Genomic DNA, 72,089 nt, shown 5'->3' on the forward strand with positions numbered 1-72,089 from the left:
CCCGTGTTAAATCTATCTACCCAATTAATTTCCCTGGGAATTTTGTATGTGGTAATCGTGTTTCCCTTAATTTGTTCTGTCTTCCCGCTACGTAAGGTTTAATTCACGTAGCATTTCCTCTTAACTTATGCCTCATAGTTTTGGAACTAGTCTGGTGGGATACCTTTGAACCAACACGTCCTCATCAACAAAGGCCAAATGCTCATTGCTTCACCCACATATTTCAAATACAAATAATCACCAATATAAACTAAACACTTACCCAATGCGTATCTATGCACAGGACTTAAATAATGTTAACTTACATACGAGAAAAAACTATTTTTAGTTCACAGTACGTTAAAACTGGTTAATGTGAATGGGGGGGGGGGTCGGCCACTGCTCTAACGAGCCTGGCCTGAGGACAAGTTAGTTAACAGTGTGTAAACTGTTTTTCATTCATATACAGGGGGTATGGCGGCTGGATTAACGAACATATGGTCTTTGTTGATGAGGTCGAGTTGATATGTAAAGTCAGCTCTGAATTCAAACATAAAAACAGAGAGAATAATGAAAAGGACTGGTAGTATAAACACATTTACTAAATCATTAAACAACAAACAATAATGAATATAAAGACAACCTGATCACATGTAAGTTGTAATCAGTGACCAGAGTCTCACTAGGCTGCTGCTCTAACATACACAAAACAAAATTGATGTTAAAATGCACAGCTTAAACTCTTAGTCTCAGAGAGTAATCTTAAATATTTAATTCACGTTGTCAACATTAACGTAATCTAAGTAATATGCTAATGCCTAAACAAATACATGTGTAGCCACACCTTATCGCAAATCCTAATCTCTTGTGCTACCCCCCTTTACTGCAAAATTCAATGTGTATATTTATAAGTATATGTTCATAAGTCATAAGGATTATCACTCCATCTACGACACATTAATGTTTTAATTGCACACCAATAAAAATAAAAGTCTCACGGCCACAAAAATAAACTCACCTCAGATTTGTTGACTTCAATAGCTCATTGGATGGAGGGGGAGGTTATCCAGCTACTAGCAACCATTTTTAAAAGGATCCGTTGTCATGACGACCTTAGCGGCGTTGCCTTTACTCATGCGGCGTCACTCCCTCTTGGCGCCAAATTCCTCGTTGCGTTACTCGCCATTCTCACAATGTGCTCTCGCACGAGGCTATGACTTCTTCTTAACGCTGTGGCCTTCTGTCTTCTTAACGCTGTAGTCTTCTGTCTTCTTAACGCTGTAGTGTTCTGTCTTCTTAACGCTGTAGTCTTCTGTCTTCTTAACGCTGTAGTCTTCTGTCTTCTTAACGCTGTAGTCTTCTGTCTTCTTAACGCTGTAGCCTTCTGTCTTCGCCTCTCTGACCCCCGCACTGGTCCAGGATGTTCCTTGACGACCGGGTATAGAGTAACTGCAGAATATTATACAAAGGTCGGTAGCCCTCTCTACCTCGAGGCTTGGGGACATTCGTGATTCCAACTTCACTGTCAAGTTGTCACTTCAATGTTTCTCCTCTCACAGAGTACTATGGAGGCCCCACCCATAGGATACTCCTCCGAAATGATGCAATCACCATGTCACTGTAGAGTCCGTCTTCAAACTAAATCCATTACCATGAGATACTACATCCACCCTCAAACAACCTGTATAGTTATGTTGATATTTGTGATGGTCTGAATGCATATTACGGTTCCAGTACTAGTCTACATGTAAACTGGCAAATAAACCTTTGCCAGAAACAGATTATTCCTAATTTATAACTTTATTGTAATATAAATCGTTTGTTTAAAATATAAAAAGTGTAAGTTATAAACATTATCTTTAAAGAACTTAGTTTTTTGTAAACGGAATTCCTGGGCACACTCAAATAGTTTTCGACTTCTATATATCACATTATCGTCAATAATGCCTTGTATTAACGTAATCAAACATAATTAGACCTTATGTAACCTATCCATACCTTAACCTAAAGTAACCATAACGTAAAAATTGTCATCCACACTTCCATGGAAATAAACATTTCACATTCCCATATTTGTATTTCGTTATCAAATTCTGTTTAGGTAGTCCTATTTTTCTCTTTTATTATCTTTGCATTGCTAGGATCACTGGCCTGTAGTTACATAGCTCCTGTCTGTATCCTTGTTATGTCAGTAGGATGTTTGTCACCTCCCAACTACACGGTACACCCCCCCCCCTCCCCTTTCCCTCTTCAGTCATGCACTGAAGATCAGTTGGAATGATATGCACGGGTTTTATTCAGCCTCTCTAATGGTTCATGGTGATAAAAGGTCAGGTATTATAGCCTTCATTTTCTCAAGTCTGTGAAGCATTACCTTACTTCTCCCTGTTACTGTGTTATTGGTCTCTGTGTGCGCTTTGGACGAATATTCACTCTCATATCAGAGAGTTGTTCCAACTCTAATTGAAGAAGTCTTGGAAACTGTCGTGGATTTTTTTACGTACATTTCTGTCATTCACTGCTAGTTCTTCTCTTCCCTTGGAGAAGAGAAGAGACACAGGTGAGCTGCCATAGTCGAGCTTCCTTTTCCTGTTTCTTCTCTCCTCCTTGTATCCTCTTTTCTCTCTCTTTTTGCCACATCCGGCGATTTTTTTATTCTCACCAGTACTTGTTCTGATGGCAACCACTTTCTGTTGTTCCATTTCTCATTTTTTTTTTCAACAAAACAATTTGTCTTAACCTGATCTTCTCTCGTAATGGTACAGTTATCCCATAATTCCCATCCTTGTCCTCGTTTCTGATCTTACCTCTGTCGCTGCTTCTGTTAAGTATAATTGCTAATGTAAACTTAATAGCCTTCCGTCTTCAGTTCCATAAACGAAGAGACCAGCTTCAGAGAACATATACGGCACGCATAGACGCAATAAAGCACCTAAATTATTGGGATCGTCTCAAAGCCCTCCAAATGTACTCACTAGAAAGAAGACAAGAGAGATATCAAATAATATACACCTGGAAGATACTGGAGGGCCAAGTACCAAATCTACACAGTAAAATAACAACGTACTGGAGTAAACGATATGGAAGAAAATGTAGAATAGAACCAGTGAAGAGCAGAGGTGCCATAGGCACAATCAGAGAACACTGTATAAACATCAAAGGTCCGCGGTTGTTCAACGTCCTCCCAGCAAGCATAAGAAATATTGCCGGAACAACCGTGGACATTTTCAAGAGGAAACTAGATTTATTCCTCCAAGGAGTGCCGGACCAACCGATCTGTGGTGGGTATGTGGGCCTGCGGGCCGCTCCAAGCAACAGCCTGGTGGACCAAACTCTCACAAGTCGAGCCTGGCCTCGGGCCGGGCTTGGGGAGTAGAACTCCCAGAACCCCATCAACCAGGTATCAACCAGCTCCTTTACTCCCAACCATGCTCCCACCAGCACCCATCCCTGCACCAATCACCTGGGTAGCTCTCTGCTAGGTATTGAAAAAGGAAGACTTAAGGATCGTCGTGAAGATTTGTTGAGAAGTCATGATGAGTTCTTATCGTCTCTTGTCTGGCAATCTTGTTCTCTCCCGAGACAAGGTAATTTTTGGTTTAAATCACAACCATCCACCCCTCGCTTCTTGTCTCTTTCACTGACTTCCTTTCTTGTTCTTCTTCGTTAATTATTACCCTGTCACTCAAGCACTCCTTGGCTCACTTTTCTCAATATGTACTCACCTAGTTGTGCTAAGGGGAGTCGAGTGTTTGGCTCTTCCTGCCCGCATGTGGGGTCTAAAGTGCCTTCTAAAGTACTTCAAAATTCAATGATGCACTTGTCTGGGTGTGCAGCCCATCCTCCTGTTTTGGTAGTAGTTATAGTTTGGTAGTATTTAGAGTAACGATGCGGACCATAGTACATCTATCGACATATAACACACTTATAAAAGTAGAAATCTGTACTATTGAATTTGGACAAACCGGAAAAGGTTTTGTATTTATATTGCAAAGACAACCTAAACTAACCTAACATTCCTAGGCCTAATACATGCTATACAAGGCCTAATAGAGTACATAAGTGTGGTATACTAGGCCTGGGAATGTTGTAGTTAGTTTTTTAGCATAATTCTTTCGGACTCTATGAAGTGAATAGTCCAAATTCAATATAAATGCTTAGCACGTCAATGTTTGTACTATTGTGCACATTGCTACAACAAATTACTAACAGGAAGATGAGTTGGTGTACTCGCCTAGTTGTGCTTGCGGGGGTTGAGCTTCGGCTCTTTGGTACCTCTCAATTATCAATCAACCGATTGACAACAACAGTCAATAATTTCTCTGACACTACAAAAGTGTTTTCTATTATCTCTATGGCCCATCTGGGTACTCAGTTTCCAACTGTGTCCCTTTGTACGTGTGCCCCCCGTGTTAAATTGTCTTTATTTACCCAATCAATTCCTCTGAGAATCTTGTATGTGGTGATCATGTCTCCCCTAACTCTTCTTTCTTCCAACGACGTGAGGTTTAGTTCCCGTATTCTTCCCTCGTAGCTTATATCCCTCAGCTCGGCTACTAGTCTGGTGGCATATGTGACTGTGCAGTAATTTAGGGTGTCTTTGCCTTGCTTGCTTTGTCATGCTATACACCAGTTTACTGACAGTTGAGAGGCGGGACCAAAGAGCCGAGCTCAACTCCCGCAAGCAGAACTAGGTGAGTACACACACACGCAAACAACGTAGAACAGGGAAATACCAGTATGTCAGAGACCAATGGCAATTTAGGGGAGTTTAATTTGAATTGATACTCTTGTATTCTTTTTAAATATTGTCGAATAGTTTCACTGCCCATCACAATTATTTAGAATGACCCTGTACTGGGGAGTGCATGGGTGACCCTTTGTACTGGGGAGGGCGTGGGTGACCCCTGTACTAGGGAGGGCGTGGGTGACCCTTTGTACTGGGGAGGGCGTGGGTGGCCCCTGTACTGGGGAGGGCGTGGGTGGCCCCTGTACTGGAGAGGGCGTGGGTGGCCCCTGTACTGGGGAGGGCGTGGGTGACCCCTGTACTGGGGAGGGCGTGGGTGACCCTTTGTACTGGGGAGGGCGTGGGTGGCCCCTGTACTGGAGAGGGCGTGGGTGGCCCCTGAACTGGGGAGGGCGTGGGTGACTCCTGTACTGGGGAGGGCGTGGGTGACCCCTGTACTGGGGAGGGCGTGGGTGACTCCTGTACTGGGGAGGGCGTGGGTTACCCCTGTACTGGGGAGGGCGTGGGTGACCCCCTGTACTGGGGAGGGCGTGGGGTGACTCCTGTACTGGGGAGGGCGTGGGTGACCCCTGTACTGGGGAGGGCGTGGGTGACTCCTGTACTGGGGAGGGCGTGGGTGACCCCTGTACTGGGGAGGGCGTGGGTGACTCCTGTACTGGGGAGGGCGTGGGTGACTCCTGTACTGGGGAGGGCGTGGGTGGCCCCTGTATTGGAGAGGGCGTGGGTGACCCCTGTACTGGGGAGGGCGTGGGTGACCCCTGTACTGGGGAGGGCGTGGGTGGCCCCTGTACTGGGGAGGGCGTGGGTGACTCTTGTACTGGGGAGGGCGTGGGTGACTCCTGTACTGGGGAGGGCGTGGGTGACTCTTGTACTGGGGAGGGCGTGGGTGACTCCTGTACTGGGGAGGGCGTGGGTGACTCCTGTACTGGGGAGGGCGTGGTTGACTCCTGTACTGGGGAGAGCGTGGGTGACTCCTGCACTGGGGAGGGCGTGGGTGACTCCTGTACTGGGGAGGGCGTGGTTGACTCCTGTACTGGGGAGGGCGTGGGTGACTCCTGTACTGGGGAGGGCGTGGGTGACTCCTGTACTGGGGAGGGCGTGGGTGACTCCTGTACTGGGGAGGGCGTGGGTGACTCCTGTACTGGGGAGGGCGTGGTTGACTCCTGTACTGGGGAGGGCGTGGGTGACTCCTGTACTGGGGAGGGCGTGGGGTGACCCCTGTACTGGGGAAGGCGTGGGGTGACCCCTGCACTGGGGAGGGCGTGGGGTGACTCCTGTACTGGGGAGGGCGTGGGGTGACCCCTGTACTGGGGAGGGCGTGGGTGACCCCTGATCTGGGGAGGGCGTGGGGTGACCCCTGTACTGGGGAGGGCGTGGGTGACCCCTGTAGTGGGGAGGGCGTGGATGACCCCTGTACTGGGGAGGGCGTGGGTGACCCCTTTTTGGGGATGGCGTGGGGTGACCCCTGTACTGGAGAGGGCGTGGGTGACCCCTGTACTGGAGAGGGCGTGGGGTGACCCCTGTACTGGAGAGGGCGTGGGTGACCCCTGTACTGGAGAGGGCGTGGGGTGACCCCTGTACCGGAGAGTTTGTACATTCTTGTAAAAAAAACATGTACCCAAATAACCATTTCATTTGGCCCTGGGGACTTGTTTGGTTATGATTTGTATATTTGTTTAATAACTATAGCTGTTAAGCACTAAATGAGTTAGTTGACCTGTCCTCTTCATCACTAATATGGATTTGTTCGGCTGAAGGCAAAATGTTAAAAGTTCTTCTCTAGTAAACAGGCAAAATATTTATTTAAAATACTATTCATTTTTTTGTCATTATCAGTCATCCGACCTATCGTTTCTCTAATCTTTGTTTGATAACTTAAAAAAATTTTAGGATTTATCTTCGCTTGCCCTGCTATTCAAACTTCGTTTATTTTTTATTTCCTTATTTTTTGTTAAACTAATTAGTTTGACAAATTGTTGTTCTAGATTGGCTTCCCCATTTTTAATCCTTTTTGCATAATGCTTTCTTTTTACACAAAAAGTTCTTTAGTATCAATGTGGAGTCAATATTGCTCGATGTAATCAGCGTTCCCGAGCTTTGCTAAGTATATTTTTAATCATATATATATTTTGAATCTACATCGCAATCCCTTGTCACGTCATCCACGGCTAAGTTCACATCACGGCCCAAGACCGGCCCATCTCCCATGTTTAGGTCTGGAAAATCTATTCCTCCTAAGAAATTCCTTAGTCCATCATCATATTGGTCTCCGAATGCATGATAGAACTGATGAGTTAGCCAAAGCTTTTGCTCATAAATAGGGAATTGATTACCATCTTGGGCTGCCTTAGAGCAGCCTGAGGGGTAGAAATATACCGCAAACATGAACAAAATCTCGTAGACTGTTACGTGTGTTAACTAGCAAGTATTGACACAAGTAAAATATTAACCACCGACGTTTATTGTCATGGTTGATCCACTGTGTGACTGACAATATAGGCGTGACGGGAGCCAGGGACACCTGGAATAAACCTGACGTAGGAAAACGTCAGTAAAATACACCCATCTCAATTACACCTATATACAAAAAAGTTTGTTTTCAGTTTTGAACATTTGAGTGTTTTTTTTTCAGCCGGGACAACAAGTGCTGTGTTTGTCACCAGGAAGAGTACAGTTGCGTTTATTTTTAAAATACACCTGCCCGCCCCTCCCGCATCCAGGAGGGAGATAGCCATGGATACAAAGTTATATATACAATTATTTATTGCACAGGCCTTGTAAAACGTGTGTGTGTAATGTATGTGCTTGTAACATGTTTAAATCGTGTATGTATTTCCAGATAACCCAAGGAAGTGGTGACAATACCTATTCACACATACCGAAGACATACTTTTGTTCATGGCACGAATCTTCTTACTGACACAGCGCCACGAAGCTTATTTGTTCATGCGTTTGAAAACAATTTAGGTTCTTATCGAGAGTACTGTCGTCTCCCCTCGGTGCTGCGACAACACGTGAATGGTGCTACACTAAACTTTCTGCATCCTTTCTTTGGTAAAATACGTCCTGGACAGTGTCAGTTGAGATGTGGTGGACAGTGTCAGTTGAGATGTGGTGGACAGTGTCAGTTGAGATGTGCTGGACAGTGTCAGTTGAGATGTGGTGGACAGTGTCAGTTGAGATATGCTGGACAGTGTCAGTTGAGACGTAAAACATAAATACACAGATTTACATCTGTCCTACTTAAATAGCGTTCGAGGTATCTTTGACGTAGTGTCATTAATGTGCGTTTACAAAGGTGAAATGCAATTCTGACCACACACATTTATGTCTCTCCTACTTTGACAGGGTAAGATAGTTGCTATAGAAACTAGTGTGTTATTTAGCACTGAAGGTGATTAGGATCCTTGCACATGCTCAGGTTTTAGTTCACATACATTGTATAACTGATGCATTACATAGTCAATCTTGAGTACAAGTCCAATATATCATCGAGTATTCAGATAGCATTTACAGAGTTCATCATATCTCAACCGGATGTGTGGGGGAAAGGCGAGAGTCAGTCAGTATGAGACATCCTACAAAAATAATGTTGAAGGGAGACCTGGAGGCTGCAGCTTTATACATTATGATAAATATTGTGAGGATATATTCAATTATATGGAACTAATTGAGCAAAACCTCGGCAATGTGATGTTGTAGTGACCAGAATACTGGGATATAGACATATATCTGGTAGCTTGTCAAATACACCATGTGTCAACTTTGTGAAAGAGCTGGGGGGTGGTTGATGGTAGTGGCAGTTAGTGTGTGCTCGGGATGGGGTTGTGAGGTGGGGGGGGTGGATCATGGGGGTTAGGGTTGAGGGGGGAGGAGGGGTGCCATGGGTTGGCGAGAGCAGAAGGGCGGCAATACGTCAGAAGGTCGCGAAGGGAGGAGGCACTGCGGTCATAAATCCTCTCAATAAATCAAATATCGACATTGAACCGACATTCTCCACACGAGGTGTATGGGCAAGAGGGTGATTTGTGTGTGAGGGAGTCATCTGCCACCCACGCCATGATTCATGCATCTGTCACCCACGCCACACACCTCACGTGTCACCCACGCCACACACCTCACGTGTCACCCACGCCACACACCTCACGTGTCACCCACGCCACATACATCACGTGTCACCCACACCACATACCTCACGTGTCACCCACGCCACATACCTCACGTGTCACCCACACCACATACCTCACGTGTCACCCACGCCACACACCTCACGTGTCACCCACGCCACACACCTCACGTGTCACCCACGCCACATACCTCACGTGTCACCCACGCCACACACATCACGTGTCACATACACCACATACCTCACGTGTCACCCACGCCACATACATCACGTGTCACCCACGCCACATACCTCACGTGTCACCCACGCCATATACCTCACGTGTCACCCACACCACATACCTCACGTGTCACCCACGCCACATACCTCACTCACGTGTCACCCACGCCACACACCTCACGTGTCACCCACGCCACATACCTCACGTGTCACCCACACCACATACATCACGTGTCACCCACACCACATACCTCACGTGTCACCCACGCCACATACCTCACGTGTCACCCACGCCACATACCTCACGTGTCACCCACGCCACATACCTCACGTGTCACCCACACCACATACATCACGTGTCACCCACACCACATACCTCACGTGTCACCCACGCCACATACCTCACGTGTCACCCACGCCACATACCTCACGTGTCACCCACACCACATACATCACGTGTCACCCACACCACATACCTCACGTGTCACCCACACCACATACCTCACGTGTCACCCACGCCACATACCTCACGTGTCACCCACACCACATACCTCACGTGTCACCCACACCACATACCTCACGTGTCACCCACGCCACACACCTCACGTGTCACCCACGCCACATACATCACGTGTCACCCACGCCACATACTTCACGTGTCACCCACGCCACATACCTCCCTCACGTGTCACCCACGCCACATACTTCACGTGTCACCCACGCCACATACCTCACGTGTCACCCACGCCACATACCTCACATGTCACCCACACCACATACCTCACGTGTCACCCACGCCAATTTTTGAGAGACCAGGATCATATTTCTTGGAAAAGTTATTTTGCTTCTTTCTAAAACTGGCGACATTTGGGTGACAAACGAGGGGACACGTGGTAGAGTAGCGAGGGACAGGTGGTAGAGTAGCGAGGGACAGGTGGAAGAGTAGCGAGGGACAGGTGGTAGAGTAGCGAGGGACAGGTGGAAGAGTAGCGAGGGACAGTTGGAAGAGTAGCGAGGGACAGGTGGAAAAGTAGAGAGGGACAGGTGGAAAAGTAGAGAGGGACAGGTGGAAAAGTAGCGAGGGACAGGTGGAAAAGTAGCGAGGGACAGGTGGAAGAGTAGAGAGGGACAGGTGGAAAAGTAGAGAGGGACAGGTGGAAAAGAAGAGAGGGACAGGTGGAAAAGTAGAGAGGGACAGGTGGAAAAGTAGCGAGGGACAGGTGGAAAAGTAGCGAGGGGTTCACCATTTTTCCCCTGTTATACCATCTCATTGATTCAACATTTTACCTTTAAATATTTCCCTGTTGATATTCACAGAAAAGAACCTTGAGTGATTCTTGTTTATTATAAAGATTATGGCATGAGGAACAGCAAGGCACACAGAGGAAACAGAAGAGGGAGATCAAAGTGAAGGAAACAGTTATGAGGTAAAATACAGAAAGGTGATAGTAATTGTTTATAGAAAAACTAGGAGGGTATCCGGCGGTGCCCGGGTGCCCTCCCCTGTCCCTTCATTCTCTCTCTTCTCCCTCTCCCCCTTCCCAGCTTCCTCACCCCTCCCTCGTCCTCCCCCATCCCGTCCCTTCCACTTCTTAATATTAGGGGAGCAACGAAACTTCTGTAGACCTCTTTACATCCCCTTCCCATTGCCTTCCCGTCTTTCCCCTCGTACTCCCCATCCTTCACCCTTCCCATTTCCTGTTCCTCGTTTCCCCATTCCTCCCTCCCACCCCCTCTCCCGGTTAGCCCCTCTTCCCTTTCCTAAAATAATATTTAAACCAGCCACGGGGATGTACTGAATGGTTCCTTCAGTACGAAAAGCCCGTCCTCATAAACAAAAGCCCAAAGTCCATTCCATGCACCCGCCAAACCCCCTGTTAATAAATGATAAACAGTTTACACACGACTTACAACTGATGACGTCCGAACAATCCCGGAACAAGTGCTTCGCTGACGACTTTTGTTCGAAGCACAACGCTGTAAATGCTTCACTCACCTACTACAAAAATTCGCCAACAAAACTTGAAATCCTAACCTAACCAATACCTAAATATGCATATTATGCTAATATATATACTATTATTATTTTATATTTTAGAAAATTCCTATGCTGAATGAATAGCATGTTAAAATTGATGAATAAGTCTTTGGGGTCGACCGCTGGATGGAATGGACTTGGTATGAGGACGGGTTGGCAGGAGAGGTTTGTAGAATGAGTTAGGGAAGGAAAATTCTAATCACAGTTTTAACACTGGATATGACAGAAAAGGACCGAGTCGGTACTTAAAACTTCAGACAAGTGTTTCATTAAAAGACGAGGCCACAGAGCTGTAAGTCCTTCCCAAAAATGAGATTATTGAAGAAAGAAGAGAACTTGAGACAGCAGAGTGCACATTTTACCACAGGAACATTCAGGAGGAATCTGTTGTAAATTGTGTTTTTCATACATTAAAAACTAATTATATGCTTGTATAATTTTGTTAGACAGAATGAATATCAGTGAGAGAGAGAGAGAGTGTGTTTGTTAGTGAATACCGACAGCAATAACCACTGCATTATTTATTGTATAATTTCGATGATAGCTATATTTAGTGGCAATAAAGTATAAATGTGAGAGAGTGTCAGCTACAACCATTCTCCTGTGTGTTAGCATCAACGTCTACCAGCGGTACACAATACAGCCTGATGCGTCTCTTCCTCTGAATGATAGCGCACATAAGGGCTCGAGTACCAAGTAGGTAATTAGTGCACAAGCAGTTAACATCCAATGTTGTAATTGGTCTCTGTTAGAGTGAGGGCCAACGTTGTATGGACAAGAGTTAATGAGTAATGACAGCAAGACTCACGCTACCGACGACAGGTTCGCTAGCGACGACGACGACAACAGGTTCACTAGTACCGACACAACCGCCAGACGAGGCAAGTGTCCTAGGAACAACAGAGTGAGAGCAACAGCAACACCAACAACAGGCACAACGGTGAGAGGGGACAACGGAGGCTAGAGTGAGAACGGGAGAGAGACCAGCCAGGAGCAGTTACAGGAAGGAACGGACGAGTTGGTGTGTATTACTGACACTTAATTGTGATCTGTTTCTTCCAGGCTGTTAAGTTAATCTTCTCCAGCCCCTCTTGCTCGCTGTCAGTCCATTTGTCTCTCTACACTTTCATTATACTCACTCTCTCTCTCTCTCTCTCTCTCTCTCTCTCTCTCTCTCTCTCTCTCTCTCTCTCTCTCTCTCTTTCTCTCTCTCTTTCTCTCTCTCTTTCTCCCTCCCTCCCTCCTTCCCTCCCTCCCTCCCTCCATATAAATTAATATATATATGTGAGAGCCATATAACAATGTAAAATGAACTATGGACTAAACTTTTTCAACTCCTCAAGAGAAGAAAACATAAATATAGATAAGCTTTGTTCTGGAATATGCCTGTCTATCCGAGGTTAGAGGCCAGAGGCCTGGGGATTGCCTCACCCAACTTTCCAAGACGACACTCGGGGGGTATGGTAATGTCATAGGTCGTCAGTAGAGGTTCGCCCCCGTGCCACATTTTAAGAAATATCAAGAAATATAAAACTTTGTGCTTTGTTATAATAAATTTTCTGAGAGCGGGAAATGAGAGAGGGAGGGTGAAATGAAACAGGAGAGGGTGATAGATACATGGACAGGGAGACGGTTATACATACACAGAGGGAGAGGGAGGACAGGAAGAGAATGAGAGGGAAGAGAGAGGAAGAGAGAGAGGGAGAATGAGGGAGAGAAGGAGAATGAGGGAAAAATGGAGGAGACGGGGAAAGAGAGAGAGAACTCATGGAATATGGCACTCCTTATTGAACAAAGCAGATCTTGTTCCAGTACACAAAAAGAAGATCCATCCAGTGGTTGGTAACTACAGACCAGTGTCTCTGCCCTCCATTACTGGTAAAATTTTCGAAACATAAATATCAATATATATAATTTTTTAACCATCACCGGCTACTATGTGATCGACAGTATCGTTTTAGAAGACGCCAATCTGCTACTGATCTGCTAAATCTCTCCACAAAGTATAATCACTGAATGAGTCCAAGAACAGCTGTGTTGCTGTCTTGGACATAACAGGTGCCTCTGATTGGGTTGGGCACCGGATTAGTAACGAAGCTTCAAGCACTAGGCATCTCAATCTTAGAGCTAATAAAGGACCACCTTCAAGAACGGACTCTAAGAGTAGTCTTCAACGGAGCAGAATCCTTAAGTCACTCAGATGGTGCCAGCATACCACAGGTTAGTGTGCTTGGGGCACTGCTTCTCGTTGTTTTAGATTCAGCTACTCGGAAGAAAAAGTTCCAAGCAGCACGAGCTAAGGTGAGCCCGCCGTACTCACCTGGCACAGGAGATGTGCTCGTGAGGACTCTGCTGTGGAATGTCTATTTCAACGATTTACTTCACTTCATTACTGAAGCTCAGGTCAATGCTGACGAATGCACGTTAAGCTTTACACTTTTAAAGGAAGAAATGCCATCAGCTACAAAACTCATCACAAACTTTCAGCCACTTCTACCTGGGGCTGAAGCATGGCAGGTCACATTTGCGACTGAGAAAACACAGGCGATGATGACAACTAGACTGCCCATTGCAAATCGGATAGGCTTGCAAATGGGTGGCAAAAATCTAGTTTATACATGAAACTTACATACTGGGCATAAAATTCTACTCTTACATGACAATGAAGAGCCACGTGCTTAACCTAGCCAAGAAGGCAGCCAGGAAACTTACAGTCCTATGGAGCAGCTCCCACCTTGACAGCAGGGGATGCGAAACCTAAATGAAGCATAAGTTCACCCCCATCTTGAGTATGCACCCCCCCCCCCCTCTCTCCTGGGTAGCCTGCCCTCCATCATTCATCAGAATTTTGGATAAAGCGGAGAACCATGCATGAATGTTCGTCTCTAGTCTTGGCCAAGTCTGATAGGAATGGTGTGAACATCAAAGCCTTCAACTCGGTGGTGATGTTGGTGGACTTACTGTTATGTACAAGACCAACATTCTAAGTTCCGTAACTGGCTCGGCATCGTGGACAACGGGCAGGTGGCACCTGTGACAAGGCTCTCGGCCATCAACAGCCTCATCATTGCAGACTCCTTGGCAATGAGACTGCAATCCTTGGCAGCCTCACTGCCAAGGATTGAGAAAAGATGTACACGTTCTGAAGTAAATTCGTAACTGCTTGTTGAATCCTGGCCCAGGTCTGTTGTATAATGAAGATATATTACTTGGGTGAACTGAACAATATCTGACAAGACATGGGAAGGTCTATCAGGTGTTGAACAGAGAAGACCTGCCCCCACCCTTGCAATACACTTAAATATATATGTCCTACTTTCCGGTAAACTGTCAGTGCAGCAGGAAGGTGGGGGAGAGGGGGGAGGGAGGATTTCAGTATCATGTGTAGTGGGGGTGTGGTGTTGAGGGGGGCAGTGTTGTTTGTGTTAACGTGTGCGACTTGGGTTATTGTTATTGCGAACATGTAATCTATTTCAAAGTCAAATATTGAGTTAGATTAGAGTGGTTGTGTATGTTTGAGTTAGGATATACATGTATTACAAATACTTCAGCACTTTTGTTCATCAATGTTTAGAGAACAGTCAGTTTTTTTAAAGTTTACTTCAAAGAGCATATTTTTATGTATATGTGGACGACTTGAGGTATTACCCAAGTAGAATATGATGAGTGATATGCCAGGGTACTGGCGTAATACAAGTCTCCGTGGTGTAGTGGTAAGACACTCGCCTGGCGTTCCGCGAGCGCTATGTCATGGGTTCGTATCCTGGCCGGGGAGGATTTACTGGGCGCAATTCCTTAACTGTAGCCTCTGTTTAACTCAACAGTAAAATGTGTACTTGGATGAAAAAACGATTCTTCGCGGCAGGGGATCGTATTCCAGGGACCTGCCCGAAACGCTACGCGTACTAGTGGCTGTACAAGAATGTAACAACTCTTGTATATATCTCAAAATACTGCAAATATGCTATCGGGAAGAATATGTAATTAATGATAAACTAAGATGATGCTTAAAGGGAAAAATTCTGTTGACACTTACACAGTTTCAAAGACTAGTAACATTAAGTTGGCAAGATTGGCGGAGTTAGGACAGACTTATATTAAAATGTATATCGCTCTAATGTTCAGTGAATACTTGTACATAAACAGTTACATCAAATATTTCAGTTGGGTTATGTCGCTGAAAAGAGGCCTTTCTTTTGGTAGTATGCCTTAGGAAAGTTATGACTTGGAAAGAATTGCCTTAATAAAAGTCAGATATGTTACATAGAAGTTACCCTAATCTAGATTTTTTGTTACATAAAGACCAATATAATGCACAGATATACCATGTTATCGTGATATATTAATGAACAAATCCCCAGGAGCCGTGATGAGGGCTGGAACCTATGCGCTGGGTGGTCCCAGATGCACCCTCCATTTGCATGTGATTTATCTGTGTATTGAAAGAGGCGCGTCAGAGGTAGAACTACTGGACGACGGAGCTCGAGTGCATAGAGGAATTGTGTGAAACCCCGGTTTGGCTTCAGTGGAAGCCTTAGAAAGATTTCTAAGGAACGCTGTCAGATATAAGAACAACGTTTAGAAACCCAGATCAAGACTTCAAGACAATTTATATAACATTTGGTAGATCAATATTGGAATGTGTAGCACCAGCATGGAATCCGCACCTTATGAAACATGAAACCAAACTGTAAGAAGTACAAACGTTTGCAACAAGATTGTTGCTAGAGCTGGGAGGGTTATGGTACAAGAATAGATTATTCTTACTAAATCTCACAACCTTAGAGGACAGAAGAAACAGAGGGGATGTAATTACAATATACTGAGGGAGAAAAGACGAGGTGGACAAGGACAGCCGCTTCAAATTGACAGGAAGTAGGCCAAGAGGACACAGGTGGAAGCTGGAAACGCCAAAGAACCAAAGGGACGTAAGGAAATACTCTTACTCTGTACGGGTAGAGGATGGATAAGTAGAGGATGTTTAAGGCTAGATTCGGCAGAATTTGAATGTCGAAATATTTACATTGTAACGCAGCAGGTACAGCAAAGCTAGCAGGCAGGGCACTACTGCTTGACCTCACTCCCACGTAGACAAGTACTATTAGGTCAGTACCACCACCTGTTCTTCTTATAGCACGTCCCATTTTGACAAATACTTTACCTAACGCCAAAGACTGATGTACAAGAAAATGGTAGCGGCTCGAGAAATTACCAATGTCCCGTTTTCTCTTAGTGGGTCCTCTGGTTGGTTAGGTTAAAAGTATTTTAGTACGACAGTTTCTTAACGTTGGGAACGATCGCCAGAACGGGCTGCACCACCACCACAAAATATATATATATATTCTAGGTTTATTAAAAAAAAAAATATATATATATATATATATATATATATATATATATATATATATATATATATATATATATATGTATATATATGTATATATATGTATATATATATATATATATATATATATATATATATATATATATATATATATATATATATATATATATATATATATATATATATATTAGTATATTTTGGTAGCAGTTTTTCCTGTGGACATATATTATGAAATATGACCGAAAAAGTAAGATTAATAATTCTAACACGAATTTTCTCGATCTTTCTTACGTTTCTTTTCACTGATGACGTAATTGAAAAATCAATTCTAATTGATTTTATATATATATATATATATATATATATATATATATTGTGACGATAATCTCCTTCAAGAGATTGAGCCTGCTCTTCCCTCCACAATTACGTCGTTGTGGTTATATAAAACGACTATGGACGACATGTCCAACAATGACAACAACACCAGCAAGGCTTGCCAGGGTGAGCAAAACGTATGCAGCCAGCCACCTGTTCGGACCCAAACCACCAAACTACATGTTGATCGCTGCCGGCTCCGCTGATTGGTCGCCGGTCTGGCTGCACCTGCACTCGCCCCCCATACTACTTGATGTCTGGGGTCGCCCCAACCTCGGACTTCAGAATGTTCAGTGCTCTCGTTGTCACCACTCCTCCCAGCTAGACTCTAGCGTGTACTGAGAGAAGTGGTGGCTTTAAGCCAATATTCCAGCACCTCCCATTTTACTTTGTGTTGCACTTCTTGTTATTTTGCCTTAACGTAACTTTTCATTGTGTCATCTAATTATTCTTATTATTTTGATTGATTTTATTATAAGAATTTGTTTGTGCATTTTATTCATGTTTTGATTTAATTAACGTAATTAAAATTTCATTGTTAAAGTTTACTTGTGTTTTGTGTGTCTTCTCCTTACCTTACCACAGACGAAGTTCCAGTTTTTTCTATTTTTTTTTATAACTATGTGACGAGGCCATACCCCTAGCCTTAAACAGCCGAACACCAACGCGTTACCGTCACAAGTTATATGGGGGCCTGTCCGGGAGCTTCACTCAGGTACTGGTGCCAAGTGGTAATTTATGGTAAGCGTATTTAACTTTGTTAACGTAGCTTTACTATTTTTTCATTCAATTTCATTTTTATAAGGTGCGGTGTATTGTGCATTACGAGAGTAACATATAGTGAAGGTGAGACAACTTGGATTACGTGGTGACTGTAGGCCGCAGTCATACTCTTAATTGGTCATCTCTCCCTCCTTGTTATTACTCGTGTTTACCATCTATGTCCCTTGAATATTTCTCATTCTGACAGATCATCATATTGGTACCCTGGTACTGTGGTCTGCCCCGGGTCAAGAGTACCCAATCTTCTGCAATCTGACTGTAGGAGGACAAAGAGGGCCATAGTTCCTCTAGCTCGAACTTTAGTTGCTGAATTGGGACCTCAGCAGCAGTTCTCGTCACCAGTTGACACCTCGCACCCCTACACGTCAGTCAGAGATGATGATACATACAACGGTAGGGAATTAGCTTATTTTTTCAGAGCACAAAAGTTCGCTAATTCTGTAAGTATCATATTAAATTCAGTGGGAAAAACTTGCTTTATGTCCTATAGAGACTTGGCAAGGTATGCCTACATCCTTGGACTACCAATTTTACTTTTGAAGCATTTAACTGTTTCATTTGTTTTCGAAACTCTGTTTCATTTGTTAGTAGGATTTTCTTGCCCTTATTCTCTTACATGAGTACCGGGTACAAGATTTCCTGCGCCCTTGATTTAATTTAATCATTTAATATCTTTCACTTAACTTTAATTGTTAAAGATCTCACAGGATAGGTACCAGTTGCCACGTTGTCCTGTTTCTGACATTCACTATTGAATATTCGTGTACCTTTATTTGCTAATTTCACCATGTTTCGTCTCCAAACTTTCCGTGCAAATCCAGCAGGTGAAATAGGAACTTTAAGTCGTGCCAAGAGGACTGAATTACAAACTCTTGCACATGAGTATCAACTAGAAGTTCCCTACCAAGCCAACAAAAATGACCTACACAACCTGTTGCTGGATTACTATTTAGAGCAAGGTAAGATAGACTCTGAAACTCATGAAACTTACTATATTGCAGAGAAAACTGACTTGGCAACGATGAAACTTAAACTAGAGCTGGCTAAGATTGAACGTGAGCAGCAAAGGGAAGCCCGCGAACAACAAGAACGAGCAGCTGCCATACGAAGAGAAGAACAAGAACGCGAAGCTGCCTTGAGGAGAGAAGAACACGAACGTGAGTTCGCATTACTCCGTGAACGTGAACGAGTACAGCTTGAAACCAAACAACGCGAGTTGGAAATACAACGCGAACATGACAAGCAACAAGCGACTCTGGCTCTAGAGTGTCGTCAACGCGAAATCGCCTTGGAAACTTCACACTTCACTCAACGCCAGCAAGCTACTGCCAATCTTCCCGTCAGTTTTAATATATCACATGCAAGTAAGTTAATGCCATCCTTTGTAGAAGCAGAAGTTGATGTGTTTTTCACCACCTTTGAAACCCTTGCTAATCAACTCAGTTGGCCTGTCGACCAATGGGCCACACTTCTCAGAGTCCATCTTACAGGTAGAGCTGCAGTCACACTCAGTACTTTGGCGTCTGAGAATGACTACTACACTCTGAAACAAGCAGTGTTGGACGCCTACCTCCTCTCTACTGAAAGTTATAGAAGGAAATTCCGTGACCACCTGAAGGCAAGTACCACTACCTTCCTCGAGTTTGCTAACACGAAACGGAGGTATTTCATGAAATGGCTGGAAGCAGCACATGTCTCTACTTTTACAGAACTCGTCAACCTGATGCTTGTTGAAGAATTCTTGAGACGTGTGCCACCTCCTGTCCGCCTCTACTTAGCAGATAAAGAAGAAACCGACTACCTTAAGTGTGCTAAGTCGGCTGACACTTACAGCCTCATCCACCGGCTGACACCCGAACCATCCTCCAGTAAGAAGTCGTGGTACAGTTACGAGAAGGTGAGCCCCGATCAAGCTGGTTCACAACTGTACTGCAAGTATTGTAGACTCTATGGACATACCATAGACAAGTGTGGTAAGTCTCAATACAAGGGAACCACTGACCAACAAAGACCCAAACCAACTCCTCCTAAGTCCGGTAAGCCTGTGATGAATGTTGGTGTTGATGTTAATGATCTTTCTCTTTTCAGTAACCACCTGTATACTGGAACTGTCTCTGCCAACGGTTCAAATCCGGAGGGACGTTTCAAATTGAAGATCTTGAGGGACACAGCGGCTCTACAATCGATCATCTTGAAGTCGGCTGTGCCCAACATCGTCTACACCGGAGAAACAGTCTTCATCACTGACCTCACTGCTACCACTCCATACCCTCTCGCCAGAGTCCACCTGGATTGTCCCTACGTGAACGGGGAAGTCCAAGTCGCCGTCAGGGAAAAGCCTTTTCCCATGCCTGGAGTGCAACTTCTCCTAGGCAACGACTTGGCAGAAGACCTGCAACCGACCAACCTGATCGTCATGGACAAACCCCAGGTGTGTAACTCTGTGCCAATAAATCCTATTCTTGAGTATGTTCCAGCAGAGGTTCAAGAGAGTGATGAAGTTTCTCCTCCGGTTCTCGTGACCACCCGTGCACAAGCCGCACGTCCACAGCCAGCTGACTCTACTGCTACCGCTGTCCCTCAAGACCCTCAGAAACTCCCCCCGCATCTGACCAAGTTGGAGTTCCGTAAGTTGCAGAGGGAAGATCTTACTTTAACACCATTGTTTTTCCAGGCTGAGACTCAACCCGACAGTATTCCTGGGTTCTTCCTAGAGAACGACTTGCTCTACCGCAGATATAGACCCAGTAAACTGAAGGAGGAGGACGATTGGGCCAACACCGAACAACTTGTGATTCCCACCAGCCTGCGGCCCACTATTCTACACCTGGCCCACGGAGCATTCTCCCACTACGGCTTCAACAAGACTTACCATGGGATTCGTCAAGACTACTACTGGCCAGGTATGGTAAACAACGTCAAACAGTACGTAAAACAGTGTCATACATGTCAGATGGCAGGCAAACCGAACGTCTCCATTCCCAGAGCACCACTGATTCCCATACAGGTGCCTGCGGAACCTTTCCACAGACTCATAATAGACTGTGTTGGTCCTTTACCTCGGACCAGTTCAGGTAACGCCTACATCCTAACCATCCTGTGTCCTACCACCAGATTTCCCATAGCAGTTCCAGTGAAGAACATCACGGCTGCTACGGTTATCAAACATCTATTGAAGATCTTCACTCAATACGGATTTCCCAGGGAGATTCAAAGTGACTGTGGCACCAACTTCACCAGTGATCTCTTCAAAAGGACACTGGAGGAGTTCAACATCAAACAGGTATTGTCCAGCCCCTATCATCCTGCTTCACAGGGTTCTCTTGAACGTAGTCATCAGACCATCAAAGCACTCTTGAAAAAGTTTTGTAGTGAAACCTCGAAGGATTGGGACAAGCAGATTGACCTTATAATGTGTATTTTCAGAAGTCTCCCCAATGAGTCCCTAGGAGTATCTCCTTATGAGATGCTCTACGGCCGTAAGTGCCGTACTCCCCTTAAGGCTTTCAAAGACTCTCTCAGAGATGCCACCTTCAGTGAGCATCAGAATGTGCCCCAGTTTCTTCAAAACCTTCAACACATTCTAGAGAGAGTCCACCGCTTTGCCCATGATAATCTATTGAAAGCCCAGGTGAGAATGAAGACTCATTACGACCAGACCAGCAAAGTAAGAAAATTCGAGCCGGGAGACTTCGTCCTTGCCTATTTTCCTATCCCAGGTTCACCTTTACAAAACAAATTTTCAGGACCCTACTGCGTCAAAGAGTGCAGAAGCAACAACACTTACGTCATAAAGACTCCAGATAGGCGGCGGAAGACCCAGCTGTGCCACGTCAACCTCCTGAAGCAATATAATGGTACTCCTCCCACTGTCTTGACTAACTATTCCACATTCACAGAACCCTACATCCACAGTGAGACCTTCCCAGCTTCTTCTCCCGAAAGCACTGACAAGGAGTCGGCGCTTTCTAATTCCGAAATCCTTAATGATCTTCCCAAATGCTTTCAGGATAATAATCGTGCTCCTATGCCCTCTTCTAATTCCACTCTCACCTCGTCAGATAAGCCCTTCATCCTCCATGTCGACGCCAATGGTACCGACGATGGTGGTGTCGTGATGCAGCAACGAGGCGAGAAGAATACACCTGTCAGCGACTACTGCTACAAGGAACGACGGAACAATTGGCAAGGAGCTACTCTTCCTCATCCTGAAGCTTCAGCACTTCACTCCACCCCTGAAAAGTGCTCGGTCCACCATCAACACGGACCACACCACCCTACACCTCCTGCAGCACGCCCCCTTCTCATCTCAACGTCTTCTACTATGGGCTTGCTAACTGCAGAAATTCAACCTGGAGACACGCTATACCAAGAGTCTGACAACATCTTAGCCCCTGATCTCTCCAGAGTTTATGAAGTAGAAGCGACTCCATCCATTACTCCACCACATAACGACGTACTTCTTCCAGAACCGCAGGCTTCGGGGGAGAGTTGTGACGATAATCTCCTTCAAGAGATTGAGCCTGCTCTTCCCTCCACAATTACGTCGTTGTGGTTATATAAAACGACTATGGACGACATGTCCAACAATGACAACAACACCAGCAAGGCTTGCCAGGGTGAGCAAAACGTATGCAGCCAGCCACCTGTTCGGACCCAAACCACCAAACTACATGTTGATCGCTGCCGGCTCCGCTGATTGGTCGCCGGTCTGGCTGCACCTGCACTCGCCCCCCATACTACTTGATGTCTGGGGTCGCCCCAACCTCGGACTTCAGAATGTTCAGTGCTCTCGTTGTCACCACTCCTCCCAGCTAGACTCTAGCGTGTACTGAGAGAAGTGGTGGCTTTAAGCCAATATTCCAGCACCTCCCATTTTACTTTGTGTTGCACTTCTTGTTATTTTGCCTTAACGTAACTTTTCATTGTGTCATCTAATTATTCTTATTATTTTGATTGATTTTATTATAAGAATTTGTTTGTGCATTTTATTCATGTTTTGATTTAATTAACGTAATTAAAATTTCATTGTTAAAGTTTACTTGTGTTTTGTGTGTCTTCTCCTTACCTTACCACAGACGAAGTTCCAGTTTTTTCTATTTTTTTTTATAACTATGTGACGAGGCCATACCCCTAGCCTTAAACAGCCGAACACCAACGCGTTACCGTCACAATATATATATATATATATATATATATATATATGGAAGGGAGTACCACCTCTAGCTGGAAGAAGGGGGACCCATAGCCTCGGAGGAAACCACGCATAACGCATTAGAGGGAATGTTTAGATCCCCTCCAATACAGTTTCTGTGTGCTTTTCTCCTACCACCCCCTTCCTTTTTTATTTTTTGTGCTTTATTATGCATTAAATGCTTTATTATGCATTAAATATATATATATATATATATATATATATATATATATATATATATATATATATATATATATATGACCGAAAAAGTAAGATTAATAATTCTAACACGAATTTTCTCAATCTTTCGTACATTTCTTTTCACTGCTGGTGGTAATTCAAAAATAAATTTTCCAAAATTCATTTTTATTTCTAGTCTGACGCGACACTTGAGCGCGTTTCATAAAACTTATTACATTTTCAAAGACTTTAGTTTACACATACACAACTGAATAGAACTTACACATCTCCGATTTGTTTATATCTACATTTGAGTGAGGTGGATGGGGTGAAGTGGTATTAATAGGGTATTAAATTCATCAACACAAGACAGAACACGAAACAATGGGTATTGAATGGAAGTGATTGTAGAAAGCCTATTGGTCCATATTTCTTGATGCTTCTATATTGGAGCGGAGTCTTGAGGTGGGTAGAATATAGTTGTGCATTAATTGGCTGTTGATTGCTGGTGTTGACTTCTTAATGTGTAGTGCCTCGCAAACTTCAAGCCGTCTGCTATCGCTGTATCTATCGATGATTTCTGTGTTGTTTACTAGGATTTCTCTGGCGATGGTTTGGTTGTGGGAAGAGATTATATGTTCCTTAATGGAGCCCTGTTGCTTATGCATCATTAAACGCCTAGAAAGAGATGTTGTTGTCTTGCCTATATACTGGGTTTTTTGGAGCTTACAGTCCCCAAGAGGGCATTTGAAGGCATAGACGACGTTGGTCTCTTTTAAAGCGTTTTGCTTTGTGTCTGGAGAGTTTCTCATGAGTAGGCTGGCCGTTTTTCTGGTTTTATAGTAAATCGTCAGTTGTATCCTCTGATTTTTGTCTGTAGGGATAACGTTTCTATTAACAATATCTTTCAGGACCCTTTCCTCCGTTTTATGAGCTGTGGAAAAGAAGTTCCTGTAAAATAGTCTAATAGGAGGTATAGGTGTTGTGTTGGTTGTCTCTTCAGAGGTTGCATGGCGTTTCACTTTCCTTCTTATGATGTCTTCGACGAAACCATTAGAGAAGCCGTTGTTGACTAGGACCTGCCTTACCCTACAGAGTTCTTCGCAGAGGCACCCTTCTTGAGCCCGGATGGGCACATGTATAAGCAAGTAGATGGGGTCGCCATGGGTTCTCCCCTAGGCGTCCTGTTTGCAAACTTCTACATGGGTACCATCGAGCAAAAAGTCTTAGTCGACATGAACTTGAAACCGGCCATATACTGCAGGTATGTTGACGACATTTTTACACAGGTACCTGATGTCAGACATCTGCAGGAGCTGAAGGAGGCATTTGAGCAGAGTTCCGTGCTGCGTTTCACTTACGAGATGGAAAAGGATGGGAAGCTGCCCTTTCTAGATGTAACAGTCATGGAAAAGAGCGGAGGTTTCCACACTGCAGTCTACACTAAGGAAACGAACATAGGAATGTGCCTAAATGCCAACAGTGACTGCCCAGACAGGTACAAGAGGAGTGTTGTTAACGCTTATGTCGACCGTGCTCTCAGCCACAGCTCAGAATGGAAGCAAGTCGACGAAGAACTCTGTAGGGTAAGGCAGGTCCTAGTCAACAACGGCTTCTCTAATGGTTTCGTCGAAGACATCATAAGAAGGAAAGTGAAACGCCATGCAACCTCTCAAGAGACAACCAACACAACACCTATACCCCCTATTAGACTATTTTACAGGAACTTCTTTTCCACAGCTCATAAAACGGAGGAAAGGGTCCTGAAAGATATTGTTAATAGAAACGTTATCCCTACAGACAAAAATCAGAGGATACAACTGACGATTTACTATAAAACCAGAAAAACGGCCAGCCTACTCACGAGAAACTCTCCAGATACAAAGCAAAACGCTTTAAAAGAGACCAACGTCGTCTATGCCTTCAAATGCCCTCTTGGGGACAGTAAGCTCCAAAAAACCCAGTATATAAGCAAGACAACAACATCTCTTTCTAGGCGTTTAACGATGCATAAGCAACAGGGCTCCATTAAGGAACATATAATTTCTTCCCACAACCAAACCATCGCCAGAGAAATCCTAGTAAACAACACAGAAATCATCAATAGATACAGCAATAGCAGACGGCTTGACGTTTGCGAGGCACTACACATTAAGAAGTCAACACCAGCAATCAACAGCCAATTAATGCACAACTATATTCTACCCACCTCAAGACTCCGCTCCAATATAGAAGCATCAAGAAATATGGACCAAAAGGCTTTCTACAATCACTTCCATTCAATACCCATTGTTTCGTGTTCTGTCTTGTGTTGATGAATTTAATACCCTATTAATACCACCTCACCCCATCCACCTCACTCAAATGTAGATATAAACAAATCGGAGATGTGTAAGTTCTATTCAGTTGTGTATGTGTAAACTAAAGTCTTTGAAAATGTAATAAGTTTTATGAAACGCGCTCAAGTGTCGCGTCAGACTAGAAATAAAAATGAATTTTGGAAAATTGATTTTTGAATTACCACCAGCAGTGAAAAGAAATGTACGAAAGATTGAGAAAATTCGTGTTAGAATTATTAATCTTACTTTTTCGGTCATATTTAATAATATATATATATATATATATATATATATATATATATATATATATATATATATATATATATATATATATATATATATATACAAAATATATATATTTATATATATATACAAAATATAATATTTATATATACAAAATCTATAGTTACTCATGACGCCTAACAGAAAACAATAATTGTCAGCACATCCAATAAAAAGCATTTCCAACGTAGAAAACCTTGGAAGAGAGTAGTACTCAGAGAGTAGTATATCACGTGTTGTTATTACATAACTATTGACAGTTTTACCTGACAAGCCGCCCTGAACGGTCTACCACCAATGACTCCCTACTCCTGCCGGTTAGAAGGTAATGCATAATTAAAATCGTTAGCATACTGCAACGATAATACAGCTGACTAACGTTGCGCACACAATAGTTAGCGCGTGAAGGCGGTCGTTAAGTGGTACAGCAGGAAGCACTTAGGTAATTACGGGTTGTTAAGTGTTTTAACAAGAGGCGATGGTTTTCAAATTACTGATGCATTATGATAGTCATTAGTGCTCAGTTGGTGCGTATTTCCCAGCAGGTTGGCGGGGTGTGGGGAGGGTGTTGGTAGGCGGGGTGAGGGGAGGGTGTTGGCTGGCGGGGTGTGGAGGGGTGTTGGCTGGTAGGGAGAGGGGGGGTGTTGGCTGGTAGGGAGAGGGGGGGTGTTGGCTGGTAGGGAGAGGGGGGGTGTTGGCTGGTAGGGAGAGGGGGGGTGTTGGCTGGTAGGGAGAGGGGGGGTGTTGGCTGGTAGGGAGAGGGGGGGTGTTGGCTGGTAGGGAGAGGGGGGGTGTTGGCTGGTAGGGAGAGGGGGGGTGTTGGCAGACGTGGTCAACAAACGGCGTCACTCAACGTGAAAGAAGTTGAGCGTGAGAATAATAAATATATAAAAAGGGGGCAAATGATGCAGTGATTCACGTGTTATTATTTTAAGACGAACTAGTGAACCGTCACTGGGCCATATCCACACCTGTCGCTGGGCCATATCCACACCTGTCGCTGGGCCATACCCACACCTGTCGCTGGGCCATATCCACACCTGTCGCTGGGCCATATCCACACCTGTCGCTGGGCCATATCCACACCTGTCGCTGGGCCATATCCACACCTGTCGCTGGGCCATATCCACACCTGTCGCTGGGCCATATCCACACCTGTCGCTGGGCCATATCCACACCTGTCGCTGGGCCATATCCACAACTGTCACTGGGCCATATCCACACCTGTCGCTGGGCCATATCCACACCTGTCGCTGGGCCATATCCACACCTGTCGCTGGGCCATATCCACACCTGTCGCTGGGCTATATCCACACCTGTCGCTGGGCCATATCCACACCTGTCGCTGGGCCATATCCACAACTGTCACTGGGCCATATCCACACCTGTCGCTGGGCCATATCCACACCTGTCGCTGGGCCATATCCACAACTGTCACTGGGCCATATCCACACCTGTCGCTGGGCCATATCCACACCTGTCACTGGGCCATATCCACAACTGTCACTGGGCCATATCCACAACTGTCACTGGTCCATATCCACAGATATTTACACAAAAATACGCCATCTTCCTACACCTTCGCCCTGCTCTTCTTCCCTTGGCGCTAAAAACAATTGTTAAGCATACCCATGTTAGCTGTAACAGCAAGGAGCTTTTAAGCTGTTGCCTCGGCAGTAACTGGCCAGCCCCGCGGGGAGACGAGGCCGCGGCCGAGAGCAGTGAGAACCCAAGTCCAAAAGTAAATTGAAATTTCACAGAAGGCAGATGGTGTAATGGCCCGTGGAGGTGGTGGTGGTGAGTGTGGAGGGGGAAGGCTTTTAAGGAAGAGTAAGGATGGGGAGGATGATGACGGGTAAGGCTCAGGAGGAAGGGAAGGGTCGGGGAGGAGGCTTTTGAAGACCACGAGGAAAAGGCTGGAAAGGGAAAAAACAGAAAAGAAGGGTTGTGAAGAAGAGGGAAAGGTCGAGGACGGGGGGAGGGGGGTATGGTTGGATAGAAAGAGGAAGTGAAGGGAACTATCAGGACAAGCGTCAAGCCATTACGACTATATAGCACTTGGAAGGGATCAGAATAAAAATTTGGGAAGGGACGGCGGAAAGGAATGGTGTCCAATCACTTTGACGGTCGGGGATTGAACGCCGACCTACATGAAGCCAGACCGTCGTTCTACGTCCAGGCCAAGGTACAGAAATATCGTCCAGTTGAGAGTAAGAGAAGGGGGGACAGAAATATTTAAGTTTCAACTTTTCATGACTGGATATACAACCACAGACCAAGCGAGACGGGCAGCTACACATCTTCACTTGCCTGGAAACTTGTGAACCAGTAACTAGTGCGAACATGGTTATACTCGGGGGAAATGGTTAACGCGGAATCTAAAGGAAATAATTACGTCCTATATACTCCTGGCTTGGGAACCATTCCTATATTCTGCCTTCATATTCCAGCTCATGTTCACCAAACTACACACTAGAAAGTGAAGGGACGACGACGTTTCGGTCCGTCCTGGACCATTCTCAAGTCGATTGTGACTTGAGAATGGATGTAGATGTATAGATGAGATGAGATGAGGAGAGAAGGATGTAGGGGGGTAGAAATAGCCTAAGCTACTCTATCCCTTTGAGATGTATTTCTTTCTTGTCTTAATAAACATACTTGAACTTGATCTCCATTGCAATAGCGACTTTGACCTTGATATTCAGTGCTGATCACGTCCTCGGCGTGACTCTGTGCCCCATTAAATATCTCGTGTTTAAACTTCCTTCCGTGGCCATGTGGAAGGTCAGATAAGGGAGTAAAGGAACTCGTAATCACTTCTACCGATACCTAGGTACCACACTGGTCTTGTTATGGGGGCAGCTTACACAAGTAAGCTGTTCAAGTGGTAAGAGGTAAGCCCCAGAGGCCTTCAAGTCATGAACTCCGCCACTGCAGTTTCGGAACGACGACCGGGATGTAGCTCCTGGGCCGCCTCGCAGAGATACGGTGTACACTGCGAGGCGGTGTACGGTGTACACTACCAACGGTGTACGGTGTACACAGTTGGTCACCCTTGACCCTAACGAGGCAGCTAGCACTGCCTCGTAAGATCATGATCGGTCAACTTGATTGGACATGCTTACCAGAGATCCTGATACATAATATGGCTGCTGAAGCAAATCCAGGTCATCCTCGGGTGTTCTCCCTCTCCTACTGTCGCTATAATATAATCCCCAGCGTCAGGACCATTAACAAGGGCCCCATGACAACCATCCCTCAAGCTATGCTCGTCCAACCTGCGTCCAACCCCAAAGACGTATTGAATTTTAACAAACGGTTTATTCATAATCGGAATTTTCTCAAATATAAGGTATTATAATATATTATAACTTGGTGCATAATTAGGTCTAGATGAGGTTAGGTTAGGTGTTTAGGTTCTATAGACAAATTGTTATTTGTTGTAATTCGCAGGTGCAATTAGAAAAGCAACGTCTGTGGTAGAAAATAATAATACAAAAGAAGTGAAAAAAGTATAGCGGCTACTTAAGGTACAACTGCTACTTAAAGTACAACTGTACCTGAAAGTATACCTAGTACTATCATATATAGTACATTAACAGCTATTAAATGCACTGATAACAAATAATTCTCACACAAAATGTAAATATTCACAGTCCTTTGCAAGCTTTTAATCATTAGTATTAAAATACGCAAAAAATACTTTAATTACAGCGGCAAAGTAATTACATTTGCAATAAGCCAGTCTTGGGAGCGCAACATGGCGGCTGACAAGACTGCAACATTTCTAAATGCAAAACAGTGAACGCTATTAAAATAACTTCCCCCTCCCAGCTCCGCCGCTCGCTGCAATTCGCCCAAACTTGAAGCTTGCGTAGAGAGAGTGTAAGTATCAACACTGGCTGGCAGGCAGTGTCTCCTGTGTGCCTGGTATATACAATGAGGGCGGAGGGGGTGTGGGAGGTTAACCTTGTGTGTGCGGGGCTGTGGGCACACTTGCTTGTCAGGGATATAGGCTAAGGGGGAGAGTGCGTGAGGCTCACTACTTCCAGGGGGAGGCTACAGCAACACTAGGGTACAACACTTAACTACACGTGTAGTTAAGGGATGGTTGTTCCTTTGTCCATTATATATTTCACTATTGCAGCAGGAATTGAGGCAGGGATCCAGGTAAATAGGATACAAATATGCACGGTGTTACAAATTTTAAGTCAATCACTCACTCATGCACAAGCGCATAAACACATGTCAAAACGCATTCATATACGAAGGCACGTACCTGTGTGAGTGCCTTCGTCCTTGCACTCTTTGTATGCATGCAATCACGCATGCATGCATTCACGCACGCGTGCGCGCACACACACACACACCTTCAGAATGTCATAAATAGAGTCCAAATTTGAAACATTACAAAACAAAGCCACATATGCGACAAAACTTGTCCCAGAGCTGAGGGGACTCACCTAAAGTGAAAGGATGAACAAGCTCAAACTCGCCCTGTTGAACTCATCACTAGGACCGCTCGGTACAGCGATGGCCTCGCTTCTTGCAGGCCTACGTTCGATCTCCCACGGTATTGAGCACCGTTCTTTCCCTCCATCCTATCCCAGCTCGTCGTCTTCACATCCCTTCCAAGTGCTATATAGTCCTTCAAAGCTTAGCACTTTCTCACTTTCTGCCTTTCCATGTTGGATGAATGACGGATCAGGGGAAATATGATTGTAACGTACAAGATATAAAGTTCACAGACTGAACAGAGAGGCAGTGTTCAGCGTGAGAAACAGCAGAACCAGAGGGCGTGAGTGGAAGCTGCAGACAGGAGAAAATAATGAGGCAAGTTCAATTAGCAACTTTAAAAGATAAGACACTAAAGTGGAGGAATAAAAGTCATTACATTAGTTGACCGAGCCGCCCGTCCTCGCCAGTTGTCACAACGTCACAAAGGCGATGTGCTATATTACTCCAATCAAACCTAACTAATGGACCCTACGCATAAAAAAAAATGTTTGCGAGCCGCTATGATTTATACCCTGGAAACACAAACTGAAACTGTCTCTATTTTCCGCTTGTTACAACTTGTAATAAAGTTGTTACATCTTGGCTTAACGTGTTTATGATGTATTAGAACGTTGTTACAACTTGCTATATTGGTTGTTATAACTGGTTAGGTGTTAAAATTTGTTCGAACGTTGTATCAACGTCTTAGTTTCGGTGTGTGTTTGGCGGGTAGTACACCATATTTTATCCGTTGGGGATTTTGACTTCACACTGCGATGTATTATTCGAGGGACCTGGCACTTTGTAAGTTCGGGAAACCTCCAAATGTTCGCTGAAAGTCGTCGTTCTTCTACTGATAAGGGGCCAGATTCACGAAGCAGTTACGCAAGCACTTACGAACCTATACCTACCTCTTTTCTGATTCTTTGGCGGCGTTGTTTACAATTATTGAAGTTAATGAGCTCCGAAGCACTAGGAGGCTGTTTATAACTGTTTAGGCTGGAGGCTGTTTAGGCCACAACAGTTGATTGGGAAGTTTCCATGCTTTTAAACTGTTTAATAAATGTAACCAAAGCCGTCAAAGATTGAGGAAAAATGTACACGTTCGTAAGTACTTGCGTAACTGCTTAGTGAATCTGGCCCAAGGTTAATCCATGCCTATGACGTCAGAGTCCCCACAAGGCCAGCTGATGTAGAGAAGCATCAAGTTTAAACACTGCTGAAGAACACAATCCTCACGTTTGAGATTTGATGGGAGTAACCAAAACGGTTACTCCCATCACGATCCTCCTCTACACACTATAATAATACCTGATCTGTGCATTACTGTCACCTGTTAGGTGTTTTAACACAGCAAATATAACTATATTGGGTGTTTGGTGGTCAGTGTTTTATTCAGTTATATTTACCTTGGTCTCTGTGAGACGTATCTCTAAACGGTGTTTAATCCTGATACTGTAACCTCGGATACTTCAAAGAACGGCTGCGGAGTCTAGCCCCAAGCCTCTTGGGCTACAATAATACATAAAATTATCTGCTTTTAATACGATATAATTGCTGAAATGTGTCAGTTTTGGCACCAGTAGTATACTAAGGCCTGGGAATGCTACACTACCAGAAACTCTGTAAACTGACCAGAGCTTTCTTTTCAGAGCTAATTTATGCTCTTAGGCTCGAGTGTTTGACTCCTCAACGAGGCCACAAGAGGATTTCTAGGCATCGTTCTTTTTCCACAGGGATCTCTGTGTATATACACTGACTCTCAATTAATTCTAAATTATTCTCAGGAGTAAATTATACTTACTGGTTGGTTAGTAAGCTCTAGTGGTGGGTTTAATAACTCTTGAAGGGTTGATAGGCGTTTATCCCATTACTACTTCAAATTTTTTACAAGAACCAAAAAATCTTTTGTCATTCTTCTCAATGCAACGAAAGCAAAGTTGATTTAAATGAACTGTAAACCAACAAAATCACTCCATACTTATATACTTTGTATTTCAAATACTTTTTAACAAATTCCAATAATCTTGTCAGATACACTCTAGCTGCAAATGCTTGTATAGCTCCAATGCAACAAAGAAGCTAAAAAAGAAACAAAATTCAATAACATCAACTAGAAAACAAAATGTTACTAAAATGTTTATTTAAGCGCTGTCGAATTAACAGTATCACTGTTGTTGTCACCACAACCACAGACAATAATATCTGACTTAAAATAAACGCTGATAATCGATTCAGCAAGTGTAATGTTTGAGTCAGGCTCCCAGAGGCCGCGCCTGACTTAAAGGTTCTCGTTATTGTGAAAATGTGAGCAGAGTTCCCGATATCTGGGGCCACGCCATTATGTTAATGCAGTCACTGTTTTCACCCTCGTAAAATTTACTGTGCTTGCGGGTCTTACCAGTAAATACAGTACTTGGAGTTACCGTAATATTGTGTTCAAGGCGAACCTCTCGAGATCTTGAAAGGGGCGTTCCGATAAGCACAGTGGCATATAGAGATAGATAAGCTATATATATATATATATATATATATATGAAGACGAATAAATCTAAGTCGAATAAATAAATTCGTTTATTCGAATAAAACAAATAATAAGTGATATGCCATTTTCCTTGCCATGTTGGCAGATATTTCCGATAAGCAAATATATTTCCCTGGACGACTGTGCGGCAACAAGTGTAACTTGAGGTGAGAAAGCAAGTCCTCAAGCCCTTCTGTCCACCCTGCTCCAACACCTTTCTTAGGGGCAATCTTTTCCTACTGCTGGATCACTTCTTCTCAACCTTTCTTAGCAGCTTTGTCTAGTTGTATATTTAGGAGTTATGTACTCTTGAGTACATATTTCCTAAATATGTCACACAGTTTTGCAGAACTGTTTGTCTTAAAGCAAAGTTTCAGTATAAGCTATATTTTGATATACGAAGAAGTTGGTGATGTTAAATTGACCAATCTGTTAGGTCTTGTGTCGTTTATAATGCATTCGTGAGTGTCGATAGAATTGTAGAGCTTATTATTGTATGAAATATAATTTTTGTATTTAGCATATTATCATTGACTTTGTAATTTGTTTTAAGACATATAAGTATATGTATTGCTATACTTTTATAATGACATTTTTAGACAGTAAACATAATTAACTACACTACACCACACTACACACAGAAATCACAATAGCGCGATGCATCAAATGAACAAATCCACAAGGACCGTGATGAGGGTTCGAACCTACGTCGAAGAAGATCCCAGACGATTTGGATTAATTTGTTCATTAAACATAATTAATTTTCGGATACACTAAATCGTATGTACTTGTATAATCAATGTAACGCCATGTAATTTTTTTGTGTGTAAATATTGAACATCTGGAAGGACATACAGAGAGTGATTCTGGTATCAGTGACTCCGGGACATGGAAAAGTCCTTTGTTTAATCCGGGTGACATTTGAAGCCAAATTGAATTGTAAAATCAGTGTGTCCAACTAGATTTGACTACCACTAGGTTACTGCAAGGGTACATAAAGGCTAACAATGAATGGATTAGTCTTTGCTATAAGCATATTATGACTCCGATATTATGACTTTTATATAAATTTAATTAACTAAAATTTTGACATGAAAGTGAACTGACATGCTATGTTTGAGGCGGACTGTTACTGTACATATAATGGTTTCGTCATGAATAAAGTACAGACTCCAAGCTGATGAGAACTGATGATAAAATATGACAATTTTCAGTGACTCGAGTAAGTTAAGGTCATAATATTAAATCCTTTGAATTTCTTGTGCAGAATTGTGTTTCAATATCTCGTGTACTTCAATTTCACCATGTTTATTCATATTTGCCATTATCATATTCCTTCCTTCGTTCCCATTTGTCACTTATACTATTCCGTTAAATATGAAATTCGTAACTCGCATTACATCACTGATAAAGTTTTGAATTTCAATTTCAATTTGAATAGTGTTATTTTTTCCTGTTTCCAGGACTGACGAGCACTCGTTGACTCTTCACTGGTCAAAGCCTCACTTTTTTTCGCTATGAAAAAAAGTTATATTTTTGTGTAAGAAAATATTTTTTGACCAAAAAAATGCAATACAATTTTGACTCTGATTTCACTAAAATGGTTTTCGTTAGAAATGGAAATAGATCTATATAGATTGACATTCTTTGGTTATATATTGTTGAAGTCCACTTGCTGGGATCCGTTATACCCGTTGACGATTCTCTTGCGTTTGATATATCCTCAGTCATATTCTTACATTTGTTTCAGTCATGTATACCTGGATTTACGTGAGCACCACAATTTCTAGTGTCCTCGATAGGAACAAAGCCCATGGCTTGTCAAAGGTCTCCCCATTATTCCGGAGGATTTTTTTCCAGTTGGACTTTCAAAAGAAATAAAGTTCTGGCAGCTACGGATCATCCTGTGGTTATGAGCATCTCCTGCCGTGTCTAACACTGTGATTTGTTGATCTTTCGACATTCCTTGGATTTGTGTGTGTTTGCCTCTCTCTCTCTCTCTCTCTCATACCTTCCGAGAGAGAGATCCAGGTATCTTCCGTGAGAGGGAGATCCAGGTACCTTCCGTGTGATAAGATTCACTTCTGCTGTACACACCTCATTATCTTAAAACTTTGAAAGATTTTAAACATTCCTACTAGCCAATTAGCTCACTCCTACCTTTGATACTTTTGAATGTGCTTATTTGCTTATTTACACCGACGCTTATTTACAGCATGGAGATGCTGACAGTAAAATAGGTTTGAGGTGATGAATATCGGGACGCTGGGGATCTTCTCGAACCCCTGGGTCTTATACTTTACAGTCCCATACAACTGACGGTCAGAGCTTTTTACGAAGCTTATCCTACACATCTTAATAGATCTACAGGATGATTCTGAGAGCAATGGGCGACCCAAGGGATGATTGTTAGAAGCATGGTCGGCTCAGGAGATGACCGTATGAGCCTCCGACGCCGAAGGGATGATTGAGTGCAAGGGTCGACCCAATACGTGACTGATAGAGCCTTTGGTCGATCAGAGGGAGGACAGTAGAAGCACTAGTCGACTCAGGGAATGGCTGAAAGAGCCCTGGTGAACCCAAGAGATGTCTGTGAAGCCTTCATGGTCCCAGAGAGCTTATACAGAGTACAAAACAAGCCAGACGGAAAAATATGCGCGTTTCAACATTTATATGTGAATGAAAAAATAACTCAAAAATGAAAATATGTGAGTGTACTGAAAACTTTCGTGGTGTGAAGAAGGATGCTGAAAGGAATTTAAAATATATTTTTGTCTTAAAGATACATTCACAGTGTAAGGTTAGGATGGAAGAAAAAAGAATTGGAATTTTAAAAACAACTACAGAGTAGGGGAATTAGATGAAATGATAACGTAATATATATTATGGGAATTACAGAGTGGACAAGGAGGAAATGTCCAGAGAGAGGACCAAAGAGCACGGACAGGAAGAGGGAGACAGGCGAGTGAGGAACACGTCATGAGATCATGACGTGATCAGTCCACAAAAGATCACCCGAGGAAAATTATAAGCCGCTTCAAAAGGAATTACGACAATAAAGACAAAAATTAAATTCTTGCATTTTCTGTGCAGCAGATGGAAGGAAAAGCGAGGCTAGTGAGCGACTTCTCAACTCTGTGAGCACAACCAACAAAGTACATCTAATACAACGCGTACAACCCTCGGCTTCAAGGCTAGAATTCACAATAAGTTTGCAGCACGGGGCGCCAACGCTGATCAAATGAGCTTTTCCTCAATATTTCAGCGCAGGCAGCATCATTCAGAAGTAATTACAAAGAGGCGTAATTATTTTCATTTTGGTAATAAATGACTCTAGGCAGTTAACATTAATCACATCTCTTTGATGACCCGGCTAATTAGCATTTACTAGGGATTGACAAATTAACGCGACACTAATCACCTTTAACCATATGCTTGGGCAAACAAAATGAAAATTTTAATCCATTTTATCATTTTTATAATAAACTGCTGATTGTTATGAGAGTAATTTTGCCATACCTGACATCATACAAGAGATACAGCAGTTATGGGGAACAGATAGACATGAAATACAGACGCACAAATTACTTTTGAATGAATTACAGTCATACATAACAGTATTTACTGACACTTCCACTTCATTAAACATTCAAGAATACAAGTAATGCATTTAATATGGCAAAGACACGCAGGTAGCACATATCCACACACACATGCATATACAGGAAAACTTTAACCTAAGACAACCTTAAAACTAAAAACAGTTCCCACCTGGAAACTCTCAGCGTGGTGTAGCCAGGAGAGAAAATAACCATTAGAAATATATTCCCACACTCCCTTAGGTGACTAGCGTACCACTTGGACAGATATAGCAACTAGTTGTTAAGGGCTTGACAAACCGACTGAACCACTGCTCGTTACGTCTTGCGACACGGGGTCAAATGACGGTATATTCATTTTATGTTTACATAATCAGATGTGAATGTTGCGCAGCATCGTAATGTTTAAGAACTGAGAATGAGAGCTGTGTCACATCACAATGACGATCGAACTCATTTTCAGTGTTAGAATAATTGTTACAGGTTGTTTTTCACAAGTGGTCAAGCAGACACACTGGAAGCAGAGCGGCGTGTGGCCCTCAACTTGACGTCAGTTCAAGAGGTCTAGTGATATAAGGGCCACTATAAGGGTACCGACGGCCCATACCCCTGATTGCCTCGCCGGCAGTCTTGGGCACCTGAAAGCTTTCCCATATTAGCCCAAGTACCAGAATTTATCAACATCGACAGAAATCAATTTACTTGAGATTTTTTCCCGGAATGTTAGTTTATCCACAATGTTCTCCTTGTTTGTTATGCTAGTACATCTTCCTTTGATCTCTATTCCTATTTGATCTCTACAAATACTATCACACTGGGTTTTATCTCAGACCTTTAAGTTCATCTGCTTTATATGACAATCCATCAGCACTGGTATACCAGTTCTCGAAAGGTTTCATTCTTTTTCCTGTGCTGTGAGTAGGTAGTCTTATGTCTAAATATGAAGTTCAGGTTGGATTTGGGTGAAATGATAGGTAGGATACTAGGGTAGAATTGATATGTGAGAGAGCAGGGTGATGGATGTCCATGGAGCAGTGTGGAGTGGTTGGGGAAAATGGCAGGGCGTGGAGGAGTAGGAATTGTGGGGCATGTGAACTTTGGGAGGTGGCATTGAGTGAAGAGTTCCCAAACGTTATGTGGGAGTAAAAAGTACAGGTGGTTGATGCTCAATAACTGGTAATTGGTGGGTCGAGTGATAAGAGTATTTATCAATAATTGATAGGTACACTGAAATAATTGATAGCTACAATGACAATAGAAGATTAGACATCAGTGAAGCGCTGCATATCAAGAAATATAACCATCTAATACACAATTACAATCTACCCACTTCAAGACCCATGAGTCAAAGCAGAAGCTGCAACAGGAACGGAAGCAGCGAAAAGAACAAAAGCTGCCAACATGTCTCACTCTATGTTGATACATTTAATACCTTATTATTATCCCCCCATGTAATGTCATTCATCCATATGTCACCTAACCACCTGACCATAAAAAGATATAACCAGCTGCTAAGCACAGTAGATTTTGTCTTTGAGAATGTGAGGTGAGACCTTACGAAACGCATCACTAGGCATCAGACCCAATAAAAAGTAAAAATGAACTGAGTAGATTAAATTTTTCAACTTCCTGCTTTCAGTGAAGAAAAACATCAGGAATATTGAGAAGATTCGTGCCAGAATCATAAATCTAAAACTTTGTCTTTTTCAACGAAATTTATATATATATATAATATATATATATATATATATATATATGTCGTACCTAATAGCCAGAACGCACTTCTCAGCCTACTATTCAAGGCCCGATTTGCCTAATAAGCCAAGTTTTCATGAATTAATGTTTTTTCGTCTACCTAACCTACCTAACCTAACCTAACCTAGCTTTTTTTGGCTACCTAACCTAACCTTACCTATAAATATTGGTTAGGTTAGGTTAGGTAGGGTTGGTTAGATTCGGTCATATATCTACGTTAATTTTAACTCCAATAAAAAAAAATTAACCTCATACATAGAGAAAAGGGTTGCTTTATCATTTCATAAGAAAAAAATTATAGTAAATATAATAATTCAGGAAAACTTGGCTTATTAGGCAAATCGGGCCTTGAATAGTAGGCTGAAAAGTGAGTTCTGGCTATTAGGTACGACATATATATATATATATATATATATATATATATATATATATATATATATATATATATATATATATATATATATATATATAAAATATATATATATATATATATATATATATATATATATATATATATATATATATATATATATATATATACATATATATAAAATTCGACTCTAGCAGCGCTATATATAATCTGGCGTCGAATTACTCTGATGTATTCATACCAGGCTTCAACCTTTCCCTTGCGTATACACCAATATTTAGAAGCCAAAAATACACACAAGCGCATATTGGAAGGAGAATTAATGCAGCCCCGGCCACGACGGCCCTGGCACCGCTAATGTTCACGTGTAGGTTTTTATTTTCTCCTGCTATTAGGTCCTAGAAGGTAATTCCGAAATTTATGCCGGATAGGAATCGGGTTGGAGAGGATTACATTACCAGTGTCTCTCCTTGTGGTGCTGGCTCTACTATTTTCTTCCCTCGATGTCTCGGTAGTAACCTATTTCACCTCTCAGCATTTTTGGACCCTATTTCCTCCCTTATCGTCATTTCTCTTATGTTAGGACTCTATTTTTTCATCGTCTTGGGACCATTTTTGTTCTTTTTAGGATCATATTTCATTTGCCATCGTCTAATGCCCCTTTCTCGCTTTCTATCGTGATTCGACCCAATTTCTTCGTCGTCTTAGGATACAATTTCACTTCATATCGTTTTAAGACTGTATTTCATCGTGCATCGTCTTGCGTCCCTATTTCCTCCCTCGTCGTCTTAGGACCCTACTTCCTCGCCCATCGCCTCAGGTCACCGCTAAGTAGCTTGCGCCCTCTTAGTTCAATGGATCCAGTAAGGTGTTGACTTCCAGATGCCTCTGATATAGGGTCGGGAGCATCTTTCGCTAATGGCGTGCCACACCGCTAACCAGGCTTGCCAGTTAAGCGCGTTGAGGGCTGCGGAAAGCTGACTTGTGGGGCTCAGACCTCCCCCTTTCCCCTGACCCCCTAAGCACCCCCCCTTACACAAGGTCTCCCGTCCGGCTCACAAGCCAAAACTTGAATACAACGAAGTCTAAACAAATATTACGCGTTGAAGGAAATACATAAATTAGCCAATTGTTATGCAAGAGGAAAGAGTTCCATTAAAAAAAAGAGTTTTATAAGTTTACCAAAATTAAGTAAATTTCCGTTTGTTAGTGTTAGGGGATCATTGCTCCACACGCACGATAATACATTATTTTCTTAGTGATAACTTTACATTCAATATTTTGGCAACTTGATCTGCAGCATGTCTGCAATACAATTTCTATTACAAAAATATATATACATGGGGTGGTAGAATACGACGAGCTTACGAGCCTTGTGGGGCACAAGGCTTCCCCGGATGCTACCTGTCCTCCTCCTCGAGACCGAGGGTCCCTACAAACAGAACCAGAAATGGTACCCCAAATATACATTTTCACCTTATATCCTATATTTGTGTGTATTTAACAGGGCAAGTTGCCTAACAAGCCGATTTTTCCTGAATTATATTCGTCAAACTTTCCATTTCATTACATATTTTTATTCTTAAAACATAGAATAATCATCAAACCTATCCCAACCTGCTTAGCCTAACGTACCATAGCTAATACATACACACACACAGGAAGCAAAGGTGAGAAGCAGGAGGGAGTGGAGGAAGTACAGAATTCAAAGGACAGAGGACAACAGGATTAGATGTAACAGAGCTAGGAATGATTACATTAACATAAGACGAGTGTCGGAAAGAAATTATGAGAATGATATTGCAGTCAAAGCGAAAAAGCAACCTAAATTACTACATACCCATATAAGAAGGAAGATGTCGGTAAATGACCAAGTGACAAGACTGAGGAAAACAGAAGGGGCATATACAGAAAGCGACAAGGAAATCTGCGAGGTACTGAATGCAAAATTCCATGGAGTGTTCACAACCGAGCCTGAGCAGCTCTCATTGTTAGAAGCGATTACCCTAGATGAAAGACTATCAGATATAGAGGTGACAGCAGAGGAGGTAATGAAACAGTTGACAACACTGGATGCAAATAAAGCTGTTGGACCAGACAAAGTATCACCGTGGATACTTAAAGAGGCAGCGCAGGCTCTCAGCGTGTCTCTGGCAATGATCTTTAATGAATCACTTATGTCGGGAGAATTGCCCAGTTGCTGGAAGGAGGCAAATGTCGTACCGATTTTCAAGAAAGGTGATAGGGAGAAGGCACTTAACTACAGACCCGTATCACTGACAAGCATCCCCTGCAAAATACTTGAAAGAATAATTAGGCTAAGACTTGTTGAGCACCTGGAGAGCATTGGGTTTGTAAACAAGCACCAACATGGGTTCTGGACAAGGAAATCATGCCTAACAAACCTTTTAGAATTCTATGATAAAGTAACAAGGATAAGGCAGGACAGAGAAGGCTGGGCAGACTGCATATTTCTTGACTGCCAAAAGGCCTTTGATAGAGTACCGCACATGAGACTGCTATACAAACTTGAGAGGCAGGCAGGAGTAAGCGGAAAGGCCCTAGTATGGGTGAAGAACTACCTAACAGGAAGGAGCCAGAGGGTAATGGTAAGGGGCGAGAAGTCGGACTGGCGAACAGTAACAAGTGGAGTACGTCAAGGATCGGTGCTGGGACCAATCCTCTTTCTAATTTACGTAAATGATATGTTTACAGGAGTGGAATCATACATGTCAATGTTTGCGGATGACGCAAAATTAATGAGAAGAGTTGTGACAGACGAGGATTATAGGATCCTCCAAGAGGACTTAAACAGGTTGCAGAGATGGTCAGGGAAATTGCTACTGGAGTTTAACACCAGTAAATGTAAAGTTATGGAAATGGGATCAGGTGATAGGAGACCAAAGGGACAGTACACAATGAAGGGGAACAGCCTACCTGTAACGATTCGAGAAAGAGACCTGGGAGTGGATGTGACACCTAATCTAACTCCTGAGGCACATATAAATAGGATAACGACAGCAGCGTACTCTACACTGGCGAAAATTAGAACTTCATTCAGAAACCTAAATGAGGAGGCTTTTAGGGCGCTTTACACTGCCTACGTGAGACCCGTCTTAGAGTATGCCGCGCCATCATGGAGCCCCCACCTGAAGAAACACATAAAGAAACTGGAGAAGGGCCAGAGGTTTGCGACGAGGCTTGTCCCAGAGTTACGAGGGATGGGATATGAAGAGCGTCTGCAGGAACTGAACCTTACGACACTAGAGAAAAGAAGGGAGAGAGGAGATATGATAGGGACATATAAAATACTCAGAGGAATTGACAAAGTGGAAATAGATGAAATGTTCACAGGTAATAATAACAGAACGAGGGGACATGGGTGGAAACTGGAAACTCAGATGAGTCACAGAGATGTTAGGAAGTTTTCTTTTAGCGTGAGAGTAGTGGAAAATTGGAATGCACTTGGGGAACAGGTTGTGGAAGCAAATACTATTCATACTTTTAAAACTAGGTATGATAGGGAAATGGGACAGGAGTCATTGCTGTAAACAACCGATAGCTGGAAAGGCGGGATCCAAGAGTCAATGCTCGATCCTGCAAGCACAAATAGGCGAGTACAAATAGGTGAGTACACACGCGCGCGCTCGCACCCACCCCACGCACGCTCGCGCAGACGGAATGCGGCTAAAAACAGCTATCCCAGTCGCTCAAGAGCTTAGAGGTGGGCCAGGAGCTAGTGCTCAACTCCCGTAAGCACATACAAGAAGAGCTAGGCGACGACGCTAGTGGGACCCGAGAGGCCCAACACGGTAAATCATGGGGAACAATGGGTTAAGGACGGGGAGGAGAAAATGGCATTGGGACGCAATGAAACGAATAGAATAGAGAATAGACAGAAGATGAGAGATGAGAACGGAAGGGCAAGAGACAGAAGGACGCGAGAGGAAGTGCTTAACGGCGAAGGCAGTTCTCTTGTTTTGCTACTTCGTAACAAATGCGATTGTCTTCATTAACTAGAAACGTGCAAACCTAAGCAAGCCACCTAACCTCCATGTAGTAGCTCAGTTGATTAAGACGGCGTTTGGGATGCTCCCGGACGCATGTTCGAATCCTCGTCACGGCCCTTGTGGATTTGTGGATTTAATTCACCTAACATATTTGGCCTTACACGCTAAAACTTTCATTATTACGCTATTTTCATTTTCACTAATATTTTGTTTATTGGATTTGGTCAAATCCGCTAAAAACAGGATCTCTTAGGTGAGAGGACAAGGGTGAATGTTCCCCCGCGTGGTGCCTGCTTACCCCTGTGCCATAATCACTATGATCACACTCGCGTATAATTCATTATACTTCAAATAATTCAAACCCAAATTTAATTCCCTTTTCTTTTATAAAAATGATCCATTATTCATAAGAAAATCATCTATTATTATGAAAATTAAAAGCTGAAACAGCTATCACTTCATTATTATGTCGACTAAAACTTAGTCTCTCCTAAATTCTGTTGTCAATTTTCTATGTTGTAATACACCGGAATTTGTTACTTCGATATTTTCCTCCCAGGTCTGGTAGCGTGGGTGCGCTGGCCCAGCCTGCCTGCAGCCAGCCAGGGTCTCCTTCTGCCCTCCAGACTGTGAGCTCACTCCTAGGAAGGCTAACTAAAGTAACACTATGCAGATTCATTTTGATCAAGTTCTTGACTCTAAGACGCTTTGAGAATATTGATGTCCAGAATTTCCAGCCCGACCTCTCGCATAATACACCGCATTTTGACGTCAAAATCCACAATGAACAAACATTGCATACTATAAATTATAGAGGCTCACAAACAATCACGTTTTCTATGCGTGGGTGGATAGGTTAGGTTTGGAATCCGAATAATACTGTCAAGATTCCCAATGGGCGAGCGGGAGTATAGTCGGAAGTATAGGGGAAGAATAGTCGAGAGGAGGCGGTGTAGGAGTAGAGAAGAGGGACGGGGCTTGACTCAGCAGGTGAGCTGGATAATGGCCGGAGGCTTGGTTAGGTTAGGTTAGGTTAGCGTTTTAGTACACCATTTTCTGGTGAATAGTAACTCGAGAGGACGGGCTGGAATTACTGTACTCTTCTACCCCTCACCTTTCACTCCTTCTTGAAAACAGAGTCGAATCTAACCAGGAGATCCCTACAACAGTAAAGTTGGGGACGGATGGACGGGGGAACGTACGGACTCACTGACTGACTCATTCAATGACACACACACACTCACTCCCAACCTCACCGCAGAGTCTTTAGAACAAGAGAATAAAAACAAATAAGAGAAAAACCTAAGAGACCGACAAGGACATCTTGAGGATAACTTTGAAGATTATCCGCCCTACTCTTGTTGCTCTCCCAGGCCTTTGACGGCGTATAAAAATGATGGCAGAGTAAATATGAAGGTTTCTGAAAAAATGTTGTCTGCGAACAGAGAATTCTTGATAACGTGGCCAAGAGAGCAAGATGAAGAGACGGAGAGATGGAGGGAGAAAGTGAAAAGGTAGAAAGAACATAGGGAATGAAGAGGAATGGGTAATAGGAATTATATTTTAAAGTAGGAATGGAGTTGAGGGGGAAGAGGAGAAGGGATGAGAGAAAAGGAAGGAATAGAAGAGGTGGAGGTATGCGGCGAAAGAAGGCAGGCAGAAAGGATGCTCAGAGAGCGAGAGTGAAAGATCCCCGAGACTTGATTTTTTTTTTTTTTTGGAGGGGGGAAGGAGGGGCGATCTCCTTATATCCGGTTGTAGGGGAGATCTCCTCCTTATACCCGATTGTGGGGGTGGGATATCCCCCTCCTTATACCTGACTGGGGGGGGACTCTCCTCCACATACCTGACTGTGGATGTCAATCACCACAAGTGACTCCATTAGCAGATGATGGATGGCTCCAGCATCACCGTCAGTCTCCGCAGCTCTTCCCTATCTCCAGGCAACACTCAGGGTTGTATACGATGATACACTTTTGGAATACCACATACCTTAACATGCTTAGTCATAGATCAAGTGGAAAGGAAAGTTCTGTAGAATAACTTAACAGACGAGACGGGTAATATAGCCATAGCCGTTCACCTTCCATTTAATAATATCTTCGAGCTGAAAATAACTGATTTAACCGTTTCTGTCATTCAATAACATTATAAATCGTGTGAGGAACAGTAGTAAGAGAGTAAAGACATACATCTTAAATTGTTTGAAAACAAACTTTCCGGAGAATGTACTCCATCCTCAGTGCTAAAACAAAATTACTAATTATACAAAGATTTGTAACTAACTCATTAGTAATAAGGTCAAAATTTATATCCATTGATATCTATAAGAGACCCAAAATTTTATAAAATGGTTTACTTGGAACGGCATTTGATTAGCAACGTTGATTGGCTACGATGGTCTTGTCGTTCGTGTGGCTCAAGTAGTCACAGTGGCTGGAGTCGTCGTGTCGTTCGTGTGGCTCACGTAGTCACAGTGGCTGGAGTCGTCGTGTCGTTCGTGTAGCTCAAGTAGTCACAGTGGCTGGAGTCGTCGTGTCGTTCGTGTGGCTCAAGTAGTCACAGTGGCTGGAGTCGTCGTGTCGTTCGTGTGGCTCAAGTAGTCACAGTGGCTGGAGTCGTCGTGTCGTTCGTGTGGCTCAAGTAGTCACAGTGGCTGGGGTCGTCGTGTCGTTCGTGTGGTTCTAGTAGTCACAGTGGCTGGGGTCGTCGTGTCGTTCGTGTGGCTCAAGTAGTCACAGTGGCTGGGGTCGTCGTGTCGTTCGTGTGGCTTAAGTAGTCACAGTGGCTGGGGTCGTCGTGTCGTTCGTGTGGCTCTAGAAGCCACAGTGGCTGGGGTCGTCGTGTCGTTCGTGCGACGATCCAAGTGACAGCCGTAGCCCCTGGTATGATCTATTTTTTTCTAGAAGTCAATCAAATGAGATCAGCTCCGTCGTCCTCCACCGCTTCATCTTATGCAAATTTACACAATGTAATATCGCGATACCTTTTTATTATTCATATCTTGAGAACCGAATAAATTTTTGTCAAACGCAACAAAATTTTGAAATATAATGTGGCTCATTTTTTCTTCTAAAAGTGCACATTTCATATCAGAATTTGAGCAGAATAGTACAAGTACGAGTAGTAAATGATGTCTATCTTATGCCTTTACCTGCATGGCAAACATTCACATATTACGCAACCGTGTGTGTCTGATTCACAGGCACTGAACTTTGTGATTCATACGGGATAAGAATGAAGGAATGAAAGTTAATCTAAATTAAAATTACAGTGTGAGAGGGGGGATGGAGAGGAAGGAGGAAAGAGTTCACAAACAGATAAGCAGGAAGGAAGAACGAGGGAATTCCAAGGGGTGAAAAAAGAATGAGAATGGGACAGAAAGAGAACGTGTACAAAATTTTGTTGAGGAAAGAGCAGAAGAGAGAGGTTGAGAAGAGTAAGTGAAGCAGATGGGCAAATGGAGGAAGAGTGGACGTTCGAACAAGATAAATCAGAGAAATTAAGAGTTAGAGAGCAACATGGTGATAAAGATAAAGAAAAGAATTTGCCAGAATAAGGATATTAAATAAAGACACAGAACTCCAACAGAAAATTGTATGAAAATAAGAAAGAAGACTGAATAAGAATCGCCTAAATAAAGTGATAACGATAATATTAAAACCAGTAGAGAGTGCGTGACAAAATAAGTTTTAATATTTGATTCAAGTCAAGCAATTATGAAATTTGCCAGCAATAAAGGTTGAGATTAAAGAAAGAAATATATAATTAAGAGCGTACACACATTAAAACGCTCCAGGATATAATTCTTCGTGTCACAAGTTGGAATTAAATCTGAAAGTTGGTGAAGAAAACATTTTATGTTGGGTAGAGTGACCATCACAAGATTGGGAGTATCTAGGGCACTGGTCGCTGGCAACCACTAGGGCACTGGTCGCTGGCAACCACTAGGGCACTGGTCGCTGGCAACCACTATGGCACTGGTCGCTGGCAACCCCATGTGTCTGAACCCCTTCTCCTTTCCTCTACTTGGTATTGTGGAAATTAGCTATAAATTAGGAGTTTTACCTTGAGATGATTTCAGGGCTCAACATCCCCACCGCCCAGTCCTCGACCAGGCCTCCTGGTTGCTGGACTGGTCAACCAGGCTGCTGGACGCGGCTATTCGCAGCCTGACGTATAAATCACAGCCTGGTTGATCAGGTATCTTTGGCCTTATTATCCTTTGATTAGGTATCAGAAGTGGTTGCAAAATTCTTATGAATTAGTAAGTTGAATTAATATTATTAACTCGACATACCTATTAAGTATTAATTTCAATCTCGGCACCTTAATTTAATATAAAGACTTAAGAAAACAACAACAGTTCCACAGTCGTCTGGCAGTGAGGAGACAGCAACAAGACATTTTAGAAAGTATTGCGTCAGCCACACTATATTAGTGCGCAGTTCTACAACTGTAACAGAGGATAAGTCCTCATAATTTTATTTGTTTAATTATAAATAAGTACAAAAAAATTAAACAATGTATATTAGTGCTTAAATATGGGAATTATTTAATTAATTTTATTGATTTATTTAGGACGAAATATCAATCTATTATTCAAGTTTAAAATATATTAAAGATGTGGTAAATTATTTCCAACACGAGGTGTTCGAGTCAGCCAAAGATGGTAATTAATACCATCGAGTTATTATCTTCCAGAGCAGAAAGATTAGTTAAACATATAATAGCAGTCACATGGGATTCAATAAAATTTTTGAGTGGCAGATTAAACCGTATAATTCCCCACGGTGCTCTACAAGAAATACAATTACGCAAAGTCAGTATTAACTCAGTAGGGACATATACGCTGATAGGTGTATACGCCACTTCTCGGTGTATATACGAAGAGTTTTCTTTAGTTTTGAGCAAAGTTTAGGACTAAAGTATATATATGCCGGGTGGCCAGTAAGGTTTTGTGATGGCTTTAATAACCCTCCCGTGGTTGATAGGCTTCAAGCCCAACACCAAACCCATATTAACTGCCATAGTTTCAGAAGTAAAACAAACTATTTTCTATCAATGTTACAGGTTGATTGTTAGATGCTACTTTGCCCTAATCCCACTGTCAGTAGGCACACGCTCCTTCAACCCCGAGAGTGGTTCTGTCGCTTGTGAAACCCCCCATATTAACCTCACTGGATAAAGGACAGACTAACATTTTTTTCACATTTAAACTTTGTAATGGTCTACAGTTCCCATGGGCTTAACTTCCACTGAATAGTCTGCCGACACGGTAATCTTAGTTCATAGGTTAGACTATTATTATTTTATACGGAGCCAACGTATACGACTTGTTATTTAGGCATTGACAACGTATTTACAATTGTATATATCACCCAGAATAAGTTTGCTTTGGTCAATAACAATTGCGCTTTTGAAATCAAATATTCAATCATTTAATATGCACTTATAATAATAATAGCAATAATTACACGATTCACTCAATAATAATAATAAGAAGCAGAAGTCATAACCATAACAATTTATTAATAATAAAAATAATAAGGAAATCTTGAATCCACAAACCGGACTGAAAGTAAATTCTAATATACTTTGTATTCATAACCTGCCCTTTCCTCTAGGGAAAATACGGAGCGAGTGGGAGAGGAAGAGAAAAGAGAAAGAGAGACATATCGCATATATATATATATATATATATATATATATATATATATATATATATATATATATATATATATATATATATATATATATATATGTCGTACCTAGTAGCCAGAACGCACTTCTCAGCCTACTATGCAAGGCCCGATTTGCCTAATAAGCCAAGTTTTCATGAATTAATCGTTTTTCGACTACCTAACCTACCTAACCTAACCTAACCTAACTTTTTCGGCTACCTAACCTATAAAGATAGGTTAGGTAGGGTTGGTTAGGTTCGGTCATATATCTACGTTAATTTTAACTCCAATAAAAAAAAATGACCTCATACATAATGAAATGGGTAGTTTATCATTTCATAAGAAAAAAATTAGAGGAAATATATTAATTCAGGAAAACTTGGCTTATTAGGCAAATCGGGCCTTGCATAGCAGGCCGAGTACGAGGTTCTGGCTACTAGGTACAACATATATATAAATATATATAAATATATATATATATAAATATATATATATTATATATATATATATATATATATATATATATATATATATATATATATATATATATATATATATATATATATATATATATTACACACACACACATTTCTGGAACTGCCAGAAATTTGGAAGGCAGCTAATGTAGTTCCAAAAGGGGGCATGAAAGAAAGCATATGCCAGTCGCTTTTCAATAGATGAAGTTCAGGTATTCACACTTTTGTCGGCCTTTGTTATTTGTTTAGCATGTAATGCTCATACAAACGTTTCTTACTGTCTCATTTTTGATGGGTCGCTTTCCTCAAGCTGCACTGTGGGTTTTTTTTCTTGCTTGGTTCTGTTATTCCTTGTAATAGACCATAGCAATGCAAGCATAACAATCATCAACATATCAATTCATGCTATAGGTACATTACACATTTAACGGAAAGGGAATACCATTGGGGAAGTACAAAAGATTTGTAATAATTGAACTACAACTACGCATCCAACAATTACAGTACTGTGTCCCACAATGATGTCTACAAGGTAACAAAGAATGCACATCTGGGACTGAAACCTGAATGGAACAATGGTTCAAGTAAAAAAAGCAAGTAACACTGTTCAATAATTATATTGAATATATTGTTAATTGCATTAACCATTTGCATGTAAAACCTGCTGCACAATGGAACTAATGGAAATCATTAAAAACATAATATTTATTTAAGAATGCACATGCATTTGACAAGCTCAAGAAATATCATCTGTTTTATAATATGTTTTATATATAAAATTGTACGAAATACGTGCATTTTTTAATTAAAAGTGTACTTGTGCATTACTTGTGTACTCTCAACACGTACTTTGCTTTAACACCTGCATTGTCATTTTAAATAAGAAAATCTAATTGAATATCTTGTAAGTTGGCTTAGAATTTTATCCCTTGCACTCTATATAATCTTTGCATATTTGCATACATAGTAGCTAAAATAAATCATGCAGTTTGCTGTTGTACAGCATACAAACATCTTAGAAAAACATTTTCTGCGTGAAAATAACAACTTCAGGTGACTTCATTGGTGATACTGATTGCTTGCAGTGATGCCATACCAACAACATGTAAAGTCAGGCGTTTCTTCTGCAACAAATTTCTTCTTGTTAGCAGTCTCCGTGGTGTAGTGGTAAGACACTCGCCTGGCGTTCCGCGAGCGCTATGTCATGGGTTCATATCCTGGCCGGGGAGGATTTACTGGGCGCAATTCCTTAACTGTAGCCTCTGTTTAACGCAACAGTAAAATGTGTACTTGGATGAAAAAACGATTGTTCGCGGCAGGGGATCGTATTCCAGGGACCTGCCCGAAACGCTACGCGTACTAGTGGCTGTACAAGAATGTAACAACTCTTGTATATATCTCAAAAAAAAAAAAAAAAAAAAAACATGGTACCTTTCATTTTTTGTCTATAAAACCCTTAAAAAGACAAAATAAAAATGTTAAACCCATAGATTTTCATCTCCAAAGTCCTGTAATTAGAACAATTTTAGCAATTCACGAACACGGGACCCAAGATTTGGACATAACCTCCACTACGAGGGAAAGAACGAAAGAGAAATTTTTATACCTGAAGGGAGTAGAAATGAGAAAGAGGGAGGAAGAGGATGTTGGAAGACCAAGGCCATAACTGGAAGAGCGGTGGGAAAGAAAGACTTGAGGAATGGCGGGATGGGTAGAGAAACTAACTTCGGAGGCGGTATACATTGATATGTGGAAGCTGGGAGTTTTGGAAATAAGGATTTACAGAGGTCTTTTAGGGAGCAAAGCTTTTAAAAACTAGAGCCCGGAACGTCTCTCCCCCTCTCTCACTTTCCGCTGTAAATCTGGATTTGCTAATCGTGATTTGCAGTTTAGTACCCGCTACCCTCCACCAATCACCGCCACCCACCACACCAATCACCACCACCGCCGCCCACCTCACTACCATCTGTTTCATACCTTCTACCACCTCTATAATAAAATAGAAACAAAGCTGGATATGTCGCATTATATTACCGTCAACAAGGTTTTCATAGTATTTCTAACACACGACTGTTAACATGGAGAAATAGCGATGAGTCACAATAACGTGGCTGAAGATATGATAATCAAACTCACACTTTTGAAAGAAAAGAAACGACGACGTTTCGTTGTTTCTTTCAGCAAAAAATCATGACTCCGGTTCATGTTGGGTATGTTGTGTATTAGAGCCGATTCAACATGATGGCGTCTGTGCACAGTAGAGTCAGTAAAGATTATTTTAGAAGACCAATCTATAGGATGATTAGTCCCTAAAATAACAGAAGAGAGCATTGTTTGTGTCTGCAGACTTAAAACTTCCTTCGTGTTCCTTAAGTCTGTCATTTAGTGTACTAGTTTCACCAATGTATTAGAAAGGACAGGACGAACAGAAAATACGAGTAGACACCAGCAACATTAGAAGTTGCAGGAGTAGTGTGAACCAAAATACTACGAAGAATATTAGTTTGTCGAAAGGCGAGCTTTACGTCAAGAGGACGAAGGATATTAGAGAGATTTTTAAGTTCGGATATGAAGGGAAGGCAGAGCACAGAGGTAATAGTGTTGAAAACCGGTTTCGGGATGAAAGAAATTACATTTACCTCGAGGATAGGAAAAGTTGAAAAAAACGTAAGGGAACGAAGAGACTTTTAAATAACCGAAATTTCAAACTCAAGAAACTGAGGGTCACTGATGCGAAGAGCACAGAGGAAAAGAGAGAGAGATGAAAACACTTTTCTTAACAGAAGGAGGATGGTAGGAAAATAAGTGAACTAAGTGTCAGTCAAGAAGTGTTAATCTGCAGACACAATGCTCTCTCTTGTCATGTTAAGGATTCGAATTATCGAAGATTGGTCTTCTTTTAAAATATTCTTTCCTGCCTCTACTCTTCGCAGTCGCCGTCTTGTTCAATCGGCTCTGATACACAACCTTCCCAACATGAACCTTAGTCCTGGCTTTGTTGCTGTTCACTCTTTCCTTTCACAATACATACTTAAATGCTCTAACCTTCTTAACAAACGTGACCTGACTTAAGTTTTGCACCTGTTGTTATTCCTACTCCTTCCTCGTGTCTTACCCTTCCTGTCTTACCCCTTTCTCTTTGTCTTACCCTTCTTCTCTTTGTCTTACCCTTCCTCTCTTTGTCTTACCCTTCCTCTCTTTCGTATCTTCATCCTACTCATACCTTCATCCTACTTTTACTTTCTTTTTCTTACATTCATCATAGTACCTTTCTCGTACCTTCTCCTCACCTCACTCATTTTACCTTTTATTTGTCTGTACCATCTTCTCTTCTTCTACACAACGTGATAATGGTTCAGGACGGAACATTGTTGTTTCTTCACTTTCTGACGTGAGGTTTGGTCATCATGGGGAGAGGCTGTGATAACAGTGCAGGCAGGAGGATGGACTACCTGACACGGAAAACAAAGGGTCACAAACATCGAGGCGTTTAGCTTGATGGACGTGACACACGAAGTGGTCCAAAGCTCGGCCCTGTGACCATTATTGTTCCTAGTTGATGAAATGGTCTTCCTGAGGGAGTGAGTTCTCACATGCTAATATAGTCAGAAGATGCAAAAAAACTAATGATGAATGTAACAATCAAGAATGACTGAAGGACCTTGTTAAACTCCGGTAATGGGATGAAAATTGGCTGTTCAATCCCAACATATTTAATGTAATGAAGATTGGAAACCAGAAAGAGTTTGCATCATAAGAGCAGGGTAACTATTGGAAAAGGAACGAGAAACATACTTGAGAGAATATAATTCTAACACTAACGCCAGTGGCACATATTTACATGATAACTTCGCCAAAATATAGGAAGGCGGCAAACATGAGGGAGGTGTTTAAACACCTGAACATTGACACTTTCAAACACACTCTACACAGTCTAGGTGTGACTAATTACAGAATATGCAGCACTGGCGTGCAATCCACATCTCGTGATTCCCAATACTTAGCTTGAAAAGTGCAACAATTTGCAACACAAATACCGCTTGAACTAAATGGTCTAATCTACGACTTCATGCTAACTAAATATTGTAACCCAAGAGGAGAAAAAAAACAGAGGGTCTATCGAAATACATGGCCAAGAAACCGACACTCAGAGGGCGGTAAGTTCTCCAAAGGTTTCAAAACGTCATGAAAACCATTAATTGAAAGTTTTCTCTCCAAACTTAACAGCCTTAGCTAGAGAACCCAAAACAGAAAACGGAACAGTACGTCATTCTCATGAGCCTAATTCATTTTGAATTAGGTCCATTTTTACCCTGAGTGCGAATACGAGCGAAAATCGACGTAATTTGTAAGAAAACGGGTTGACCATCCAGCTGATGCATGAACGACTACTACGTTCACCTCAAACACTGAATCACCAGTCTCTATTTTCACCACACATAAAATCCAACATCATAACATCAGAATTAACGAACCCAGCCACCTACCTAACCTAATTCACCGAGGTAACGGAAACACAGATTTCTTTACATTTATTAAAGAGTTTTGAGCTTCGAAACGTTGAGGTTTTCTATAGGAACATTAACCTAAGGATGCAGCCCGTCCTCCAAACAAAGATCCAAAAGTGATTCCATCCACCCGCCAAACCCGCTGTTTATGAATGAAAAGCGGTTTACACACGACTCACAACTGCTGACGTTCGAACATATCCGGAACAAGTGCTTCACTGACGAATTTTGTTCGAATCACAACGCTATAAATGCTTCACCCACGTACTACAAATACAAATAATCGCCAACAGAACCTAAATACCTAACCTAACCTATCCTATGCCTATATATACACAATATGCTAATATATTATAATATTAATTTATACATGAGAAATTTCCCGTTTTGAATGAACAGCATGTTAAAATTTATGAATGCGTCTGTGGGGTCGACCGCTGGATGTAATGGACTTGAGTCGAGGACGGGTTGAAGGATGCGACTTTTCGAAGCTCGTAAACAATTTAATAAATACCAAAGCCGTTGTGGTTACGGAAAGACAAGCAGGTTTCCTAAGTCGTGTCGTAAATGTTTGGTAACAACTGGTCCAGGACTTACGGTTGCAGCAAATCGCCTTACGATGTCCTCGTGTTTCCAGTATAAAGGTGAGCAAAACGTCTCCGTCGACACGTATTAAGTCTTGACTCGTCCTCAAGGATAGTTGGAAGGGTGTTGCGTCTTCTGAAGACCACAGATGTCAGGTGTTATGACCCAGTGTATACATGATATTAATATACACTGTCCTTTGTAAATATAATTTATAATTACTGGCATTTCTATATGTCACTCATGCTTCCAGTTGTGCTCGCGGGGGTTGAGCTCTGGCTCTTTCGGCCCGCCTCTCAACTGTCAAGCAACCTCTTTTGTTTTTTTCCACACACACACACACACACACACACACACACACACACACACACACACACACACACACACACACACAGGCCAGTGTCCCTAACCTGCATACCATGCAAGCTGATGGAGAAGATTGTGCGAAAAAAACTAGTGGAGCATCTGGAGCGAAGGAACTTTGTAACACAGCATCAACATGGGTTCAGGGATGGCAGGTCCTGCCTCACAGGGTTACTTGAATTCTACGACCAGGCAACAAAAATAAGGCAAGAAAGAGAAGGGTGGGCAGACTGCATATTTTTGGATTGTCAGAAAGCCTTTGATACAGTGCCACACAAGAGGCTAGTGCGAAAGTTGGAGATGCAGGCTGGAGTGAGAGGGAAGGTACTCCGGTGGATAGAGGAATACCTAAGCAACAGGAGACAACGAGTCTCTGTGAGGGGTGAGGTCTCAAATTGGCGAGACGTCACAAGTGGAGTCCCGCAGGGGTCAGTCCTTGGACCTATACTGTTTCTGGTATATGTAAATGATCTCCCAGAGGGTATAGATTCGTTCCTCTCAATGTTTGCCGACGATGCAAAAATTATGAGGAGGATTGAAACAGAGGATGATAGTAGGAGGCTACAAGATGACCTGGATAGACTGAGTGAATGGTCCAACAAATGGCTGTTGAAGTTCAACCCGAGTAAATGCAAAGTAATGAAACTAGGCAGTGGAAACAGGAGGCCAGGCACAGGATACAGAATAGGAGATGAAGTACTTAATGAAACAGACAGAGAGAAAGATCTAGGAGTTGATATCACACCAAACCTGTCTCCTGAAGCCCACATAAAGAGAATAACGTCTGTGGCATATGCGAGGCTGGCTAACATCAGAACGGCGTTCAGGAACCTGTGTAAGGAATCATTCAGAATCTTGTACACCACATATGTAAGACCAATCCTGGAGTATGCGGCCCCAGCATGGAGCCCGTACCTTGTCAAGCACAAGACGAAGCTGGAAAAAGTCCAAAGGTATGCTACTAGACTAGTCCCAGAACTAAGAGGCATGAGTTATGAGGAAAGGCTGCGGGAAATGCACCTCACGACACTGGAAGACAGAAGAGTAAGGGGGGACATGATCACAACCTACAAAATCCTCAGGGGAATCGACCGGGTAAACAAGGATGAACTTTTCAACACTGGTGGGACGCGAACAAGGGGACACAGGTGGAAGCTGAGTACCCAAATGAGCCACAGAGACGTTAGAAAGAACTTTTTCAGTGTCAGAGTAGTTAGCAAATGGAATGCATTAGGAAGTGATGTGGTGGAGGCTGACTCCATTCACAGTTTCAAATGTAGATATGATAGAGCCCAATAGGCTCAGGAATCTGTACACCAGTTGATTGACGGTTGAGAGGCGGGACCAAAGAGCCAGAGCTCAACCCCCGCAAGCACAATTAGGTGAGCACAATTAGGTGAGTACACACGTCCACACGTGACAGAGATAACAGGTGTGTGTAACCACGTCCACACGTGGCAGAGCATGTGTAACCACGTCCTCCACCTCACTCTCCGACGATTGCAAATAATTTAAAGAGATTTTAGAATATGAGTTGAGGTGGGGGAAGGTGACTGTATACTAGGGTAGAGAGGGGCGGGCGGTGGTGGGCTGGTGGGGGGGGGGACGTCAAAGTTCAAGCTGGTAGAGCAACTTGTGAATCAGGAAGGAGAGAAAACTTGACAAGGCGGGGAAGTACATCCTGCTCCCGGGTAACTTGGCTTGATTTACTAAGTCAAAGTTTGGTAAGTACGGAATCTGCCTTCGAAACTTTAGATGATACGACGCATCTTTTCCTTTAAGCCTCAGGGAGACGAAAAGTATATTTTTATTGTTTAAACTCGTTGTGCTTTCTGGGGTTAAGCTTCCACTCTTGGGGCTCGCCTCTCAAATCTTCACTGGACACACGTGTACTTGCAGCTGTGCATGGTGTCGGCTTTATTCACTTCAGAAATAATGTATACAAATCTTTAAAACGAAACAAGGCCCATTCTTTTACTATCCGTGTTATGTTAAGGGTCGGAGTGCTCCTTCTATAAGCCCCGAGTATGTTTATCCGGCCCGTTCTTGCCAGCGTTCCCAACGTCAAGAAACTCTCGTACTAACGTGCCCAAACCTAACCAACCAGAAGACCTATGAACAGAAACCGGGACATTATGTCAATTTCGCGAGTGGCTACCATTTTCTTGTACGACAGTTTTGGGCCTTAGGTAAAGTATACGTCAAAATGCGACGTGCTATAACGAGAACAGGTAGACCATGCCTCCTCGGTGGCTCTTACAGTCATGTGAGATTTAATTGGTTAAATTTCAATTGGTTAAATTGTTAATTTTAATTGGTTAAACCTTTCGTCATAACTCTCGCTTCTCAGTCCCAGGACTATTATTGGTTCATTTTGCGTTTATAATATTAATTTATATTTGAGAAAAAGACTTATACCATGAAGACAATTCTTATACCATGACGTGGTACAGATGACAAGAGCGCATCTGGGAATATCCAGCACATAGGTTCGAACCCTCATCAGGGCCCTTGTGGGTTTGTGCATTGATATATCACGTTATTGTGATTTATTTGTATATTATTATTATTATTATTAACAATTTGGTGTTTTAAACTTCGAGAAACGGTGAATGTTTTTTGGAGAAGATCCAAGTTAACATTACAAAACTATCCACAGATTTTGCGCGACAGTCGCAAGTTCCGTGTTACTCTTAAGAGTCTCCACGCGCTGAGAAAAATGTTGCAATTTTTATTGAGATTTAATTAAATGTCGTACGATATCGTTGAGTAATTAATCTGCACGCAAGAAGGGGGCTGAGTGGAGGGCTTGGTTGCTGGGGGGGTGGGGACGCGGCGGCTAGAACACGGTAACACAAGGTGCACATTGCAACAACAAGGGTTATCTGAAGAACAGATGGACATTGCAAGAATATGGCGGCACGTCAACAATAATAATATTCAGCTTGAATATGAGGTAATAGCAAGAACAAGTATTAAAAACCGGGGCACAGCAAGAACCATAAAAGCAATGGAAGAACACAGGGATTAAACAAGAACATTGTGGACATGTTAAGGCCCAGATATGATGCGCTCACAGTAGTACCCGTTACTCACTAGTACTTATCACCGTAGTACCCGTCACTCACACTAGTACTTTAGTCATTCACACACACACACACACACACACACACACACACACACACACATACACACACACACACATACACACACGGAGAGAGTCTTCAAGAACACCTTAAGAACATTATCTGCACGGGCCTAGCTCCCATCATTCAGTCGAGTGATCCTTTTGTTGGATGGTAATTCAGTTATTTGTCGTCCTGTATAATCAGCTCTGATACGCCTCCACATTGATGATGATGGGTATTACAATTCTTACAATGACATTGTTGTCGCAACCAGGCAAATAAACTGAGCCCATCAGCATAAACTACCACAGCGCCAGTGCTCTAGACGGAACAAATGGTTCAGTACATTCCATTAAATTTAACTCTCCGGGCGACCGTGGTGAGAGCTGAATTTAACTGCACTTGTGTGTGCGCGAAATTGATGTTTACATAAATTTCCGATGCAACTCCATCTTTTATATATGTATAATAGCAACCACGGGTTGAAATAGTGACCAGATAATCCTAAATCCTGTAGGAACCTCTCTGTTTATGGATAAAAAAACTCTTCGCCAACTCAACCTCAGAGTATGTTGTTCCAAGCTGCAGCCGACCCCAAAGCTGCATTTACAGCATGTAGCGTACCATGATGAGATTATAATTTAATATAATTTTAATAAAATTGTGAGTATAGTTGGGCCTTGGACAGGTTATGTTAGGTGCTTTGATTCTGTTGGCAATTATTTGCATTTACAGTACAGCTCCAAGTCGGGCAGTGTCATTTGCTGTTGCAGCTTCTAGGCAAGTTGCAGCTGCTTGACCTACAATGGGGCAATTGTAGACAGAAAAACAGTCAAAAAGAATATTGTTGTGAATGTCAAGATGGAGGATGCTTTCTCGAAGAAGAATGGCACTGTCTTCGAAAGTCGTCTTCTGTAGTCCAAAGATACCACGGAGAAAGATATTTTTTCAGTAATACTGATCGAGTGAGCCAGCTTTTCTTTCATGCGTTTCAGAACTAGTGACGTACGCTTTTCCATAGCAGCAGAATGGGGGAGTTAATGCTATCCCATATCCCGAAGCATTCTAGGAGTAGTGTTGAACTTCTACCATCTCTAATGACGACATGTAGATCTGCGAGACCTGAACAACCGTCCCGGAATTGTTTTATGTACCAGATTGTGCAAGAGTCTTCCCCCCTTCGCTTCTCCGCCACAGCGGACTGGAACTGAGAAAGCAAGAGTCAGAATTATTTGTCCTCCGTGCTGCTGTGCCCCAGGAGGCTGCCGGTGCCGTGATCGTAAGTAGAATTATCGAGGCCCCTCTGATGTGGTTCTGTACGTTCGTGGGGAATTAGGGTGGAGAGGGCTGGGAGGTGGAGAGAGCTGGGGAGATGGAGGGGGGAGTGAGAGGGAAGTTTGGGTGGAGAGGGCTGGGGTGGGAGAAGGTGCGAGTGGTAGAAAGTGAGTGGGTAGCTGGGGTGGGGAGCTAGGGTGTGGGGAAGGAGGAGGGGCTACGTGAGGATAAATGAAGGAGAGATGGACGTTGGGTGACAAGCAGGCAAGGCTTTACAGGGATGCAGTGTGAATAACAAGAGGATACTCGTCTCAAGGCAGGGTATATATATGAAGACGGGAATGACATTACTTTAAGTATATATTTCCAGGTGTTAACATCAATGCCAAGCTGACTGCATATTTCTAGCTCACGAGATGTTGGCAACATGTGACTGCAAATATTCCAGATGTATTGAATCATATCGCCTGACCAATCAGAGCAAGTCTAGAAGGCTTCACCAATCAGAGCATGTTTAGAAGGTTTCATCAATCAGGGTTCGCCAGCAGCGTGTCTTATTCAAGGGCATATATCAACAGTGTCTTGAGCGTGAAGCCCTCGTCAAGAAGACAGTTTTGTTTTAAAGTGTTTACTCTCATACCGACGTTGATTGCAGCGTTTTTGAACGTTGGCGACTGGAAGCACTGAACGTTGGCGACTGGAAGCACTGAACGTTGGTGACTGGAAGCACTGAACGTTGGTGACTGGAAGCACTGAACGTTGGTGACTGGAAGCACTGAACGTTGGCGACTGGAAGCACTGAACGTTGGTGACTGGAAGCACTGAACGTTGGTGACTGGAAGCATTAAGCGTTGGTGACTGGAGTCAGAATTACTTTCCGACAACAGACGTTCATCTCCTTTTCTCAAGTGCCGCCGGATGGAAATTATAAATAAAGACAGGTTAAATGGATGCTATTGTATTGACATTCTATATTGAAGCTTATGTGGGGATCTAATTCATTCCTTCCATTCTTTCCCTGAGTATGGACAGTTGGGGATTGAACGCCGACCTGCAAGAAGCAAATATGTCTCTACCGTCCAGTCCAGGTGATTGGAGTGACACATGCACGGTTAGAAATGTAAGAAACTAGGTCAATGAATCAATGGACTATTTGAAAATTATGAATAAGGAGCTAACAGCTTTATTAATCCTCCTCTCTTTCTTTTCCACCATCTATCTCGCACACACTCTCTCTCTTTCTCTCTCTCTCTCTCTCTCTCTCTCTCTCTCTCTCTCTCTCTCTCTCTCTCTCTCTCTCTCTCTCTCTCTGTAGTAGAGGACACTCAGACATTGTGTACTATTTTCTAAGTATAATTGTATTTGGTGCAAGGGTGTGCAAGGAGCGCTGCAACTGTCTGCAACAAATTACTCAGTGACAAGGTTAATTGGTGTAAGTTAACACAGTTTTACCATCCGAAACTCTCCCAACTGCATTAAGGAAGAATTGGAGTCAAGTCTCTCGATTTTACTAATTATTGGCTGTGTGCGGGTGTTGGCAGCGATGGTGTTGGTAGCGATAGTGTTGGCAGCGCGGGTGTTGGCAGCGATGGTGTTGGTAGCGATGGTGTTGGCAGCGCGGGTGCTGGCAGCGATGGTGTTGGTAGCGATAGTGTTGGCAGCGCGGGTGTTGGCAGCGATGGTGTTGGCAGCGCGGGTGTTGGCAGCGATGGTGTTGGTAGCGATAGTGTTGGTAGCGCGGGTGTTGGCAGCGCGGGTGTTGGCAGCGATGGTGTTGGTAGCGATAGTGTTGGTAGCGCGGGTGTTGGCAGCGTGGGTGTTGGCAGCGCGGGTGTTGGCAGCGATGGTGTTGGGAGCGCGGGTGTTGGCACCGTGGGTGTTGGCAGCGCGGGTGTTGGCAGCGATGGTGTTCGCAGCGCGGGTGTTGGCAGCGCGGGTGTAGGCAGCGCGGGTGTTGGCAGCGCGGGTGTTGGCAGCGCGGGTGTTGGCAGCGCGGGTGTAGGCAGCGCGGGTGTAGGCAGCGCGGGTGTTGGCAGCGCGGGTGTTGGCAGCACTGATGTAGGCAGCGTTTAGGGGGGAGGGAGGGGGTTGTTTAGATGGGGGATTGTGTGGGTGTTGGGTAGCTTTAGGGACAATGCACTTGTGTGGGTGCGGTTCTCTGTAGTCGGGTTGATTATGTGTGTGTACTCACCTAGTTGTGCTTGCGGGGTTTGAGCTCTGGCTCTTTCGGCCCACCACTCGACTGTAAATCAACTGGTGTACATATTTTGGAGCCTACTGGGCTCTATCAAATCTACATTTGAAACTGTGTATTGAGTCTTGCCTCCACCACATCACTGCTTAATGCATTCCATTTGTTAACTACTCTGACACTGAAAAAAGTCTTTCTAACGTCTCTGTGGCTCATTTGGGTACTAAGTTTCCACCTGTGTACTCTTGTTCGTGTTCCACCTGTGCTAAAGTGTTTGTCTTCGTCCACCCTGTTAATTCCACTGAGAATTTTGTAAGTGGTTATCATGTCTCCCCTTACTCTTCTGTCTTCCAGGGATGCGAGGTTTAGCTCCCGTAGCTCATACCTCTCATTTTTGGGACTAGTCTGGTAACATGCCTCTGAATCTTCTCTAAATTTGTCTTGTGTTTAACTAGGTATGGATCCAAGACTGGAGCTGCATACCTCAGGATTGGTCTGACATAAGTGGTATACAAGGTCCTGAACTATTCCTTACACAAGTTTCTAAAAGAAATTATTATGTTGGCCAATCTAGCATATGCATCTGATGATATCCTTTTGATGTGGGCTCCTCGGGACAGGTTCGGTGTGATACCAACCCCCAGATTTTTCCTCTATTTGACTTGCAGGATTTCATCTCCCAGATGGCACCTTGTGTTCAGCCTCCTGCTCCCTTCGCCTAATTTCATTAGTTTACACTTTCCTGAGTTAAACTTTAGTAGCCATTTTATAGATCATTTCTCCAGTTTGTCCATGTCAGGAATTTCTCCTGTGTATTCATCTAGTTGTATTCACCTAGTTGTGCGTGCAGGGGTTGAGCTCTGCTCTTTCGGCAGCGTGTGTTTGTGTGTATTTACTATTTGTGTCTGCAGAATCGAGCTATTAGCTCTTGGACCCCGCCTTTCTAACCAATCTATTATTCTATTACATATACTACATATAATTCACTAACTCTCGCGCGCACACATCCCCAGGAAGCAGCCCGTAGCAGCTGTCTAACTCCCCCCAAGTACCTATTTACTGTTAGGTGAACAGGAGCATCAAAGGTGAAAGAAACTCTGCCAATGTGTGGACAACCGAGCGCTGTCCACTCAGCTGCGAGGCCCCTGTGTGTGTGTATTATAGTGTTGGATGTATGTTTTGATTTATTTACAGAGTCGTGCATTAGTTCCCTAGCCCCGCCTTTTCATCTCTTAAAGTACTGATTTTCATATTGAAAATCGGTACTTTATGGAAATGCTGTATGGGTGCCAGTGCCGATACCCTGGGCCCTCCACTAGTAACCTGTTGCCACCCTATCTTCACCACCCAACCGGCACCCTCTCGCCCATCCCAGCAGTTATTTAGTTACTCCAGTCAACAAAATAAAGTTGCAAATGTTCTCTGGCAATCAGGGAATACAGTCAGCTCACACTTCTCTCTTCTGTTTCATCGTAGCATTCAGCATTTGACTGTGTTGTCAGACGTGAGCTACCTTTATTGAATCCATGGTAGTGCTTCGAAACTAGAATGACTTTTTTCTAAATGTTCCACGAGTCTTCTCTTTCAAGTGTCTCTAATATCGTACAATGTAATGCTTGTTACTGACGCCGGTCTGTATAAAATGACATCACAATAAACGTAATATAGCTATGATAAATTTTTGAGCAGGATAGCGGGAAGGACCCTGCGTCCTGGGTTCAGCCGGACTCCAGGTTGTCCAACTTTTAACCATATCGTGGTCCATAGGTAAGACGCGAGCCTGGGTTGACACCCTGGAGTCTGGTTGGATCCTACCCAACTACTCCAAAGATTTTTACACCGGTTTGTAGTTGACTGCAATTTATTGAATGAAGTTTACAAGCAATCTTGTAAAATGGAACCACATTTGCTGTCTTTCATATCCCTGACAATTCATGCAGTTGGAGTTGAAGAACACTGGGAAGGGAAGGTCCAGGACCTTAGCTGCATCTTTCAGTATCCATGACGATTTTACACCTAGTCTCATAGTATTCACGCTATCCAGTTCTTATCAGTTGTCCCCTCAGCTCTTTCCTCGTCATCTGTGTTTCACTTGGGTTTACATTACATAAGGTTCCTTACTCCAGGCGTGCTGACAAATATTTTTCTGGTATCTTTAATTTTGTATTTTGTACATTACGGATTATTCATGCCCGTGCCACATTTTGGGTGGCTTAATCTTTGTCAATAATTTCGTACACGTTGTGTTCTAACTTTTTTCTCATTAAGTCTGCCTGCTTCTTTACTGTCAGTGTCCTTGTACGGCTGAGCATCAAATTTTGTCTTAGATGCTGTGTCATTTTCACTCTGCTTTTCTGCTTCTACTCTCATTCGTGTCTCATTGATGTACTCATCTGTACTCTCTATCTTTCCTCATGTCTCTCTTATTCCTCCTTTTTTTGCTTATAGGAACATATTATCAGTACATTGGCTATTTTAATTATTCTAAAAGGTTTGAACGTGGCTAGGTTTGGCCAGGTTTCTTTGGGTCTTCAGCATAAGTATTTTGTGGTGGTTTACTCTTGAGTTCTCTTTCCCACTGTGATCTTGGATTTTTCTGGCTTTTTGGTAATTTTCTTAGCAACATTCTAGTCTTTTCCTCCACTTTCTATCCCTCCTGCCCAGCTAGTTACTGATGTCACATATTTAAAGATTAACGGTGATCATTCATTAACAAGGGTATTTCATAATCCATGTCTATTATGCCTGTGTCAATCTGCATGAAGTTCAAGTGTAGACTGTAAGCTCATCCCCTCTCATATGCTTTCCAACATGCCGAGTCAGGAAGTTCCTCAATGCTGTCTCTACTACATTTGATCTCCACGTCTCCTCAACTACTCTAGGCTCCATTATTTCCCAATGTTATCTGCAATGACAGAAGTTGCCCGTAACTTGTAGTTTTGTACACATTAAGGTCTCCCTGTCGGTTTCTGTAGGTTGAAGATCACTACCACCGTCACGAATGCCATACCATATAACTTGCTCACTTCATGCATATTTCCTCGCAATTTGCAAGTCTTTTGGTCGGTTAGCATTGTTCCCAACCTGCTGCAATAGCTGGCTTTATCTGCCCTATTCTTCGGGCTCGGAATGTTAAACAGTGCTTGGGAAAGGGATGACAGAAAAGTATGAAAAAGGGTTAGGGTTAGGTGAGGTTTGAATGGGTGAATGAGTTTAGAAGGCGGATGGTGGGCGGTGAATGGAGGAGAGAAGGCGGTGGGCGGGATAGAGGGTATAGCATGGCCCGTACTTACATATAAGTATTAACCTATCGGTGGCCACGGGCACGTGAGGTCTAGCTCTTTATGCCCCGCCTACCAGCCTTGCTGTGTCTCCTGCGTTACAATTTAACTACTCTGACGTTCAAATTAATTTTAGAATCTGGCCATGAAGTTGTGGATGGAAGTGGCCTCCACAACTTCTGCTTTTAGTGTGTTCTACTTTTTGACTACCTATACAGGGTGTGAGTATTTCCTTACATCCCTTTGGCCCATTTGCGTCTCCAGCTTCCACTTGTCCTCTTATCCTACTCTAACTTTTACGAGTAAAGGCAGGAAGTCAATGAGAGAAGGAAACGAAGAAAGTGAACGAGGGAAGTGGTTGAGATTGAGTGGGCACTGGGCGGGAAAGGGAGGGCGGGACACAAGGACTAGTGAACCTGCGAGTGGTTCAGACGTCGCCAGGGGCCGCCTCCGCTCCACCTGAAATATTCACCAGCCACAAGATGCAACCCGTGAGGAGCAGCAGCAGAACGTGGGCTAGAGGCTGATTATTTAAATGAGGAGAATCCGGAAAAAAGGACAATAATCATTGAGACACAACGCAAGACATGAGGATGGAAGAAATGAGGATTATGGACAGATGAAGTGAGGGAGAATCACAAATTTAGTCGTAAAATAAGATGCATGAGCATGTTGTTATGCCTGCACCAGCTGATCGTCTCTACCATCAGCCCATCTTATCTTTGGTGTACCTAAAAAGGACGGACTGTGTGCTAACCTTAGGATTAAATAATTAGGAATTCGTACATACAGGAGGCAATATCTGAGTGTGAAGATAAAAATATATGGAACAAATGTGAGTTATTTAGCCGTAATGTTAAGCAGGAATGTCAGAGGCATCATTCGCAGCTTAGTGATACGAAGTTACTTATATTTCCTATCATGTTCAAATAATCAAATATTTACTCGGCAAATTTGTAAATGGGCTTATGTTGCTGACATTGATTTTTTGACAGACTTGAGTAGTCTCTTTAAATGAAACCAGAGGTATGGTATGAAAAAAAATTCTATATGTTTGAAACGCTGTCAGACATTTAGTACATCTCTAGGGCAGATGAGGTGGAAAAATATATAAATGCAACACCTATCCTATTGCAAAATGAACCGAAGAGAAACTTTCCAGATAAATAATTATATATATATATATATATAAATATATATATATATATATATATATATATATATATATATATATATATATACATATATATATATTAGTTGATTTTATACCCGCACTGGGTCAGGTGATAATAAAATAAAGGTGAAAACATGGGGGGATACATAAGGGATAAATGTGAGGTGAAACATAGAGGCTGCAGAAGGCTTATTGGCCCATACGAGGCAGCTCCTATCTAAACACAAAGATTAATCCAGTGTCCTTATCCTTAAGGATAAGGACAAGACAAGAACATATCGATGCCAACACAGAAGACAATGTCCAACATAATAGGCCAATTACACTGGATTAATCTTTGTGTTTAGATAGGAGCTGCCTCGTATGGGCCAATAAGCCTTCTGCAGCCTCTATGTTTCACCTCACATTTATCCCTTATGTATCCGCCCATGTTTTCACCTTTATTGTATTATATATATATATATATATATATATATATATATATATATATATATATATATATATATATATAAATGTCGTACCTAGTAGCCAGAACTCACTTCTCAGCCTACTATGCAAGGCCCGATTTGCCTAATAAGCCAAGTTTTCATGAATTAATTGTTTTTCGACTATCTAACCTACCTAACCTAACTTTTTCGGCTACCTAACCCAACCTAACCTATAAAGATAGGTTAGGTTAGGTTAGGTAGGGTTGGTTAGGTTCGGTCATATATCTACGTTAATTTTAACTCCAATAAAAAAAATTGACCTCATACATAATGAAATGGGTAGCTTTATCATTTCATAAGAAAAAAATTAGAGAAAATATATTAATTCAGGAAAACTTGGCTTATTAGGCAAATCAGGCCTTGAATAGTAGGCCGAGAAGTGCGTTCTGGCTACTAGGTACGACATATATATATATATATATATATATATATATATATATATATATATATATATATATATATATATATAATATATAATATATATATAATATATTAATATATATATATATATATATATATTTATAAATATATATAATATATATATATATATATATATAATATATATATATATATATATATATATGTATATATATTTATAAATATATATAATATATATATATATATATATATATATATATATATATATATATATATATATTTATAAATATATATAATATATATATATATATATATGTCGTACCTAGTAATATATATATTACTAATATATATATATATATATATATATATATATATATATATAAATATTGCTCATGTTGGTAGTGATATTCCAGCCTATCCTCTTAAAATGATGGTATTTACATTAACTATTTGGTCACAACTACTGTAGGCTTACGTGGATAATGCTCATTTATCTTAAATATACAGTCCACTCGATTAAATTAACTATTTAGTTTTAATTCCTAGCGAACTGTATAACATAGGTAATCTTCCACACAATTCCCACATGGGAAGGGGGGGGGTGGGAGTTGCTAGTTGGAATTCAGATAGAGCAGGTTGTTGTAATTATCAATTAAATTTTAATTAAATGTTAAGGTGCACTCATTAAATTTTTAATTTCCTTTCCTTATCTGAATTGTGGTTAGTAAATATTATTATTAGCCTTAGCTGATCAGATCACTTCTTAAACAGCATAAACTTTATAACTGGTCACCCGTAGACCAAAGTAGCCCTCTGGATAAACAGGCCACCTCACGTCTGACGTAGTAATGTTGATAACTCCGTTACTGCCGCCAGCTTAAATATTAATTCCAAATATTAATTCTTTCATTAAATTGCAATGTTTCTAATTAGTAACTGATTATATTATGCTGGCCTATAAACACATGGAAAACCTGAGGTTACCTAGCGTTATGCATGGCCCAGATCAGATCAGGTCGGACATGAACTTCTAAACTACCATCGACTAGGCGAGTCGATGGCAAAATTGTCCTTTAGTTTTGTTGCAGTTTGTGTGTGAAATAATTCATAAAGAGGGTTAATTACGTAGTTTTTGCACATTTAAAACCCAGACCATTAGCCTTGAAATTAATACTGCACGACCACAGGTGAAGAGTGTGAAACGTTCTATAATTTTACTTTCAACTGCTATTTATACTCATGGAAAACCATTACTAAATGGTCATATAGTTACCCATTTTTTAAGCTACTTGCAAAAATACACAACTGAATGCTATCCTACGTATATCTTTAGTTATCATTACTAGAGTCTATGGATGACATTAATTAAATGGAGGTGAAAAACTTGTGAAAACGTCCTGGTCAAGTGTGTATATGGGAAAACTTTTATGGTAAAATATGACGTGTAAAGAACGTGGTGCATCTACCATGCACAGGAGGGGATGGTGGGGAAGGGGGCTTCAGGGGTGGCAGCCTTAGCTAGTGCAGCTGAGGGGGTCGTTTGTCTGGGTTTGCACCACCTAAGGGTACTGGTCTGGGTGGTGTGCTGGCTGGGGAAAGTTGTAAACCTGATTACCGAGCTGAGATAGAGATAAATGTTTTGGGTAACATTAAGAAAACTTTAGGAATTTTCATAAAGTACACTTAAGATGAGTCATAACAAAGAGGGCTGCAAGCTCTAACCTAAATCTAATCTAACTTAACCTACCCTACCCCATACTAATCCAAACTTACCTAAATGTATACGAAAAATTTACACTTTAGCGGACATAAATGTTAAACGATGTTGACAATCACAGAAATAGTAATAATATATAGACCGCCTTGTATTAAACAGCAAATCTGAATGTAAGGTGACAACATTCGTCTTTGGTGACAAGTCTGAGTCACACACAACAGAAAAAGGCGAGGCATGGGAGTGTTCTGAGTGTAGACGAAGACTTCTCTATCATAGAGTACATCACAGAGCCAACCACAGAAAGTAATACATTAGTATTGACAAAAATACAAATAATAAACGTGGAGAGTGAATAAAGGAAAAGTGTAAGTGATGAAATCAAGTTCAATATGGACACATTTGTAAATCTTTTTCTTGTGATCTTAGTTACCCCCGAATACGAATATTTCCGTTTGTGGGTAGTGTTAGCTATTATATTATAAAGTTTGTTTCTACAACCCGTCCTCATAAACAAAGGCCAAAGTCCATTCCATGCACCCGCCAACCCCTCCCCCTCCGTTTATGAATGAAAAACGGTTTTTTCATTCTCGGAAAAAAAGCATGATAATAGGCTCAATACGTACAATTATACATCCTAAATGAATCTCGATGCTCTGTGGCAGTCGTGGTTGCAGTCAGGAGCAAGAAAGACGACACAGTAGGCAAGATGGAGTTCACATGGGCTGCAGGTACCGTATGACACCTCTCATCACCAACCCTCCCTTCACCTCCCTGTGCTCTTACTACCATCACCTCTCCCGCCTCCCCACTACTAGCTCCCCTCCCTTCCAACCACCTAGTTTCCTTATTTCTCCATCCCCCAGCCCCTCACCTGATTTCTGTCCGCAACAGTGAATCATAAGTAGAAAAGCCCGCCTCTGTGTTATCAGGACGGCTTTTGTTTTCCTGCACAAAGCCTCCGAGGCGGCCGCCGGGTGAAAGCTGTCTGACAAAGGTCCCGGTAAACATTGGATTTATGGCCCGGAGTACTGTCGGTGAGAGGGGGGAGGACAGTACTGTCGGCGAGAAGGGGGGGGAAGGACAGTACTGTCGGCGAGGGGGTGGTGGGAGGGACAGAACTGTCGGTGAGATAGAGGGAGAGCTGAGTACTGTCGGTGAGTGTAGAAAAACACTGACACTGACCGTCTACACCGGGTCATGTGTCACCAGACACGTGACCCGGTGACCCTGTAACTACACTCACCTCTAACAGCCTGTCACCAGACTTACAAGGACGTGTCACGTTATCCTCCGTCTCCTACACGATTATCCCCTTCAGACAAGGAGGTATATCTAGCCTCAGACAAGGAGGTATATCTACCCTCAGACAGAGGTATATCTCCCCTTCAGTCAAAGAGGTATATCTCCTTCAGAGAGGTATATCTCTTTAACACAAACAAGTGTTTTTCTCTTTCAAACTAGCAAGTATCTCCCTAAGAGATGCAATAATATCTCCTTGCGACAAGCAGGTATATCTGTCACTAGCAAGTATCTCCTCGTGACTAGCGAGAAGACGTACTTGGGAGAAATATATCTCCTTGAGACAATGGAAAGTGGTCATCTGAAGAATCGTTTTTAATGCTTATCCTTGGATATTGCCCAGCCACAGGGCGGAGGAGGCGGGAGGAGTAGGCTGAGGCAGTGTTATTCAAAGGTGGCACTCTGGGTGGCAGCCCTGGTGGCAGACGGCGGCACTACCGCTGTAATTGGCACTGGGGAGAGCAGCACACAGCTGCGGCGCCCGCAAGTGCCACTCAACCTGACCAGTGCTCGTCCTATATGTTTTAGTGGCACTCCTGCTCCGCCTCCACTCATAACCCACTGGAGTCCAGGTTGATGCCCCCTCCAGCCTGCCGCGTCCCCTCCCCCAGGGGGGCCGCGTCCCCCTCCTCTAGGGGGGCCGCGTCCCCCTCCTCTAGGGGGCCGTGTCCCCCTCCTTTAGGGGGCTGCGTCCCCCTCCTCTACGGGGCCGCGTCTCCCTCCTCTAAGGGGCCGCGTCCCCTCCCCCAGGGGGCCGCGTCCACTCCCCCAGGAGGCCGCATCCACTCCCCCAGGAGGCCGCGTCCACTCCCCCAGGGGGCCGCGTCCACTCCCCCAGGGGGCCGCGTCCACTCCCCCAGGAGGCCGCGTCCACTCCCTCAGGAGGCCGCGTCCACTCCCCCAGGGGGCCGCGTCCACTCCCCCAGGAGGCCGCGTCCACTCCCCCAGGAGGCCGCGTCCACTCCCCCAGGAGGCCGCATCCACTCCCCCAGGAGGCCGCGTCCACTCCCCCAGGAGGCCGCGTCTACTCCCCCAGGAGGCCGCGTCCACTCCCCCAGGGGGCCGCGTCCACTCCCCCAGGGGGCCGCGTCCACTCCCCCAGGGGGCCGCATCCACTCTGGTGGACACACCAACTATTAAAGCCGTGCCTTGGCCGCTGTGTGACACCGAGGCTTGGCCGCTGTGTGGCACCGAGGCTTGGCCGCTGTGGCCCAAGGCTTGGCCTTGTAAAACACTTAACTATATTTTGATCTTTCTAGCCAGGGAATTTGTGACTACGAGGATTTGACACGGAAGGATGATGAAGCCTCCAGGATAATGAGTCTCCTTGAGTGATGAGGTCCCCAGTCCGATGAGGCCTCCACGATGGCACAACTAACATTCCCAAGAGATACTCCTTCCTAGAGTATCTCTTGGCGGGAAACCTTCTCTCACCCGAGCTGATCCGCCATTTTATGGTACAGCCGCTCTCTCACCTACTCCAATTTTAAATTAAAACAAAAATATCTTTATTCTGCTGTATCCCGCCTCCTTTAAAGTGTTATTAAATAATACAAGGCTTCTCCTAGAGTATTTACAAAAGGGGGGAGTCTTAACAGTTGGGAAAGGAGCGTATTAGCCAGACTCCACAACACCCATTAAGTAAAATATAAAAATGAAGGAATGACAAGCAGATTTTTACTCTCCGAGACTTTTGCTGCTGTGAAAACGATAACATTTTACGAGACTTGTGTTTGGTTGTTTTGAGACCAAAACAGCACCGGTTTCATTAAGTCTACTTCTATAATAAGTCTTTACAAAGTTCATCACTGACAACGATAACACATGAATTTGTCGATGAAAATAGTGATAATAGGATTGGTTAACCCAGTCACTAACAGACATCATTCAATATTTTCTAGTTCGGCTCTTCAGTCGACAAATTTTTGTCTCCAAGTTCAGCTCCTTTGTAAATGCATCAATTACACCTCAAAATATTCCAAATTAATCCCACTGCATAACCGCTAAACCCAATTTCTCTCTTATACTCTGTGTACACCTTGTATATTGTTTAGCTTTTTCAGATGACGAACTTTGTAAATCTTTAAGAAAGTATTTCCGTGTCTGAGAAGTTGAATCACTGATGCTCTAAAATTACATTTTAAAGCTCTGAATGTATGTTTTCACTTCGAGTTCAATATCTATCATGAGCTGTTTTAAATTTAAGACATATTTGAAAACGCCGTCATCATCGCGTTTAAATATTTCTGTTTGATTTCATTGACTTGCGTTATCAAAGCCATAACCCTGTTACTTATTTGCTCAGTTCATATAAATATGAGGAGAAATATCCAACTCTTGCCCTATGGCGGGGATGGGGAACCAATGGCAAGCGTGCTGAACGTAGTATGCGTAACTATTTTGTTTTCATGCATACAGTTATTGGTCGCCTGAACTTTAAGGATCCTTTGAAGCATATTTTCTCCATTGGCACTCCAGATAACTTTAGAAAATTATCGCCAATTTAATTACGTTCTCGAAAAGGTTCTCACCCTTGCCCAAGAGTATTACTGTTCTTAGCGTATTGTAGCCTCTGGGGCCATTGAATCTCTTGGGGTATTGCAGCTCTTTGGGTATTACAAAAATTAAGGTATGGTGCAAAGCGGTATAGGCCATACGGAAGTGCATCTCTCTGCCGTGACCTAAGAACACTATACACCCTGCTAGAAGTGTGCCACATCTCATTACCGTGTACTGAGGACGCAACAGTTCCTGCTAGAGGTGTGCCACATCTCATTACCGTGTACTGAGGACGCAACAGTTCCTGCTAGAGGTGTGCCACATCTCATTACCGTGTACTGAGGACGCAACAGTTCCTGCTAGAGGTGTGCCACATCTCATTATCGTGTACTGAGGACGCAACAGTTCCTGCTAGAGGTGTGCCACATCTCATTACCGTGTACTGAGGACGCAACAGTTCCTGCTAGAGGTGTGCCACATCTCATTACCGTGTACTGAGGACGCAACAGTTCCTGCTAGAGGCCTGACACATCTCATTACCATGTGCAGAGGACGCAACACAGCGTCCTGCCGAGTCGAGTTAGTCGACCACAATAGCCAATTACCCAGGCCGGGATCGTCAAAGTGCGCCGCTCTGGCTACACTGATTTGATTTCCTGAAGGTGTTGAGCACGTAGAAGGG

The 72,089-nt window shown here is 42.8% G+C and overlaps 1 protein-coding gene across 1 annotated transcript; it reads right to left on the bottom strand.

The window, feature by feature from the left end:
- Nucleotides 1–4,800: 4,800 nt before the first annotated feature.
- Nucleotides 4,801–26,799, bottom strand: LOC123773041 (uncharacterized). The gene is made up of 2 exons (XM_045766540.1): nt 26,624–26,799; nt 4,801–6,301 (listed from the first exon to the last, which is right to left on the bottom strand). The coding sequence occupies exons 1-2, from the start codon at nt 26,797–26,799 to the stop codon at nt 4,801–4,803; spliced, it is 1,677 nt and encodes a 558-aa protein (XP_045622496.1).
- Between the last annotated feature and the right edge of the window lie 45,290 nt (nt 26,800–72,089).

The sequence above is a fragment of the Procambarus clarkii genome, chromosome 81 (assembly GCF_040958095.1).
Source record: "Procambarus clarkii isolate CNS0578487 chromosome 81, FALCON_Pclarkii_2.0, whole genome shotgun sequence".
NCBI lineage: Eukaryota > Metazoa > Arthropoda > Malacostraca > Decapoda > Cambaridae > Procambarus > Procambarus clarkii.

Bases quoted from the DNA above. Each gene is read 5' to 3' on its own strand.
- LOC123773041 (XM_045766540.1), bottom strand. From the start codon at position 26,799: ATGGCCCAGCGACAGGTGTGGATATGGCCCAGCGACAGGTGTGGATAT. The intron at 6,302-26,623 runs GTGTGGGTATGG...TCTCCGGTACAG, and splicing joins TGGATATGGCCCAGCGACAG to GGGTCACCCCACGCCCTCTC.